A 72,089-nucleotide genomic window follows, 5' to 3' on the forward strand; every position below is an offset into this window, starting at 1 on the left:
ATCACCTTAGTGCTGATCACATTATTTTTCACACACTGGATTAAATTGAGGTTAGTTTATCTTAGATCACATACCCACTGGGAGTTCTTTTATTACCACCTGATGTTCTTATCCCAGTATGCTCCTATTAAATGTGTGTCCCCTTAGATTTAAATTGTTTGACTGAGCTGGTTGCTTATTTAACAGTGCTGGGCATTCATCCAAATTCTACAGATGCAACATGTTTAGCCCTATGCAGTGAAACTGTTTCATCAAGAGTAGATATTTTCATTCAGGCTGCAGAAGATATTTTGTGCTCTTCATCTCTATGTATTTGTTTAAAGGAAGGCTGGAGAGGAACATGCCATGAGTACATAAGATGAAACACTTTTTTCTTAAGAGAGGATAGTAGACATGCTGATTAGCTTTTTAACAGAGGTGACAGACACAAATAAAATAACAGCAGGACATAAGCAGGCATTTGATACTCAACAGAATACTTGATTAAATGGGATGGAATTCTGACTACTTCTTGAAAGAGTATCAGTTGTAGAACTGGAAGAAATAAGGATTTCAGTGCAGATATATCAAGACAAGACACCCCTCTTATTTTAACATCTCATTCACTTTAATAATTTGGTACATATCTTTCAACAATGCTCATGCAGCACATTTCGGAATAAAGAGTTCATGACACTTTCTTTAATTCAATGAATTTCGTCATGTTGGGTAAAGATTTAGAGAAAATGTTTATCTTTACTACTCATGCATTATTAGTCTGCATTTTCCAGTCTGATGAAAGCAGGTGATGCATTGATGGAAGTTAATAATATCAGTAATTAAAACATAAATAAGACAGGTGCTGGAGTGCACACACACACACACACACAAATAACAGCAATTATTTAAGCAATAACCAACAACGTCGTGTTGTATATTGAAGATTTACCCACGGTTGGTGTGGTTTAATCACGAGGGCGAAGCCAACTGTGGGTAAATCTTCATTATACAACGACCCCCCGTTAATATTCAAAAACGTGCATGCTGATTGATCAGCATACACGTTTTAAATCAGTTATAGTAATGGTAAAAAGGTCAGGTCGACTGGACTTTTTCCATTACTATAACTTTTTTTAAGCAACGGAGAACGCAAGATCTCTGTTGCTTCATACTGTCTCTCTATGTTAAACGAGTTGCTTTTTTTAAAGCTATCTCGCTATCTCAAACTCCTTTAACATAGCGAGACAGTTTGTAAAAAGCAATGGAGATCTTGCTTTCTCCGTTGCTTTTTTCCAAACTGTCTCGCTATGTTAAATGGGTTTAACATAGCGAGACAGCTTTAAAAAAAGCAACGGAGATTCTCCGTTGCTTTTTTTAAAGCTGTCTCGTTATGTTAAACCCATTTAACATAGCAAAACAGTTTGTAAAAAGCAACGGAGATCTTGCTTTCTCCATTGCTTTTTTCAAAACTGTCTCGCTATGTTAAATGGGTCAAGACAGCTTTAAAAAGGCAACAGAGATTCTCCGTTGTTTTTTTAAAGCTGTCTCGATGTTAAACCCATTTAACATAGTGAAACAGTTTGTAAAAAGCAATGGAGATCTTGCTTTATCCATTGCTTTTGCCCACAGCTCTGATGTACTGCGTAGGCATACACCTGCGCAGTACATCAGAACTGCCGCAGAATACCAGACAGCTGTGGAAGGGCAGCAAGGAGGCATTATACAATGTCATTATTTAAGAAAAGTCATTATTTTTTTTCTTAAATAATGTCATTGTATAATAGCAATAACCCACTTCTTGGTGTGGGTAATGCTGGATTTACCCATGGTTGGCTTTGTTTGGCCACTCGTGCTTCACCCTCATGACCAAACCACACCAACCGTGGGTAAATCCAGCATTACCCACACCGAGGCGTGGATTATTGCTATAATATAGCACAACCACGGAGTCAGTTATTGCTATTATACAATGACATTATTTAAGAAAAAATACTTACTTTTCTTAAATAATGTCTTTGTATAATGGTGCATTACTGTTCTTCCGCTGGTGGTGGTATATTGCTTCCTTTTGTTGATGTACTGCGCATGCGTATGGGATTTGCGTTCCCATGCGTACCCAGTACATCAATGCTTTGAAACAAAAGCAACGAAGAAAAGAAAGTCTCTGTTGCTCCGATTTTTTTATTTTTTTTTAATTTTTTTATTTAAAAAAGACACCTTATACCAACAGAAAAAAAAGTTTGGGCGGCCGTACCTTTTTCCGTTGGTATATTGGGGAATTTAGAATGGGCACACTGGCCAATCAGTGCGCACTTTTTAGAATATTAATGGGGGAGGTCATTGTATAATATGTTTTAGTCAATGGATGAATACAACCACGTGTTCAAGTCTCTAGACATTTAGCCCCAGACATGGTATGTTATCCATAAAGCAAAAAAAACAAAAAGACTACACTCTGTTAAGCATACAAAATATTCTTTTTTTTTTTTTACTGTGGACAGCTATAGTTAAAGCAATTGACTGCAAATACAGACTTTTTAATTAAAACACTCAACAATAATAACAAGCCATCTGTCATTGACCTACAGCTATTTAAAAAGACACGTGTAGGTAGATGAAAGGATTTCTGAAAAGAAATGTCTGCATTTCAAAACAGCAGATTTAAATATGTCTTTCATAGTAGAAATCTGAAAACAGAACAGTGGCTTAAAAATCTTGAAAGAATGCCTAGCAGAAAGCAATATGGAAAAGGTCCTATACTGCCAAATTTTAAATTAATTCCCAAGAACATTAGGAACACATTAAGATTACTCCTTTAAGAATGTGGAAACACTGTGAAGCATAAAATGTACTATTAGTGGAAGTCTTCTCAGTTTGACATTCAAGGAAGCTGATGCACATTTGTCTCAGCTCGCAGTGCTATTTAGTCTCTCAGCTGCCTGTCATTTTGCAGTATCTCTTGCCGAGGAAAACACCAGAAATACAACAAAGGACATGCTTCTCTTTCTGTATTAGAAAACAAACAGGTTGGCACTGTAGAACTATGGGGTCTTGGACCAGTAACAAACAACTTTTCTTTGCTATATTTTTACAGCTACTCACTGGAACTGACAAAACAGAATGGCAGGCAAAGCATGAATACGGATTCAGACAGAAAAATTACATGTTTTAAGCTTGAAAACCAACATTAGCACACTTGCCAGAGCAGATGTCAGACAAGTGAAAGCTGATGCCTGTGTGAGTGACAGGAAACAGACTGTTAGTGACATTGGCAGAGACAAGAGCATCTTTTAGTACCAGCCTATGGAAAACAGCAGGTCAGGAACTCTGAATCTCAAAAGGCAATCACTACGGCTTCAAAATGATTGCTGAATTTTGTATCAGTAGAAGGAATGATGTTTATATTAATGCAAGCAGAGTCGACTTAAGTGGGGCTTTTCCCTTTTGTCCATATACATTTTCAAAAATTCTAATCGAAGTCCAACTCAAAGCACCCGATGTTTAAACGTACATAAAGAAAATAAATTCATGCATCTTTGCATTTAACTTTTACACAAACCTTTGCATTTTAACATGTCACTCTGCATCTGAAATAAGAATTACACAAATGACAATTTGTGAAGCATCTAGGGAGAAATTAATCAAATATGCTGAGGAAAAAGGGCAGACAGAACAGGAAGGAAGAAGGAAGTTTCATACAAGCTGCACAAACTAGCAGGAGTCCTAAAAAAGGAGAAGCATCTGTATCAGTGTATCTGATTCTGGCATTATTACGCACAGTGGACTTACTCCATTCATCATCATCTTTTTTCGGCTGTTCCCATTAGAGGTCGCCACAGCGGATCATCTGTTTCCATTTCTTCCTGTCCTCTGCATCTTGATCTGTCACACCAACCACCTGCATGTCCTCTCTCACCACATCCATAAACCTTATCTTAGGCCTTCCTCTTTTCCTGTTACCTGGCAGCTTCATCCTTAGCACCTTTTTCCCAATATACTCTGCATCCCTCCTCAGCACATGTCCAAAGCAACGTAATCTTGCCTCTCTTTTGTCTCCAAACCTTCCAACCTGGGCTGACCCTCTAATATATTTATTCCTAATCCTGTCTGCCCTCATCACACCCAGTGCAAATCATAACATCTTCAACTCTGCCACATCCAGCTTAAACTCCTGCCTTTTTCTCAATGCCACTGTCTCCAACCCATGTAACATAGCTGGTCTCACTACCCTCTTGTAGACCTTCCCTTTCACTCTTTCTGGTACTCGTCTGTCACAAATCACTCCTGACACTCTTCTCCACCCAGTCCATCCTGCCTGTACTCTCTTCTTCACCTCTCTTCCACACTCACCGTTACTCTGAACTATTGATCCCAAGTATTTAAACTCATCCACCTTCGCCACCTCTACTCCTTGCATTCTCAACATTCCTCTATCCTCCCTCTCATTCACACACATATATTCTGTCTTAGTCCTGCTGACCTTCATTCCTCTTCTCTCTAGAGCATATCTCCATCTCTCCAGGGTCTCCTCCACCTGTTCCCTACTCTCACTACAGATCACAATGTCATCTACAAACATCATAGTCCACAGGGACTCCTGCCTGATCTTGTCAGTCAGCCTGTCCATCACCAGACTTACTCCATTATTAACTATTATTTCTTTAGCCGTGATTCTTGAAAAATGTTTTACATTCTGACATGTTGGGTTCTGTGGACCCTATGATAAAGGTTTTCTTGTACTTTTATATGGCATTTAAAACATAAGTAGAGCTGAACCCCATGTAGTTGTGTTCTAGTAGGTTTAGAATAAATGAAATTAACTTACTGATTTGCTGTATTTTGTGGTATTGCTGTTTTGTTTCTTATGTTTGTATAATGATTTATAATGTACATTACAACATGTACACTTAGAATAACCTTTCTGAGTGAATAGAAAACAGAAGCATTGTGGCAGGGTTGTTCTTGAATTCAGAAAATATACACAAAGGGTACATATGGTGTACACTTTATGGTAACCTTTATGAATCTGGCCTTGCATGTTCTGTGTCTTATAGTGCTGCAGTTGTAAAAATGGTGTCGCCTTGCATGTTCTGTGTCTTATAGTGTTGCAGTCGTGAAAATGGTGTCTTAGTTCAGCCTACCTTTGCATGTAATAAAAAACATGAACTTTTTATAGGTAACAAAACCGAGATGGACACTGAGAAGGAATTTTGTAGTTGTTTGGATTAAAAATTTTCTAATACATTTAGCCTGACACATTCTGTTATGTATATGCATTTATGCCTTTGTAGTAATGTAAACATGTACTGGTTTTACATGTGACAACTGGAACAACCACAATGCTTTCTCACTAAGAAAATCAAGGGTCAAAAATCATACAAACAATAGACGTCTCAAAGTTTTGTCCCTCTTCTTGGTATCATACAGGCTACTGAGAGACGACCTTGTGCTGACTGAAATGGAACGCTAAGTGATTATGAAAGTAAAATATTAATACTAGTGACTAAAAGCCATTGTGCATAGTAATAAAGACTTTCAATCATATTTAGTTTATAAAACAACACATGCAATGGATTTTGGGGCAAAATGAACTGAGTTTAATAAATAACTGGTATGATTTTTCTTAAGGTGTACAACAAGTTTTACAAGGTAAGACAGATGAAACTATAACTAAACGCCAATTAATTTTCAAAATATTGCAGTTTCCAATGTACTCAATTTATGTCAATTAGAAAACATTTGTGGTGTTCAGAAACATATAAATCATATTGCATTAAGTAAGGTAGCATGAAGAGCAGTGACATACAGGAAGGAGATAATTCCAAGACAGAAGTACAGCGGTCATGATATGGGAGAAATAGCTCTGTATGCAAGGTGTGCAAATGATTGTATAATGGTATACAAATGGGGGTCTACGTGCACATTAGTCTCATCACATACAGAAATTATGACATAAACCCTTTTGGAGTGATTCAGTGATATATTTAGCAGTGCTATGCATTATAACATTCATCAATTCTGAATGCCAGGAATCTTTGGTGGACAGAAGATAGACTATTGATGCAATGTTCATGATAGCAGCAGAAGTTATAGCTGAAGAGTGTCATGTGTCCATACTTTATTTTATTTTTATTTATTTGACATTTGTTTACCGGGAAAGTCTGACTGGACAAGAAGTCCATTTTCAGTGGAGGCCCAGGGAGAAAAGCTCCACATTACAAACAACAAAATAATAATAATAATAACAATAACAATAACAATAATTCATTAAGTCACTTAACATTTTGCAAAACAGTACATTAGTGCAACAGTAGTAACTACAACAATATTGTGACAGTGAACATGTATAGTAGCTATATACAGAAATTGAATAACACAAAAGAGTGAAAGAGAATGTAACAGAACATAGAAAGAAAGAAACATGAAAGAAAGTATAGACAAGGAAGAGTACGAGAAAGAAGAAGATGATGATGATGATAAGGAATAAAGTGAAGAGAGATGTTAGTGAAAATGAGAGTAAAAGGGAAAATAAGGTGAAACTAGACAGGAGCAGATGCTGGAGAGGTAAAGTTTAAGTAAATAGCAGACTGGATAAGGAGAGAATAAACAAAAGAGAGGATGACAAAAGGATGAAATCATCTGGGATTAACAAAATAGTAAAGCTATACGTTGAGTAAGTAGGCTTTAAGGTGTTATTTGAATTTAATGATGATAGAGGTGTTTATGATTTCCTGAGGTATATTGTTCCATATCTTAGCAATGTGATGAGTAGAGTAAGTCACCAAAAGTATTGTTTGGTTTAGTAACATTCAGTACAAATTTATTGGAGGATCTTGAGTTTTTATTACTGGTCTGTGGTTGTAGTAGTTTTTGGAGAGATGGACATTTGTTAGGTTGGTATAACATGGAATGAGCAGAAGATAGTTGGGCGAAGTTTAGGAGATTTTGCAGTTCAAGCCAATTCAATTGGTGAAGAGCAGTACAGTGATGAGATCTAAATGGAGAGGTAGCTGCAAATTTAGCAATTTTGTTATAGCAAGATTCAAACTTAGCCAAGTCTGTTTTGTTTAGGTTAGTAAAGATAGGTGAGGCATATAGAAGAGTAGAAAGTAAATGGGTTCTAGCTATAGACTGCCTGGTGGAGTCTGTGAGGTAAGGCTTAATTCTGTATAACGATCCTAGTTTGATATGTGTTTTTTTATTACTACTCCTAGGTGTTTAGCAAGTTGTAAGCCTGTCTCTATAGTTACACCAATCAGTTTTGTGTGAGGGACAGGGTTCTATAATGGTGTTATTTGAGGAGGAAATAATAAAGGAGGATCAATGCTGAAGGGATTTTCTGTTGGAAAAGATCATTAATTTATTTTTACTTGGATTAAGGATAAGTTGATGTTTGGAGATCCAGGTTTCTATAGAAGTAAAGGATTTCTGAGTTACGCGTTGGAGTAGTGAGAGAGAAGGAGCAGAGCAGAGTAGAGTCATCTGCATACTGAATAATGGTGGCAGTTTGGGTAGCTTTATGTAGATTGTTGGTGAAGATTGAGAAGAGGATAGGGCCTAGGATAGACCCTTGTGGGGCTCCAACTGAGACACACAGTAGACAGGAGAGATCAGAGTGCCATTTAACAGACTGATGATGTTCAGATAAGTAACTTTGGAACCATGTGAGTAAAGGTTGGCTAATATTTAGTAGGGAGAGTTCTTGAAGGAGCAGTTGATGGGACACTGTCGAAAGCTTTGGACATATCAAGAAAGATAGAAGCAACATGATTATTCTTCTTAAGTTGGTCGACCATGTGTGTGAAGCTTAATAGGGCAGTAGTGGTACTATGACCAGGGCAAAATCAATGTTGGGAACTAGAAAATAGATTGTTATTAAAAAGAGTTGGAGGTTTATGCATTTGTCCAGAATTTTAACCAGAGAAGGCAGAATAGCTATTGGTCTATAGTTGGAAAGGTCTTTAGATAAACCTCCTTTGTGAAGTGGGATAATATGGGATATTTTCCAGAGTTTGGGTAGATAATGTTCTGTAATGGAATGGTTGATGAAGACAGAGATGAGAAATGCAACGGCATCAGCAGCAAGTTTTAAAAATTCAGTGGGTAGATTATCAGCAGCAATGGTAGCGGGTTTAAGTTTAGAGAGCAATCTTTTAATGATATTGGTTTGGACAGGTTTAAAAGAGAAACAGTTAGTGGTTACAGTGAAGTGTGTTAGGTTAGGTGTGGGATTAATACTAGTATTGGTTAGTGAATGAACTGTAACAATGAAATGAGTGTTAAAGTATGTTGCAATAAGTACTGTGGAGTTAGAAATGTTGGGGTTAGGAGTGGAGGCAAATCCAGGCTGTAATAGCTGCTTTATGGTGGCCCATAATTTATTTGGATTGTTATGATGTTTTTGTAGTAGATTTGTGTAGTACTGATTTTGTCATGTTTAATACATTTTTTTGCTCTGTTTATTAGCAGTCTATAGTGGTGTAGTGTAGTTTGATTCTGATTGATTTGGTAGTGAGTCCAAGCTTTAACTCTGTCTTTGAACAGTTGGTTTTGTGTCATTTGTTAACTAGGGAACATATTTATATTTCACTCTTATGGTTCTGGGTGGGGCAAGGTTGTCAAGAATGCTTAAGAACATGCTGTTAAAGTATTCTACTGCACTGTCTAACTGTAGGAATTTTAGTGGAACCAGTTGCATTGTTTGAGTGTGGAAATGAATATGTGGGGCAAGAATTTTTTTTGTTACGAATTTGTTTATATATGGTATATTTTTTTGAGGGTGAACAGATCGTCTTAGTAAGTAAGTAGGTAGATGGTCACCGAGGGTGTCAGAGAGGCAACCGGATTGCTGGGATAGTGTTGGGTTATTTGTTAGAGTCCAATCAAGAATGGATTGTCTGTCAGTGGACTTGTCTACTCTGGTGTGGGTTTGAATTATTTGTGAGAGGCGATAAAGGTTGATGAAGTCTGAGGGATTATTGTTAGAACAGGTGAGCCAATTGTTGTTGAGATCACCCGGTATAATTGTTTCCTGATTAGAGCTAGATAAACTAAAAAGGAATTCTTCAATTGTGTGAGTGTTGCTACCTGGTGGGATGTAGATAGCAATAATGGTTATATTTTTGGAGGGTTAAGTTTAAGTTCGGTTGATAGTATCTCAGCGTTAGTGGTAGTTTGATTATTATTATCAAGTCATCCAAGCTTGAGAGTATTTTTATATATTATGGTAACATCTCCTCCTCTTTTATGTGTTCTATCTTGTTTAAGAATATTATAGCCAGGGGTAAGGATCTCTTTACCAAATATGTGAGGTTTTAACCCGGTTTCTGTCAGGACTACTATGTTGGGTGAATAGAGTGAGAGGGTGGAGTGGAATTTACTTAGTTTATTTAAAAGGCTCCTAATATTTATGTTTAATAGTAGAAGATCAGAAGATTTGTGTGGAGTTCTATTTGAGAACTGAGGGACTATGATGAAAGATTGGTGAGATAGTTGGTGGCTAACTGTAGGTTGTCTATGTTGATTGAAGTGTATTGGTCCAGGGTTGGGGTGAATGTCACCACATAGATTCAGATGAGAAAAACTGAAGAGAAATGAGAAAGATAGTTTGTGTGAAACTTTGAAATTTGTAAAGTAGGAAATCAGTGCGTGAAAGCTGCATGTACCTGTAGGTAAAATATATAGTGTTAGTATTATTAAATAGGGTTGGTGAAATGATGAAGTAAGTGCAAGTGTTGTGAAAAAGATGTAATGCTAAATAAGTGGGTGATGAAAACTTAGAAATGGTGTGATGATAGGAGGAAGTAAAATGAAGTAAACATGTCAGGAGAATAGAGATGGAGCACTGTATGTGTATCATAGTAGAATAGTGGATGTGAAAGGAGGGAGTGGTAATGTGATCCTAAGTGAGTGGATGTATAGAAGGGTTATGTGATTAGCTGACTAGGGTGTAATGTGATTGGATAGTTGTGTAGAGTGAATGGAGATTAGCTGTGTGTTAATGAGTGGGAGTGGTATGGATAGGATAAATCTAGTGGTAGTGGGGGGTGGGAAATGGGGGTAGGAAGAGGAGCAGAGTGAGCCCAGAGAGCAAATGGAGTGGGGCAAAACCAAAACGAAGCAGGAGGAATGCAAGAAAATCAATCAGTGAACACTGAAAGTGAGAGCAAAGGTAAAGATTGGCTATGAAAAGTTACCAAACAGCTAGCGTTTGTACAGCCCTATTGCAGAAAATTACTAAAACACCAAAAACTAAGAGTAGAATTGCAGGAAATACTAAAGAAAGCAGAGACAGAAGGAGGCATTCTTGTGATGTGGCAACACTAAATCATTCGGAGGTATTTAAAATAAATAGCAATTAGTTTGCTGTAATTTTGTTTTTTCATTTTGTTTTAAAAACACCAAAACTCAGAGGAAGTTAAAGTGATGACTACTGGAATTGTAGGCTGTGCTGTAAAATTTCCATATACTGTTGATTCTCTCCTGTGCTGGCTTATGGTGTTCTTCCCAATAAGTCCAGTAGTAGAATTTCTTTTGTTTTATTGATGGTAAAATAACAGGACCATACCTAAGGAATAAAAATGGTAGAATGAAAACATTAGAAAGGGTAGTCAAGTGAAGAAAGATGTGAGAGAAATATGGTAATTAAAATCAATACCTAGAGCAAAAACAACACAACACTGAGAAAAAAACATTTGTAACTCTCCTATCAAGGCAAATTTAACAGCACTCTAATAGTAATATTATGAATCCAAATAAACCTTACAGATATAACAAGACATGTAAACATGTATTCGGAATGACAGAGCAATAAATGCTATAACAACGGCTAGAATATTAGCCAGATATCTTGTAGTATATTAGCCAAAAATAACATATAGTACACATACTACATCAGTTAGCTATTCACATAATAATCAGTCTTACATCACTTTAAGATAAAATATGTATAAAGTAGAGACATTCATACAGAAGCTATAGCATACAAATTAAACTGTGGTGACTGCATTCATTAGGGAAACATCACATATTACCCAAACATTAACAGTAATTTAAAAAAAAATGGCAGTTAAAACTGAAACAGTACTCAATATTGCATACGGAAAGCAATCACTATACCATTAATACAGTCCTTTCCAAGTGAACCAAAAACCTTGTCCCAGCAAACATACACACTAAATAAAGCAGCTGTAAATAAGCAATTACAAATAGTTTCAGATAAGACGCAAGTCTGCTTCAAAAGACTGACTAGTCCCACAAATAAATATGTTTAACCAGCCAAACAAGCTCATACTGTGGCAGCAATACAATACAATTTTAAAGCAAATATAGGAGACATACAGTAAAAATGCATATTTACCATTGGGTGTTACAGCAACATAGTATGGACTAGTAGCTAGACATAACCATGCATCACCAGAAGTTGCAAAGGGGAAGAGCAGATTGGAGTAGTAGGTGAAAAAAGATAGTGCCACACACCAACCAGAGAAATTTGAATGGCACTAAGGATGATGGGACGTTACTATGGAGACAGATGAGCGTAGGTCATGTGCAAGCAGACAGTTTGAAAAAGAAAGGGAAGACCCAAAATGAAGCAGAGGGAACACAAACAAAATCAATCAGTGAACACTGAAAGTGAGAACAAAGGTATGTATTGGCTATGAAACGTTACCAGACAGCTAGCGTTTGTACAGCCCTATTTTTAGAAAATGACTAAACGCCAAAAACTAACAGTAGAATTGCAGAAAATAATAAAGAACAGAGAGAGAGAGAGAGAGAGAAGGAGGCGTTCTGGTGATGTAGTAACACTAAATCAGTCAGAGGTATTTAAAATAAATAGTAGACAATTATGGCTGCATGCCATCAGTTTCTGCAGAGCAGATGGGTCTGCCAGTGGCTAGCATACCATAGATTTCATGAGCAGGACTTTGTTGACAGCTACAGTGTGAATAGGGACACCTTAGCAGACATGTGCCACCCACACATGGAATCAAGGAGAAGCTTGGACTGCTCATCCTTGTGTACACAAAGGTTTGTGCACCATTAGTCATCCTTGCTATTTTCACTGCTCTCCAGAGGGAAAGGCTAGGAATTTCATTGATATGAATTTCATGGCTCCTACACTAGTTTCTTGATGTGGTGCTGCAACATAAGGAAGATCATATATGCTTATCAAAGACAGCACAGGAGAGAATCAACAGTATATGGAAATTTTACAGCACAGCTCATTTCAGTAAGCTCTTGGGAGTCATAGTTTACACACACACATCACTATTAAGGCTCTACCTGCTCCAAACAACGTCTAGTAATCAAGTGTAAGGGTTTTCACTCCATTAACTGTCAGATGGTATGCAATGCATAGGGTGTAATATACAGTATGGCCGTGCCTTGCCCAGGCAGTTTCCATGATTTCCACATCTAGCACATGTGTAACCTCCACCAATTGTCAAGAGATGACTTTCCATAGGGTCTTCTAGTTGATTGTTGCACACATTGGTGGTTATACAGCCCAGTATATATGGTTCCCATTCAAGCAGTTAGCAGGCCACATATAATAGTGTCCACTGTTGTGTGTTACAAATAATGCTGTATATGCCTTGGAACTGTGAATGATGACCTTGTCTGAAGCCATTCTAGACCATGGCTGAGATTTCTTATAACACCATGCATTTGCAGACAAGGGATATTGTTGAACATGTAATGGACTCCTGAAGGGATAGTCCTACTGCTTGGATACTTCTGGTGGTTCAATGCAATATGTACAGGAAATCCACAGCCTAATATTCATGCTTTGAGCCATGATACGTACTATGTCAGCATACACACAGATACAACATGGGAAGATTACAATACTGTCTGAGAAATCCTCTTGCAGTGATTGAAAAGGAGTGAGGGTCTGAATCATTGGAGGAATATACTGGGCTGCAGCAGCTTCCAATGCAAGGCAAAGGTGAGTGTGGTACATTGTAGCACTGGCAAAGATGCAATATCTGGTCCAGAACTATGGGCCATAATACAGAAATAGCAGAATAAATCTGATCCAAGCAATATTTTACCCAAGCTATGCAATAGAGTGCACTAACTGGTCACACTATGCATATTGCCTTCAACACAGGTTAGAAGGTAAGCAAGGCACAATAAACATCATTTGCACAGGTGGATGAAGCACAGTGCAAGTGATGATTATTGTCATTAGCAAAGGTGGGTGAAGACAGTGAAAGATCTCATCATATGGGACATAGGCAGTGTCTGTGATAACCTCTCATGTTGGTGACAGGGTGGGGAAAAAGAAATCATATCCTCCAGTGGCAGGGTAGAGATGTCATGACTGCTGTCTATGTGTACTGCTTTGACCTGACATTTTGAAACTTGTAGAGTTCCATAATAGGGATAGCATAACACTTTGAAAGCATGACAGAAACACCATTTTGGTATTCCATATTGTTAGCTAATAGATTTATGGCATTGACAACCTAGCTAAAGCCATGGATAGATATGGAATTCAGTTGGCTAACTGAGAAGAGTGACAATGGTAGTGGGTGGGCTGGTGAAACATCTAGGGGCTGGAACCTGAGGATTATCATAAGCCACAACCAACAACCATGGATAGACATGGAATTCTGCTAGCCAGCTGAGGATAGTGACAATGTAGAAATGCACATCTGGGATTGTGTGGGCTGGTGAGGCATCCAAAGGGTGCAATCCGGGGATCATCAGCCACAACCATGGTAATGAGCATACCCAGGTGTGTAGGAAGCAACTTTCAGAGGTGACAGTGATGTAGTTTCTTGAATCGTGTGCACCATATGTGTGTGACTACCTTCTACTTATGGACCCTCTCATGGCCATGGCCAGACTGGCCTCCAGAGACAGAACACAGGGCAGTTATCATCTGACTCATGGACACACCCATGGATGTTGTGTGGCATACCAAGGATCTGGGCAGCACTGTCTGCTCCCTGTCCCTGTATTTAATGTCACTGTCTAGGCACTGTAGGTTGCCCTGCAAGTCATTCAGGTACTGTATGTCATCATCCCACCAACCACATATTTATTCAAAAACTCTACCATGGTGTGTGTAGCAGCTGCCTCTGTTTGGATTACAAACATGCACATCTACTTATTGATGCCAAGTGTTGCTTCTGGCTGTGGAAAACCTGGAGTTATGGTGGTAACATCCACCAACATGTCTCTCCCCTATGCTATGTGCATGTACATCAGTGCAGCTGATAGATGCCATATAACTTGGGGACCTCTATCTGGCCAGGTAAGGTTCAGAGAAACAGGATGTCCAGCAGTAAACACTGGTGAGGATGTAAGTCTGGCCTACCTCTCTTGCATCATATGTGGGGGATGTGTGTGAGCCCTCCAATTATATAATTGTTGACAGTGCCACTGTGTTATCTGACTGTGCCATATTCATGTTGCCATGACTGGGAGCCACAGTTGACCTTTTGACATCAGACAAGTGCTGTCTTCTCATGCTTAAACCTACAAAAGTGGAACCTATGAATGTATAACAATAACACACCTCTAGAAGCTACAAAACATATGTTTCAGTTTCCCAAAATGTGACACATATGCTGGCACATAATGCAATATGTGAATCTCTAATGGGTACATATATATTCTGAGGTGCAGGGCATTGTACATATAGCCAGACATACCTAGAGTAGAGATTAGCAGAGATGTTTTGCTGAATATGTCCCCTTCATATGCAATCACTGAGTGCAGTGGAAATGTAACATGCTAATACTAACCTGGTGTATCCCTTACAGACATTCAGGCAATTGTCCTCAGTTCAGGTGCAAAATCTAAGCCACCAACAAGTATAAAGGTCCAATCCCCCTCTTTCTTCAGGGATACTAGGAACTGTATGGGTGGTGTATCTCCTGCACTGGACATATCCCTACTTCCCTAGAAATGCCCTCAGCTTGGATTTTGGCATGTGACAGTATATCAGTTATCTTTTTCTATACCTGTACATTCATTTATGGCTGTCTCCATCATTGCTGTCCTGCACCACTCCCTGCCACACCTGACCCAAGAATGCTTTGGATGTTTTACCTTATTCCAGGTTATGCATGCCATATGGGTTTGGGACTGTAGTAACACCTCAGTCTCTTGGGGGTTAACTTTTTCAGCTGTTGCATCTCTTATGCATGCATGTCAAGATGCATATAACAGTGGGATACATGTGTTAAGCAGAGTGTGTGTGTGTGTGTGTGTGTGTGTGTGTGTGTGTGTGTGTGTGTGTGTGTGTGTGTGTGTGTGTGTGTGTGTGTGTGTGTGTGTGTGTGTGCGTGTGAGTGTGTATGTGTGTGTGTATGACTGTACTTAGTGATCATTTGTATGTGCAATACCCTCATGCAACAAATTAGGTGCCAATGTACTATCCACTCTCATGCTGTGACATTCTCCTCTATCTTATATCAACAGCAGTGACAGACCTATGGTCCCATTTCTGCACATACTTTTCAACTTTTTTGCTCAATAATTCTGGAGAAAGCCAAAAATAATGGAGGAACAAAGGCAGAAAACAGGGACATTTTTTTTTTAAATAGTACTGTAATTCACTTAAAAATAAAATGGAACAACAGGTGTTGCATCAGCTTGCATTTTTGTTTTGAAAAATTAGAAATATGAAACTTTAATGCCTGGCATTATTGACTGACTGTGATCTTCAGTGATTTATCAGAAATTTGAAAATGTTATTATACTCATTAACAAAATATGAGGCAAAATCAGGAATGTTCTTCAATACTGGGGACAGCTGAATTCTGTATCACTGTGTTGGCAATATGTATTACTATGTGCATCATATACCTCCCTCACCTTCTAAATGTACAGTCTTGACTTTGCCTATCCACAAGAATCACTGTGTCCTATGTAATGTGTTCTGCACTCTCTGTGTGTACGACATAGTGTGCCCTCTCATAGTTGAATGTGTATCTATCATGTCCTTGTGTTGTTTACCCTGGCACAGATCACCTCCACAGCTGGCATGTAACTGTCACGTCCTTGTATTATTTTCCATACAACAGGTCCCCTTCATAGCTGGGCATACAACTGCCATGTTCCCACCACAGTTGGAAATGTAACTCTCATGACTATGTGCCATGCATACTTCTACAGGTCCCCCTACAGCTGTATATGTAGTTTTCATGTCTGTCTACTGTGTTCTTTGACAAAGGACCCCCGAGGCTGGACATGTAACAGTCATGCTCTTGTGCCGTGTTTCCTGCCATAGATTATCACCCTGCAGCTGGACATGTAACTGCCAATCTCTTGTGGGGTATGTACAGGAGGGTCTATATTAATTCATCAAAAGACATGTTCCGTGAATACATCTTCATCGATCACCAGCCTCCGAAATTCATTTTAGCGAACTGCAAAATTTTTCCCACAGTTCAGAAATTCTTTCCCACCAACCGCCTGGAACACACAATCCACTAAATTAAATCTGCCCAAGTGGGGGCTTTGCCCCCAACACCATCCAGCATGGGGGACTGTACCCCCCCCACATCCTTCTTACTATATATATATCAACTCTGAGATCACACTACAGTGGGGAAAAGGGCAAAGTTGAGGTGATGGCCAAGTGTTTCCGAAGCGTGGGAAAAATTCCACTGTTTGCTGAAGTGAATTTTGGTGGCTGGTAATCGATGAAGATGTATTCGCTGAATACATCATCTGATAAATTAATATAGACCTGCACAGTTTTCCTGTTTCCCTCTTTCTAGCATCTATCATGGGTGCTCAGTTCAGTGCAGTGCAGTGCAGTGCCATGCAGAGGCACATTACCAAGTACATGGTTTTCCTTTTGTATGTCCATATCAAAGAGCAGTGTCTTCTTAAGTGAAATACTGATACCTGACTTGCTTATCATAATGCAATCATCTACAATATGCCACGATTTATATCATGCAGAAATGGGCCTTGTAGTGAGGCAGTTATACTAATAAAGGAATTTAGTTCAACTATGCAGTAGCCTGTTTGCCCCTGCCTGACCTGGGGCTAATGAGACATGTACACATCATATTCATGCATGGAACCTGTTAAACTTGTAGTGCTGTGACTCAGAAGTAGGGATATTTTGCTAGAGCACCAATGCTGTTTATAATGTACATCATTTACCCTCTAACAACATGTGGCTTCACACATGAAACTATCACTTTGCTCCTTGAGTGGATATGTAAAGTGGTCATTGCCTCTTCAGGCACTGACTTCAACAAAGATCACAATTTTCCTATTTTTTCACCACAGGGACTTTGAGAAGAAAATACTAGGCCATTATGATGGTGCTTTATATAAGTGGCTGTTTGGCACCAGCCTGTCATTGAAGTAACTGATCTCACTGGCTTCACCAATTCTGTTAAGCAGTGCAGCCGTAGGTATAGCAACTGGTGAAGATGCCATCTAGACCTGCTTCACTAGTTGGAGACAGAGGTTAAGAAGAGTGTACCAACTATATATTGTTAAGTACTGTATATTAGTAATATTTTCTTACCATTCTGTGTTCTCTCTCTGCTTTTCTTCTTCAGGCTCAGTATTATTCTTCCTATTTTCTTTTAGTGTAAGAAAGGAGTATGAAAACAACAGGAAGGCCTACTTAAGATGGATGGCTTGCTCTTCCTGAACTGACTGCAGATACCATGTTCATTTCTGCAGTGCACAATTTCTCTTCTATTTACCCCATATAATTAACCTCATGTGTTGTAGGTTTTCTCTTTCTAATTTTTCTCTTCCATCTGGAGGTCCATCTGTGGCACAGGAGCAGTAGCAGGCACCTGAGTCTGTGTCAGCTGATGCATTTAGTGCTGGTTCACCAGAAGTTGCCAGGTCTGTCCATCAAATGGGGAACAGAAGTCACCTTGTTGAAGGAGGCCTAGAGACCTTGTTTGCTGCCTTTGTGAACACCTTTCAAGAGGTGGTGGAGACTCTTCATCTTACAATGATTCGGAAAGCCAGCACTGGGTGCATAGCCCAGTAACATCTGAGGTTCACCAGCTGTTTGGGACCTACCTAGATACAATGGGGCAACTCCTACCATGGCTAGTAGAGTCTTGTGGCTGTGTGGCCCTGAACATTGGCCCTCTGGGGGTAGCCTTTACCTGTGCTGTTAGCCACAGAGTAGACTGATGGGTGGGGTGTCCTATCTGATCTGGCCTGCCCCTGTAGCATCCCCTATTCAGGTGTTTCTCTCACTTATCTGTCATTTTCCATACCTTGTTAGTAGACCAACCTTCCTCATTATCATTTGCTCACCCTATGTATGTCTGTCCTTCCACTGTTGCCCCCACTTCATTTGTCCATGTCCTATTCTGTGCATGTCTGCATATCACATTTGTTTGTCTGCCACTGTAATTTTGCTTAATCTTTCCATGCTTCCTCATCTTGGCTTAAACACCCATCTCATATTGCATACAGCATGCACATACAGTAGACTAACATATGCTGAGGCACTTAAAAGCAATCTTCCTAAGCAATAAATATCACCTAGACTGCTCATTGTGAAAGCCATGCCTCAGCAAGACCAAAGGCACTCAGAAAAACACCACCTGACACCACACATACTGTCACTCTAAGTGGAGCCTCAAACAATAAGCCCCTAAGGCAAGCAAACTTACTTCTCAGGACTACTGTCCTAGGGGACTCCATTTTAAGATATAGTGATGCCCCTGTAACTAGCCTGAATGAGGAGAAGAGAACTGTTAGTTGCTTGTTTGGATCCGGGATCTGCCAAATCATGCATGCACTCATGTCATTATACCACAGGGACCAGTATGATTCCATCACAGTCCATATAGGTACAAATGACCTGAGATGTACCTCCCCAGACTATATGAAGAGAGACATTATGGAACTTTCAGACAACGTGTCTCAGGCTGGTAACAGTCTAGCACTGAGCAGCATAATACCATCAATGAGGATGATGATGCCACAATATGAGCATAAAAATGATTGATTTCAACAACTGGCTGTCTTTCTTTTGCCATTCTAAGGGGATACAATATTTATCAGCTTGGGAGAACATGGTTAACAGACCAGGTTGCTTTGCCAAGGATTGTCTACACCTTTCCCCCTCTAGGCTTTTGAATATTGGCTAAAACTTTATCCAACCCCATAATGCCTTTTATAGGCAATGCCAAATTGACAAACCTACAGACATAGAAAAATCAACTCAAATGAACCTCAAGAAGTTACGGCTCAATGCCAGGAGCATAACTAAAGCACTTCTCTCCCACCAAGCTCTCCTCAAACTCCAGAATATAGACATCTGTGCAGATACCAAGAGATGGTTTAAAGTGGCAGCTGGTACCCCAGCAGTGCAAGGTTTCAGTACCTTCCTCACTTCTAGACCAGTGGCTGCATAGACAAGGGCTAAAGGTGGAGGTGTTTCAATATATATGTCAGTAACAAGAATACCTCTAATGTGGTCATACAGGATGATATGCTGGAGTTCCTCCACCTGGAAATCACCATAGACAAAATCCTGTACCATATGCTAGTCAGCTATAGGTCATCCTCCATGTCTGAAGAAACTCAAACTGCATACTTGGACCTACTGGAGACACTTACAATCCAACCTAACACCTGACGCATAGGAGAGTTTAATTACCCCTCTACAGAGTGCGAATCCTACAATACCTCAAATGTACAGATGCAGCGATTCCTGGACTTTGTAAATACAAACACCCTAGACCAAATAGTGAATATGCCCAGTAAAGGCTCCAACATACTGGACCTCTGCTCACAAAGGTGAGAGAATGCTCCTCCCACCCCAATGTCTCATCCTCCCTAGCAAAGTCTGACCATAAAGCTGTTTCCTTTGAAATTAGAATCAACTCCGTAATCCCATTAATACCAGTAATAGGAACTATTCCAAGGCAGAGTATTGCAAAAGTCAGGAAGGGTTATAACCATAAAGATAAAAACTTTCTCATCAAACTAAACTAATTAGGCAACTAAGAGGTCTAATTCTGTCAAGCAAATCCAACTTTGAGGTTAAGATAGCCTCTTAGATGAAAGATAACTATAAGGTCTTCTTCGGATATGTCAGAAATCTCTAGGGCAGCACACAGAAATGTGCTGAACTAATGGTTAATGATGACACATTCACTGGGCTTAGTGATATAGCGAACCTGTTAGTAGACAAATTCAGTTCCAAGTTTACCCCCACCTCACCCCAATACCCTCAAACATAACCCCTCAACTATAACTATGGAGCATATACTGACTGTGATCACTAAAGCCAAGAACATGGCCTCAATGGGCCCCAATAACATTGCAGGATGCATCCTGAACAATCAATGATATGACTTATCAGGATCCCTGGAGTCATTATTTAACTATAGTCTTAAAAAAGGCCTTGTGCCACGTGAATGAAGGACTGTGATGCACATCCCCAATCATAAGGGAGGACCTTCAACAGAACCTGGAAATTACAGACCCATTAGTCTGACTAGTCTTATCTGCAAAGACATGGAAAGAATTATTATGGAAATTATCAACAAGGACACTGGTCTCCAGACACTGGATCCATCACAGTTTGACTTTGTCAAAGGAAGGTCATGCTTAATGATTATAGTGGGTTCCTTTGAAAAGGTTACTAAGGCAATGGATGAGTGGAAAACCATGCATACTGCCTACCTAAATCTAGCTAAAGAATTTTATGCAATATCCCACTCAGGCATTGTCAGAAAACTTACAAAACTAGGTATAAACCCCTGTATAACACTCTGGATAGCTTGTTGACTCACTGATAGGACCTAGGAGGTTAGATTTGGTGAGGCCACCTCCACAAAGAGGCTGGCCACCAGTGGAGTCTCCTAGGCCTCACTGTTAGGCCCACTCCTCTTTAACATCAACAAAGTCAAAGGCCTCTGTCTAATCAAGTTCACAGATGATTACAAATTGGCAGCAGTCATTGAATCCCCTTCAAGATGAAAATACCGTTCAGGAAGGTCTAACAGAAACAGAAACAAACACTTGGTGCCAAAGCCATTGCTTAAAACTCTATACTAAGGAATGAATTATAGTACCCTTTGGAAACTCATTTATTCCAAGTAGCTACATCATCAGTAAAACACCCCTAAAAGATGATTCATTAATCAGGGATCTGGGAACTCATGTAGACAGTAACCTAGCCTTTGACCAACATGTGTCAGTGGTAGTAAGAAAATCCTTCTATGTTGCTTAACTTCTAAGCAAGGGCATGGCATCAATGTTCAGAGAGGTCATTGTACCACTGTTCTTGGTCCTCATCAGACTCATTATGATGGGTCACTATGACAGGCCAGCAATCAAGGAGACTTAGTTCTCACCACTGACTCCGGTGAAGGACAGTCACTAAAAGCAAAGATGGATTCACACAGTATATTCAGATGCAGCTCCCTGCACAATGCACAATTTCCCATAAGAACACACAGGGAGCATGTCCAGGCCCAGGGCTGGACTATCCTATCTCCAGACTCACACAAAACTCCACACTGACCACCTTGGAGCTGTGTGTTCCTGTTCCCAGTAGCTGACATACACATTTTGTTATCCGAGTTTCACACACACATACACACCTAGTAAAAGGCTGGCTCAGATTTACTAGCTGTGCCCTTTTCTGTCCAGACTCTGAGGTAATCATTATGCCACCAGTCAGCTACCCTAATGCTCTTACAAAGGGTACCCAATTATACTGTGTAAAATTAATACTAATACAAATGGTAGAGTACGACCAAAGCCGGAAGGCTTTTAGGAGTGGCCACAGTGTCACTAAAACAAGCATAAGTACTCTTGAGATGTTAAAAGTATTCCCTAAAGGACCAGCCATAAAGAAAGGTATTAAAATATTTAAATGATAAATAATAAAATAGAAAACAGGAGAATACTGAATACAATAAAGAACAGAGTTTCATCCACAGAGATATAAAAAAAATAATACAGCTGGATAGTTTCTCACAGATGCAGAAAACAGCACTAAACTATTCTCGCTAAATGTCCCTGACTTACTGAAGAATTACTGTTCCCTGACTACTTACTAAAGCAAGGCAAGCTGGTGTGTGTTGAGTGTCTTTCCACTACAACAGCCAGATGATGTCTCTCTTTGTCTCTGTGGATGTGTGAGATATATATCCTGTCAGATATCTTTCCTGTCAAGTTCCAAAGTGCTGCCATGAGAGTTCCAAAGAAACCAGATGCTGGTTAAAGGATGACATCACCTCTGGTCACCTGACTCTGGTACAACACAGTCACAAAGCTTTGCTAAGATCTGAGGCAGCATCTGAAAGTTATAACAGAATTTCAAACATTTCAACCCCTCCAGGGTTCTCTGAGAAACATACACATTTGAGCAGTTACAACAATACAACCTAATATGCATGCATGCATTCTTTCTGTCCAGCAGGACCTACTGTTGATGCATTTTTTAATACAAGTAACTTTACAAATATATTTTTTACTCAAACATCTGTACAAATCAGTGTGATAGTCAAATAACAAAATTATTTATAAAACTTCAGCTAGCTATGCTGGCATATGTACACATGTACTGCCCTACTCTCCCGGCAGCTCCAGCTAGCGATGCTGGCATATGTACACATGTACTGCCCTACTCTCCTGGCACAGATGGCACTACCTCATAACATCACACCCATCATAGACTATAAGGCTCCCTATGGTATGTAACAGACCAGGCACATGCAGTAAATGGAATGTCAAAAAGGTTCTTTACAAAATAAATACAGGCAGTAAACATGATGTCCTATGCTGATCAGCTCAAAGCCCTGTTTCTTTACCCCATATTATACAGACTTCTAAGAGATGATCATTGATTGGCATAAAAGACATCCCTGGAACCTGTTTTGTTAAACTTTTTGCTCATCCACAAAACAAACTGCATTATAACTACTAGATTAAAAGACCTAAATTTTGCCTGTGATATAAATAGGACATGCTGGAGGGAGAGATTTTTCTCAGAGAATTCCCATTCTCTCGAACAGGCTCTCCATCCATTTGTTACAGAGTTCCTTTCGATCCTTATCAAACACAACTTGGGCATGAATGGGTAATTGGAAATTCACCCCTGGTCTAGCACCTATGTCTCTGATGTTCAGAGCCAGTCAGTAAATTGCCCCTGATATAAATAAAATGTGTGAGTCACATTTGGGTTGCATAGCTGAACTTATAAGGGCCTTAGTGGCCATTAGCCTAGTATATACTCTCATCATTACCTTCCCACCTACCCTCCCTCTTTATATATGTGGAAACGGTGTTTGTCTCATAAAAATGTCCTTCTTCCACCCTACCTAACATTTCTTATGGTTACCATTTTCTGTAGCTCTCTCCTTGCTATTCCCCATTTTTTATATTTTCTATTTCCCCCTTTTATTTCCATTTATATGATACAATGTTCTAGTACTTTGCTGTGCTGACCATCTTTCGCCTGTGCACAGTGCCTAAATTTCAGCTTCATTTCATGCATGGGCATACATATCCTTGTGAGTGCTTCCTTACTTCTCTTATCATGTACATCATGTGAAGTATCTTAGTTTGATCCCTTCCCTATAGCAGCTTAGTGTGACTGTAGTCATTTAATATGCAGCCCTAAGGGTGCTATGATGGTCCTCATACATGACTAAACAGTTATGGGCTGTATCACACTATGGAATCTGTAATATTTAATAATGTATTACATAGTAGCGAATGTTTCTGAATATCCCCCAATTGTTTACCTAACAACAGACTTATTAGTGAATATGTGATACAGCTATTTATAATAACATTAAGAGAAAAAAGGTGCAACATTTAAGTATTTATCAATAGTGCAACTAAATGAGCTAATGACAATATACAGCAATAGCTGCATTATAAAGGGTCTAATTAATGAGTTGCTGTTGAAATGAATGAACGGATTGAAATTTTAATACAGTAAACGGCACAAGCAAAACAAAGAAATTTTCAGAGCTTAATGAAAAAATGTTTACAGAAGTGTTGGAAATGTTTTGTAGCTCTGTAGGTGTATATGTGCAAGCATTAAAGTGACTGGATACCACTTAAAGTAACAAGAACTGATACTAGTTTCAAAGCCATTAGAGACAATAGCAGTGCATGTGTGTGTGTGGTTTTACAAGTACACACAAACATCTGTGTCTGTGTGCTCTGGTGCAGAGTGATAAATATTTTGAAATGGATGCGTGCACAAATGTCTAAATACAGGATTTGGTATGCCAGTGTTCCCTTTAGAATAAAGTGACCAAATACATTTAAACTGTACTATAAAACAACAAAAGAAACCATGAACAGGACTTCAAAAAGTGGACCTTAGTCAATGGTAAAATAAATAAATCCACACAAATAATATTTAAGTGCTTTTGTTCTCTTCACTATGAGGAACTTCTTAACAATGTTGTTGTTGTGTCTTTCGGCTTTTGCCGGTTAGGGGTCGCCACAGCGGAACTCCGGTCCGCTAATGATTGGCAGTATTTAAAGGTATTTAAAAGAACTACATCATGATGTCATTGTATCAAACAAAAATAAAACACTTAAGTATGTTAAATCTTAACTTAGTTTAAAGATTTGTACAAATCATTAATATGAATAATATGAAAAATAAATAATAATAAAATGACCAAATAAACACACAGTTTTAAAATGAATGACTAAAAGGGACATACTAATCTCTTCTATATTGCTAGCAAGGACTATACAAAATATATTGATGAGGTGGAACTGCAGCATTTAGCAGATGAGATCCCAGATACCACCTGTACCAGTGTTCCAAAATGTAATAGAAAACAGAACTCAGGAGGACTGTTTAGAAGTTTGGTAATGCCAACCAAACCATTTGGAAGCTTAATAACTAAACTGTTGAGATCTTATAGAAACATTTGAACCCAAATTCTGTGACAGTTGTAGAGCCTTTTAAATTTCACAAACTAAATTTAGTAAGACCAGCTAATACACTGACATGCTTTAAAGGTGGAGGTATCTTGATTTACATCAAAACTAAATATAGCTCAAGGCTGGTCAAACAGGACAAGGCACTTGAGCTTCTTCATGTTCAAATCATCATAGGCAAAATCCAATACCACTTCTTTGCAGGCTACAAGTCCCTCTAGATGACCCAGGAAACCCATATCATGTATTTAAACTTGTTGGAAACACTCAAAGAAAAAAAACTGGTAATCCAAAGAAATGCTGGCTCCAATTACCAAAAAACACGAAACAGTCACATAGAGCTCCAATAAAGGCTTTCTCTCCTTAGCAATTAACTGCACAATGGCATTGGCAAAAAAAAAACAAATTCACATAAGGTAAAAATTGAAGTTTTATTCCTCCAGCAAATAGACACCAGAATAAGGCAAACAAAACGTGCGAATAGTTCTGATATTAAACCAACAGATTAAGTGCTTTCATCTTCTTACAGAAGACTTCATCAGAATAACAGAACCCTTCTCTACACCCTTCTCTACACCCATTTCCCATTGGATAAAACATCAATTAGATAATTAGTTATGCAAATATGCCCAATAGAAAAAATTTAAAAACAACTATATTATTAATAGTATTGTATTTATTTGAACAGTATCACTCACTGCATAAAATCTAATTTTATTTTTGTTTGTATATTAATTATGAATATATATATAAAATTTCTTTCTTTCAGAACTACTTATAAGAATAGAACAAAGGAAGGAAACATCCGTTATCAAATATACAACATATATAAAAACATAAATACTTAAAAACTGATTTTTGCAATAGGCATAGTAATGAATGTGTACAAATAATTAATATTAATTTTTTGTTGTCTTTCAATAAATTTGGGAATCATCTCAAGGAGTCCCTTCCACACAATAAAAATATTGTCCAAAAAGTGAAAGTACCTAGAAATATAGTCTTTATACATGGAATCAAATACATAATGGGTTTCCCAATATAACATAATATTTGCAAATATGGGGGCACAGAATGAACCCACGGCAACCCCATCAAGTTGGTGGTACAACTCCCCCCTGGAAAAATCAAAAAATTATTTTTGAGCACCAGCTCCATATTTTCAAGTACTTACCTGAAATCAGCTGCAGATAGAAATCCAAACACTATTAACATGTATTTGAACCATTCTAGGCCTTTTTGGTGTGGAATAATGGAAAATAAATCTTTGACATCCACTGTCACAAAAATGAATTCAGTTTTAAACTCTAAACGTCCTATCTTATATAAAAAAAATTCCACGAATCTGTGAGAATGTGTGGGTATTTGGGTTGGTACTATTTTAATTTTGTATCCACAAATATGGCCAGGGGCTGTGTTTTTGAACCCTCTGAAGTGACAGTAGGTCTAAGGGGTGGGTTTCTGACATCCTTATGGACCTTAGGGATCCCAAACATACTAAGTATGAAGGGTTTTGTGACCTTTAAAAAATGATGTAATTGTTCGTTAATAAGACCTTGGCTTAAATTATTATCCAAAATCCAATCAAACTATATTCAACTAATTTCTAGACACCACAGCATACCTATTGTCAGTGTTTAGGATCTCTGAAATTTTAGTAGTATAGTCCATATTATCCATCAACACCACCCCACCCCCTTGACAGGTTTCATCATTCTCAAATTAACTGTATTAGTCAATTCTGTCAACACCCTTCTTTCATCTTTGCTTACGTTGTTTCTAAACTATCTTTGTTTGTTGAACTCTTTTCTAAGCTCATAAATAACAAGTGTTTTGAAATTGAATAATTCTTGGTTAAGAGGGAGATTAAAGGTACTCCCTTCTAACCAGCATATTAGTAAACTGATGTACTGGATGGATGTTTCCTTGTTTGTTCTATCCTTATGAGTAGTTCTAGGGCTTGAATAAGAACTTTTATATGTATTTATATTTTGATAATATACTGGACGATATTTTTATTGTGTGGAAGGGACCCCTTGAGATGATTCCCAAATGTATTGAATTTTTTGAATTCCACCACAGATTTTTTCATTTTTACCCATGAAATAGGATTGAATAAAAGTAATTACTTGGACGTTTGCATAGAAAAAGACTTGGACAACAACAGATTTACATGAAAGATTTATAGGAAAAGGTGTTTTTCCAACTCTTACCTGCACTACCAAAGTAGTCATCCCTATTTTCAGAAATGTAATATAGTCAAGGGACAGATGGTAAGAGTTGCAAGGATGACATCTAAAAAGGAAGATTTTGTACAAGAGTTAGATTATGTTCAGTCCCTTTTTTTTAGAAAGAGGGTACCCGGATGAATTGATTAGCTCTATTAAAGAACAAGTTTTATAAGGATGAGGAAACTTGTATATACCCTTACTCTATGGGGAACCTATAACAAAAGAACAGGGTTTGGTTTCAGGGACATTACCTGTTACACCTTATTTAGTACTGACCTTTGACCAAGACACATAGTGGATAAAGAAAACCATAAATAGAGTATGGGGTATGTTTCAAAGAATGCCCAGTAGGTTAGATGTATTTAACAGGCAATTGAGGTACAGCTACAAGAGAAATTATAGTCTTAAAGGAAATATTGGAAAAGAAGAAGAGCAGTACTACCAATGGGACAATAGCTAAAACGGGGACACATAAGTGTGGAAGGTGTTCCCAATGTACCTTTATGGCCAACTGTAAGAGTTTAGAAATACCTAGTATACTTTTTAGCCTTAAGACTTAGATGTATAACAGCTGCTATTCAAAAGGTGTGGTGTATCTCGCTCAGACCTCTCAACCAATCGGGGACAAATTTCAACAGAATCAGGGACAAGTGAAGAAAAAATCAGGGACAATCAGGGACACTTAAAATATTAGTGCTATTAACTTGAAACGTTGACAGAATCAGAGCATATGAATTAATACACATTTTCTGAAGTAAAAGAAGTCTATAACTCTTAATTATTGTCATTATTCATTAAGTGTAATTCACCACCTTTCCTCCAAAAGTCACTAGTTTTAGGAAGGATTAAGAGGGACAGAGTTAACATCTGAGTCAAAATCAGGGACGTCCCTGAAAATCAGGGGCAGTTAAGAGGTATGATCTCGCTTACTGTAAATATTGCTGGGCATATTACGTTGGTAAAACTTTACGTACTTTGAGACAACGTGTGTATGAACATAATTATGACATCAATACAAAAAGAGAAACTAATGACCTGTACAGGCATGTTATGGTGTGTACACAGGCAGATTTTAAGTTTTGGGTCCTGGAAAAGGTGGTTCCTAGTGATAGAGGTGGGGATTGGGAGAATATGTTAGAATATATAGAAAATATATGGCAGTTACAACTGGATGCCTGCACCCCACCTGGTATGAATGACCATATTTCACTTCTTCCTGTCTTAAAAATGAAGGCTTCTATGCCTAGAAGGGACAAAAACTAATGATTAATAAAACAATTATTAATTATTTGTACACATTCATTACTATGCCTATTGCAAAATCATGTTAAGTTTTTATGGCTGTTTCCTATATGTTGTAACGGATGTTTCCTTGTTTGTTCTATCCTTATGAGTAGTTCTAGGGCTTGAATAAGAACTTTTATATGTATTCATATTTGGATAATATACTGAAAATGAAAGTATTAAAATTGATTTATGCAGTGAGTACTGTTCAAATAATTACAATACTATTAATAATATAGTTGTGCTTTTAAATTTTAGCCTATTTTCATTATTTGCATAACTAGCAGGAAAATGATTGTCTGTGGGACCTGGGTATTCAAGCTCCTATGCAGAGGAGGAAAAATATCCACAAATAAAATACCCTAGGGAAGCCAAGAATAAATGGATGACTAGGTAGGCTGCCTTAATAAAGGTATGGTGGGATGTCGGTGAAAAAGCTGGGCTACAGGTAAAGCCTTGAGAAAGGCTGTGCATACCTGAGTGCTTGTGGTTGAAGGCTGAGTAAAGCCTTTAGAAAGGCTTTGTATACAGGTCGTAGTTCCGGCTGGTCAGGTCGCCTGGTGAGAGGAACCGCTAGTGTGGCAGCTAGAAATCAAAGATGAAACACACAGAAAAAACAGGCAAAACAAAGTAAATGTGGCTCAGCTAAGGAGCTCTGTTCACCATGGTGGCAAAAAATCAACGTAGTCGAAGTTCAGATTCTAGAAGGTTGTACTTTATTGAAGTAAAAAGTACCAAAAGTACAATCACCATCGAAGCCACCACGGCGGGCAGAGCTCCTTAGCCGAGCCACATTTACGTTGTCTTGCCTGTTTTTTCTGTGTGTTTCATCTTTGATTTCTAGCTGCCACACTAGTGGTTCTTCTCACCAGGCGACCTGACCAGCCAGAACTACGACCTGTATACGGAGCCTTTCTAAAAGCTTTACTCAGCCTCCAACCACAAGCACTCGGGTATGCTCAGCCTTTCTCAAGGCTTTACCGGTAGCCCAGCTTCTTCATCTACATTCCACCGTACCTTTATTAAGGCAGCCTACCTGGTCATCCATTTATTCTTGGCTTCTAGGGTATTTTATTATTTGCATAACTAATTATCTAATTGATGTTTTATCCAATGGGAAATGGAGTAATGCACTATAAAAATGGGTGTAGAGAAGGGTTATGTAATTCTGATGAAGTCTTCTATACGAAGATGAAAGCGCTTAATCTGTTGGTTTAATATCAGAACTGTTCGTACATTTTATTTGTTTGCCTTATTCTGGTGTCTACTTGCTGGAGGAATTAAACTTCAATTTTTACCATATGTGCATTTGTTTTTTTTTTTCCAATACCATCGTGCAGTTATTTGCTGAGGAGGTACAGCCTTTATGGGAGCTGTGTATGACTGCTTTGTGTTTATTGGAAACACTTACCATACAACTCAATACCATATTCATGGGGGACTTTAATTACCCCACTATTAACTGGGAATCCTATAGAGCACCAAATGTACAGGCAGAGAGATTCATGGATTTTGTAAACACAAACTGCCTGGACCAGTTTGTCAATACACCAACAAGGGGTGCAGCATAATGATCTGGTCCTCACTAATATAGGAGAGTGCTGCATACCACCTAGTGTGATTGTCTTCACTAGTAAGGTCAGACCCAAAATGGGCTCCTTTGAAGTAAAAATAAAATCTAGACCCCAGCTAACCCTGGAATATAATTTACTCTAACGCTAACTTCCTGCTATTAAGTGATAACCTGGCAAAATTTCAAGCATCCATAAACCCTGAGAACATTGCTATCTATGCAGAACTGTTCACAGAAACCCTGTACAAGTATGTTAATAGCTGCATAGAGGCAGCTGTACCCACCAGGAAGAAGTGCAGAACTAACTCAAAAAGCAAGCCATCCTGCTGGAATCCCAAAATAAGTAGGCTGTATGACAGAAGGAAGAAAAGCATGGCCAAAATTAGGAGGTGTAGCACCCTGCAAGATAAAAGCACTCTCATCAAACTAAACAAACAACTCAGAGGACAAATAAAGTCTACCAAAGCCAAATTTGAGGTAAATTTGGCCTTCCAGGCCAAGGACAACCACAGGACATTCATTAGCTACGTCTGTAACCTCAAAGGCAATACACAGAGCTCATTGCAAATGGAGCCACCTATACTGAGCCAGAAGATATAACAAAACTACTGGCTGACAAATTCATCTCCAACATTACCCGTCTCTCCCTCAACCTTCCCTCAGGAAATACCATCAAATGTAACTCCCCCTGCTATCAATAGGGAACAGGTCCTTAATGCTCTCTTTAAGGCCAAGAACACTGCATCAGTGGACCCAGACAATATCTCAGGATGCCTTCTAAATAGCACAAAACATGACCTATCAGGCTTTTTGTAATTGCTATTTAAACGTAGCCTCCAAACAGCCTTCATACCTCATGAATGGAGAACAGCAATGATCATCCCTCTGCACAAAGGTGGGCCATCTACAGACTCTGGAAACCACAGATCCAGAAGTCTCACTAGTCTCATATGCAAATTAATGGAAAGAATTACCATGGAAATGATCAATAATGATATAGTAAACTTCGGTTTCATTAAGGTCAAGTCATACCTACTCAACCTAGTGGACTTCTTTGAGAAGGTCACCAAAGCAATATATGAAGGCAAAATGGTTCACACTGCCTACCTTGACCTGTCCAAGGCATTTGGCAATACCCAGCTTGGACATTGTTGACAAACTCAAGAGGTTAGGTATTAACCTTTATGTCACCCACTGGATAGCCAACTGGCTCACAGACAGGACTCAGGAAGTTATAAGTCCACTTCTACAAAGAGGACAGTGACAAGTGGAGTCCCTCAGGGATTGGTCCTGAGACTCTCTGAAGTCAAGACCAATGTCACTGGCCTCTGGCTGACTAAATTTGCAGATGATTGCAAACTAGGAGCTGTCATTGACTATCACACTGACAGAAATGTTCTCCAGGAAGGGCTGACACAGACAAACAACTGGTATCAGTGGACTAAAACTAAATGCCACAAAATGTATAATAGTATCATTCAGGAGGTCATCCACCCCTGATAACTATCATAATTGCAACACACCCCTTAGAGTTGACCCAGTAGTAGGGACTTAAGGTCACACATAGACAATAATCTAGCCTTTGACCATCACGTGTCTACAGTAGTGAGGAACTCATTCTATGCTGAGCAACTTATAAACAAAGGTGTGGCATTTAGGTCTAAGGGAGTCATTCTTCCGGTTTACCTTTAGAAAAGCGATTCACACTTGGGCAAATAGCTATTGTTCGAAAGGCTGTTTGCAAAGTTTGCAAATACCAAACTAAAAAAGGTTTGAATGCACAATGAGCGAATGCACAGTGACATTCGTTCATTGCACATTCGACATTGTGGGGCGGATTGCAATATATTGGGGTTCAGAAAATGGTCCCTTTCCCCACTGTAGTGCGATCTCGGAGTTAGAATATTTAAGTAAGGGGGTGTGGGGGGCACAGCCCCCCACATGGAGGGTGCTGGTGGGCTTGCCCCCCTGTTTTACACTTTTTTTTTTACGTTCGACATTAATGTCCGAAAAACAGTGAAAATGCTTTTCGATTTTCTGTTTTTCGAACATTAAGGACTATCGCTTTTTTCACTTTCGTGGTTACGAGTCGCTCATATGAGCATTCGTACCACTGTGAATCACCTTTCTAAAGGTAAACCCATTGTTCCACTGTATTTGGCATTCATCAGACCTGTTATTGAGTACAATGACCCCTTTGGTATGTACCTAACAAGGCAAATCCAACAATTGGAATGTTCATAGAGGTTCCTCACTAAAAGAATACATGGTGTCAATAACATGTCCTATGCAGACTGCCTCAAGGCCCTGCCCTTGTATTCCATCTCCCACAGGCTGTTGAGGGGAGATCTATGCACTCCACTCTGATGGACCTCCTGCATATCTGCAAAACAAACAGCACCAGAATTACCCATTCTAAAGATTTAAACCTTGCCTGTGATACAAAGAGGACCTGCTGGAGAGACAGGTATGTATCCCAGAGACCACCTCGTCTATGGTACAGGCTCCCCATCCATGTAAAGCAGAGTTTTTCCCTAAACCAATTAAATGGTAACTTGTATAATTGGATGGGGAACAGGAAATTCATCCCTGGTTTGACACCTATGTCTAATGGACACAGGCAGCCTGTAAATTATTCATCTCCCAGGCCCCTGCTTATAAATGTTTCATCTCCCAAGCCCCTGCTTACACTTATCAAGGGTACCAGAACTTGTCAGAGATTTGGGATGCATGGCTAGGCTTAAAAAGGCCCTTGTGGCAGTTAGCCTTGTAAACACATATGAACCTATGAGAGATAAGAGTATTTCAGGGTATCCAGTATAGCTGCATAAATTGAAAATTACAAGCTTGGTAAAGGCTTTAAAGAAAAACTAAGACACAGGCATGTATGTAGCATGTATAAAGTCAGACAAATGAAGCTGCTTTCTACAGGTGGTTTAATATTTGTGGATACACTGAGTACAAAAGTATAAATGAAACATCTATAATCAACTATAGACAATTCAGAGCTACTGAAAAATGTGGCTTAGTGCAGTGTCAATAGACTATCACGTCTTTAAAGAAACATATATGTTTTAAATCCAGCAGTTTCTCATACAAAGCTATTGCATGATGGCTTACAGAGACACACACACACAGGAATGTAAGCATGAATTATGGGACAATGATGTTTTCTTGTCTTTAATCCCAAAATAAGTAAGTTGAGGATTCTATCCCCTATACTATGTTCTTGGATTTGTGTTCTAAAATTATCACTGTAGTGATGTATATATGGGGTGCTCTCCTCCTGAGGTTCCCTCCTTTGGTCAGGATATTAAAGTCCCATCTGCTTGATTTGGAGGTAACTCAGGTAGATGAAAAAGATTTCAAGACACTTACGAAAAAGACGTTTTTATGAAGATCAGTCAACACACACAATAATAAGAATAATCTCATCAGCATTGATAAAATAATGTTTATGCTGCATAAAAAAAAAACTTGTTCTCCAGAAAACATTTCCAGACTTCTTTTATTTATTTATTTGACATTTGCTGACCGGCTTTGTCTGTCCGAGCTTGCACCCTTTTTCAGCAGAGGCCTGGGAAGAAAAGCTCCAAAGTTAAAGGACAACAATGGAATTCTATTATTAAATGCTCATCTTCTCTGTCCTTTCTCCCACTAATTATTGTCCCTGCTATGAATAAACAACAATACAGTATTGGCAGGTGTGTATATCCAAGAAGACTGAATGCTGTAATTAAATCAAAAGGTGCTTCAAAAAAGTATTAGCTTAAGGGTGTGCACACTTCTACAACCAGCTTATTGTACTTTTTTTATTTTTTATATTTTTCCCTCTAACAGATTTGTTTTTCAATTGAATTGTACAGGTTATAGGTCACATTAAAGGTGGGAAAAGTTTTGAAATGATTTTATTGCGGTCTAATTTTTTTATATCACAAAAACCTGACATTTTACCAGGGGTATGTACACTTTTTATATTCACTGTGTGTGTGTGTGTGTGTGTGTGTGTGTGTGTGTGTGTGTGTGTGTGTGTGTGTGTGTGTGTGTATATATATATATATATATATATATATATATATATATATATATATATATATAAATCCAAATGCACCAAAACTGAGGCCAAGTAGGAGTGTGCTGCAAAAGAAATAAAAAAAAAAAAATATATATATATATATATATATATATATATATATATATATACACACACACACACATGCACACACACCCCCACCCCCACACACACACATATATTTTATATATATATATATATATATATATATATATATATATATATATATATATATATGGGTACGTGTCACTTCACCTAAAACACATTTCACCTAAACTCATTTCACTGAGACCAAATCACCTAAAGTTCATTTCACCTAAAACTCATTTCAATGACAAGTAGTACTCTAATGTAATTGAAAAGTATATGTCTTTTTCCCCACTGTAATGCGATCCTGGTGTTAGAATATATATTAAGGGGGGTGGGAGGTGCAGTCCCCCCACATTGGGGTGTGTGGAGGGCATAGCCCCCCACCTAGTTGTCTTTTACCAGATAATGTAAAACAAAACCAGACAACATGAAACCAAAATAAATGGGGGCTACGCCCCCACCCCCCATATATATATATATATATATATATATATATATATATATATATATATATATATATATATATATATATATATACACACACACACACATACTAACTCCAGGATCACACTACAGTGAGGAAAAGGACATATACCTTTGACTTGCCTTATTGTGCTACATGTCAGTGAAATGAGTTTTAGGTGAAATGAGCTTTAGGTGATTTGGTATCAGTGAAATGAGTTTTAGGTGAAGTGACATTAATCCATATATAGATATATAGGTATAAAAAAAACAAAATTATATATATATATATACACACACACACACACACACACATATATATATATCACACATATACATATATATATATACACACACACACACACACACACACACACACACACACACACACACACACACACACTTCAAACACACACACATACATATATTTTTTCAAATTTTAAGAAAAATGTTACCAATGTTCTTCCAGTTCACAATTCTTCATTAAAGCTACTTTTTTTATTTTCACTACCTTCACTTGCTGGCAGCTTACAATGGGACACTTTTATGAACAAATCCCTTATCCTTTCCCTTCTTATAAAAAACATAGAACTACTCCTGGATGACCATAAGAACCAAAGAACCAAAAAACCAAACTGGAAGATGCAGAAGAACAAAAGGAAATCCACACAATGTTAGCGTAATAAATACTGTTAATCCACGCTTTCGTAACCAAACTTCTTCAGAATAAAATATACATTCTCAACATCACAATTAAAAACAGTTTTGAAATACCTCTGCACCAATAAACACATCTTTCCACTTAAACAATTATACAATTAATCAATAAAATTTCAAAGCTCAGGAAGTTATTTCCTTATATAAACGCTACAGTCTTTCAAAAAACATTTAATGTTAACAGCATAATTTATACCAGGTTTTTTATCTGAATTTAATCTGATATGCCATAAAGCCTCCTTTTGTTCAAGATTTGTTTTGAACTTTCCACCCCTGAAATCATGACTTCCTTGCTCCAGCACAGAAATCAAACATTTTTTGTACATAGGACAGATGATAATATGCTTATAAAAAGCATGTCTTTTCTTGTTTTCTAATATTGTAATATTGTTCTCTTATTCTGGTGCATAGGGCTCTTGAAGTCATACCAATGTAGAATGCACAACAATATGCACACATACCAATGTATACAACGTCTTTGCTCTTACAGTTAAAATGCCCTGGAACTGTCAAAGTATAAGGCAAATGTTCTAAATTAACTAAAGGACCTTCAGAAATGTATCTACATGCGTTACAGTTTCCACACTTATACATGCCCTATCTTTTCTGTGTGATGTTAGAGCAATATGCAGAATTGTTTCTCTCTCTTTCTAAAATATTTTTAAGTTGTTTTGATTTTTGTATACAAACCTTGGTTAGGTCCCCACTATATATTGTAAGTCTTTGTTTCCCTCTAGAATTTTCCAGTTGTCAGAAATATTATTTCTGAAATACCACTGTCTACTGTTATGTCCAAGCAAAAGAAATTACCAACATTAGATGTGTTTGTATCATGGTTCTGTTTTGTATTGATGTTGGAAAACTCATGCTCAAGGATGGCTGGAAAGAGACTGTCCCTATTCTGTGCAACATATTCATCCCGCTCTTTCAACAGGGTCTTACTATACCCTCTTTCAACAAACAAGGTAGTAATAAATTCTATTTGCTTCAGAAAGTCACCCATTTCACTTGTCATTCGAATAGCTCTTATGAGCTGTCCTTTGGGAATGTTATTCTTCATATAACGAGGATGCACGCTGGTATAATGCAAGTAATTGTTAGTGAAAGTTTCTTTCCTAAAAATCCTACTAACTTGTGAAGCTTAACATCCCATTCCAGAATCACATCCAAAAAACAGACTTTTAGTTCCATATCTCCCAGGACATATTTTAAGTATCCTGATCTGGAATTAAGGGTGTCAACAAAACTTTGTACTTCTTGTACATCCCCAACCATGACAAAAAAATCAAGTCATCAATAAACCTCTTAAAAAATATCTTCTGGTATTCCATGACTAGTGGTTCCAACACAGTACAGTCCCAATGACCCATCACAATGTTCACAAAAGATGGTGCTGCATGGGACCCCATAGCTACCCCCCCGAATTTGTTTGTATATTTTTTTGTTAAATACAAAAAAATTGTTATTTAATAAAACATCTATTAATTTGCAATAACAATTGCTTTCAGAATTACTGAATGTGGAAAATTTATTTAAATATTCTCTGACTTCTTCCACTCCCTCTAGATAGGGAAGAGGGAGACAACATCAAGACTAAACATCACTTGCGTGGTAGGATCAAAAGCTGAAACTAAAGTATGTTCCCTGATACTGTTTAAAAAGTCCCATGAGTCTTTCAAGTATGAATTCATTTGTTGAATAATGGGATTTAACTTAGAATCCACCAATAAGGAAATACCCTCTGTAATATAATTTGGGGCAGATACAATGGGTCTAAATGGAGGGCAAGGGTTACTTTTATGTGTTTTAGGAATTCCAAAGAAGGAACCTAGTTTTGGATTGTCTATATGACAAAAATCATAAAGGTCCTTCTCTATATTACTGTTCATTAAACTCTCAGACAAAAAAGAGTAAACCCTCCTGTAACTCTTAGCTACCTCCACCATGTCTGCTGATCTGTATTCTAAACTGTTACCTACCATTTTCTCTATACAGATAACATATTTCTCTTGGTTCATTAAGACTAAGATCCCTCCCCCTTGTCACTCTTCATTACTCTTATGTTACCATTCTCCTGTATTTCTTTCAGGGCTTCCTTTTCTTCCTTAGATAAGTTGTGATACATTTTTCTCTTCTTTACCCCCTCCCCATAACATTCCTTATTTCACTTTCACAGGCTGATTCAAAAACTTTAATAGTGTGCAGCAAATTAGGAGTGTAGCATGAAGGCTTTACATACTTAGTGCTGTTATTAACAATGTCTTTAAATACATATTTCAAGTTTAAAGACCTTGTGTACTTTTCAAGGCTTAACACAGTTTGCCATGTTTGCCCTCCTTGAGGGTACAAAGTTTAAGCCCAAATTCAAAACTTCAAAACTTTTAAATGATTTAAATTTAAAACAAAAGTAGACAAATTTATAACATTGAACAAAAAGGCAGAAGAATGTTCCATTTAAGCCTGCTCAGCAAACTCACAACAATAACTAAGAGATGAGCGATGCACCACACCATAAAACGTATCTCAACGATTTATTCAGAGCTGTATCTCAACAAGACAAAAAACAACAAACAACGGATTAGCGCTTTCAGCTATCAAAGCCTTCTTCAGATCCACATTCAAAAGCCATATCTCAATCTAATATAAAGCATATAGCAGCCAATGACAAAAAACATGTAAACAAGCTGCTTTGCTCTAACCAATACAAGTGCTTATACAAGCACTTCATCATCCAATGTGTTTCATTATTCTAATTAGCTTTGACTAGCAAGTTAAGATGGAAAATGTAAATTAGACTTTGCTTTCTCAAACATCATTGGTCTCAGCTAGCAAATGAAAGCAGAAATGTAAATCAGACTTTACTTGCTTAAAAATCATTGGTTTGCTTTAAACATTAGACAAAACCTAGCTTTAACTAGCAAGTTAGGATGGAAAATGTAAATTAAACTTCACTTTCTCAAACATCATTGGTCTGGGCTAGCAAATGAAAGCAGAAATGTAAATCAGACTTTGCTTGCTTAGAAATCATTGGTTTGTGTTAGACATTAGACAAAACATAGGGAACTTATATCAAAAAAGTATTCCCTATCGCTTTAATAAGAATAAAAACCAAATTATTCCAAGTTCACTCATCAAAAAGCACAATTCTATAAAGACATTTAACAAAACATATCTTACTAAAATATACATAATTAAAACATTTTAGCATTTAAAAATATGTATGCAAAGTCCTTAATAACAAAGTACTAATAAAATATAAAATATAATATATCTATAAATTATGTAATATATACTACCTACATAAAAATTATTAAACAACAGAAGCAGAAAAAATACACATTAATAGTATAAGCAAACACTATCGTTGAAGGTGTCATAAACAACAAACCCTAGGAGCTATAAAAAGTCTGAACAGCACCATAAAAAGATATGATAACCATCTTGAATTTCTACTATAAACAACAGTGACTAGAAATAAAAATAAAAATATAAATATATAAAAATATAATACAAATCAGTAGGACAATTAATAAGGCAATATGGGTCATAATCAGAACCTTCAAACAGATGATAGTACACAATATATAAAAATCATATGATTGATAGTTGTTAACAAGTCAACCATATGAAAATTATTTATTTATTAAGCTAGGCTGTATATTGAATAATTTTTCTATTCTTCAAAAAGAAAATCATATCTTTTTATGGTGCTGTTCAGACTTTTTATAGCTCCTAGGGTTCATTGTTTATGTCATCTTCAACGATAGTGTTTGCTTATACTATTAATGTATATTTTTTCTGCTTCTGTTGTTTAATAATTTTATGTAGGTAGTATATATTACATAATTTATAGATATATTATATTTTATATTTTATTAGTACTTTGTTATTAAGGACTTTGCATACATATTTTTAAATGCTAAAATGTTTTAATTATTTATATTTTAGTAAGATATGTTTTGTTAAATGTCTTTATAGAATTGTGCATTTTGATGAGTGAACTTGGAATAATTTGGTTTTTATTCTTATGAAAGTGATAGGGAATACTTTTTTGATATAAGTTCCCTATGTTTTGTCTAATGTCTAACGCAAAACAATGATTTCTAAGCAAGCAAAGTCTGATTTACATTTCTGCTTTCATTTGCTAGCCCAGACCAATGATGTTTGAGAAAGTGAAATTTCATTTACATTTTCCATCCTAACTTGCTAGTTAAAGCTAGGTTTTGTCTAATGTTTAAAGCAAACCAATGATTTTTAAGCAAGTAAAGTCTGATTTACATTTCTGCTTTCATTTGCTAGCTGAGACCAATGATGTTTGAGAAAGCGAAGACTAATTTACATTTTCCATCTTAACTTGCTAGTCAAAGCTAATTAGAATAACGAAAAACATTGGATGATGAAGTGCTTGTATAAGCACTTGTATTGGTTAGAGCAAAGCAGCTTGTTTACATGTTTTTTGTCATTGGCTGCTATATGCTTTATATTAGATTGAGATGTGGCTTTTGAATGTGGATCTGAAGAAGGCTTTGATAGCTGAAAGCGCTAATCCGTTGTTTGTTGTTTTTTGTCTTGTTGAGATACAGCTCCGAATAAATCGTTGAGATACGTTTTATGGTGTGGTGCATCACTCATTTCTTAGTTGTTATTAAATTCATAACATTGTTTAGAGGTACAGAATACCTATTTAATTGTCTGTTGAGGAATTTGACACTGTTTGTTCTCTTCTCCTTAAAGTGCGCATTCTCTGGCTTCTGCCCTCCTTCTCCTCGGCTAAAAAAGTCTTAGTTCTAGCCCCACCTTCATTTTCATCATTGGTTGTTAACAAACAGTCCTTTGCCAACAGTAGAAGTTCCTGCTTCCGCAACATCCATTACAGAGCCACTAGTTCCTTCCCTATTTAAACCTCTAACTTCAGAAATTGCTTGAAAGTTCGTAGTTCTGGGGGCGTGGACTTCATTGGTGTGTTTTTTAAAGGGGAAACGTTTGGTCTGATTATTTTATACTTTGAATTTGTCCTTGTTAGTTTGTCTGTTAAACACACAAAAATCAACATATGCTGTGTCATTTTCATACACAGCACCATCTCACTTGAGCTTGTGGTTTTTAAGACTGATTATACCCTCTTCATGTTTCTGTAATTCAGAGAAGAGTTTATGGTACTCTACCCCGTTCCCCAATCTTGCTGTGATAGTCCTTAAGCAAGATTTCATATATTTTACAGATCTCTTCCCTTAGCCCAGTCATGATTTTACAGTTATTGCCTATAAGCAAGTTCAAGAACTTAACACCAGCATTGTTAAAGAAGTATTTTAGTGCAACAAAAAAATCATCAGAGCTGTCAACTCCGTTTGGGCATTTAAAGAATCTCAGCCCCTTAGGGACCATACCCAGCTCTATGCAGGGTAAAAAATATTTATTTTCCAAGTCTAGACTTTTGTATTTCTTTAATAATCTGCCCAAATTGTTGCACATGTCTCTGTAAGTGCTCAGGTCTATACTGTTAATAGGTTTTTTAGAAGATGAAAAAGGATCCAGTTTAGTATTTAATACTGAAGCTATGTCAGCATAAGTCTTAATTTTAGAAACAGCTTCAAAGCTTTTACCTTTTTCAGCAGAATGTTTGTTAAAATTTACAACCGTCTCAACCTCATCATCTGAGCTGGACCAGACCCAAATGGTATTCACCTTCTCCGGAATTAACAGTTGCAAAGTCTGCTGAATATCTTTCATGGTACAGGTTATAGATCACATTAAATGTGAGAAAAGTTTTGAAATGATTTATTGTGGTCTCATTTTTTCATATCACAAAAACCTGACATTTTAACAGGGGTGTGTACACTTTTTATATCCAGTGTGTGTGTGTGTGTGTGTGTGTGTGTGTGTATATACACCCACACACACACACACACACACACACACACACACACACACACACACACATATATATAAATATATATAGGTATACAATTATATATATATATATATATATATATATATATATATATATATATATATACAACAAGTTGGGAGCTAGGTCCGACTCTAAAGCGGTTACAAGTGGCGTTCCCCAGGACTCAGTCCTAGAACCCCTCCTGTTCAGCATATACTGGAAGACTATGGCTGACCAAGTTCGCAGATGACTGCAAACTAGGGGCTATAATTGACTCTCCAGCTGACACAGTCATCCTCCAAAAGAGTCTCACTGTGAAGGATACCTGGTGTCAAAATCATGGCCTCATGCTAAATGCCAAAAAGTGCATAGTCATCCCATTTGGAAAAAACAAAGTACCCACAAGCTACCACATAGGTTGTAGTCCCCTAAATATGGAAGATGTAATAAGGGATCTGGGGACCCAAGTAGATAGTAATCTCACCTTTGATAATCACATTGCCAAAGTGGTTAGAAAATCCTTCTACATGGCCCACCTAATCACAAAAGGGTTCGTATCCAGATCAAAAGAGGTCATTGTGCCCCTCTACTCATCACTCATCATAGAGTACAACACCCCATTTGGGATGTACCTTACAAGACACCTGCAACAGCTGGAAAGCCCACAGAAGTACCTCACCAAGAGGATCACTGGCCTCAAACAGATGCCCTATGCAGCTCAACTGAAGAAACTCCAGTTGTACTCAGTTGCATACCGCCTACTCAGAGGTGATCTCTGCCTGACATACAAGGCCATGTCCAACCCAGAATTGATGGACATGCTCCACCTAAAGAAAACCTTATCCCCTCGAGCCACAAGCTCTAGGAATCTAAACCTCACCACAACAATAAATAGGACATGCTGGAGGGATAGATTCCTGTCCCAGAGACTTCCCATGCTTTGGAACAAGATCCCAATTTACATTAGGCAGAGCTCCCTGCTAACACTCTTTAAAAGAAAGCTTGATGAATGGATGGGAAACAGAAAGTTTACCTTGGGGATCACTTCAGTGGCTCTGCTGGACAGAGTCACAGGGAACTAATCTAAGGGGGCAGCGAAAGCCAACACATTCTGGCTAGGCTTATAAATGCCTTCGGCAGATAGCCTAGTACCAACCTATGAACCTATATATATATATATATATATATATATATATATATATAGATTAGATAGATACACACACACACACACACACACACACACACACACACACACACACACACACACACACACACACACACACACACACACACACACACATATTTTTTTTCAGATTTTAGCAGAGATGTTACCAATGTTCTTCCAGTTCACAATTCTTCATTAAAGCTACTTTTTTAATTTCACTCCCTTATGAAGTACTGGTCCCTTCACTTGCTTCACTTACAATGGGACAGTTTCATGAACAAATCCCTTATCCTTTCCCTTCTTATCTTCATTGTCATTCTATTTTAATACCTTTCTGCCAGAAGACAGGGACAAAGGTAGAAGTTAAAATTTAAAAAACAAAAATAAAAGGACAGGGCAAACTCCACTGGAACAGATACGGCAACAAATTGAACTCCAACAGCTCACAATAAGGCACGGCTGTAGACCCGAAATGTACCAAGCAGAAAAACGAGTTTATTAACGCCAACAAATAACTCACACGTTTTCATCAAATTTTGACTTCATCAGACAACCACATGATGGTTACACAAGTTTAAATAACCTCAACTCCCCTCCCTTAATGGATTAATTGGTAAATCAAATATTAAAGACACAAATCACACTGAGTTGAAAACTAAAACATTTTGCAACCACATTAAATACAATAAAAGCAATATTTAAAAAACTGCATTTCTAAAACTGCATTTCTAAAACTGATCTTATGAATCTTATAAAATAGATCAACCATAAATGTTACTTTGCTAAAGCATAAACATTCTATACTAGAAAAACTAAATATCAATTTTTTTCTGACTTTAACTTCAAATATGGGACAATCGATATTTTATCATTGAGTCCAGGGAATCTGTTGGATTCCAGAAGTATTTGCCAGTGTGTTTCCCTATGGGATAGCAATACCTCCCATGGTCCACCCCTGGCGTCCTGGACAACAGAATCCAACACAAAAAAGGTAAAACTTCCATCTGAACACGTATTGAGATGTTTAAACAGTGCATTGTTATTGTCACATTTTTGTATGTCATAAAGATGTTCATACACTCTTCTACGGAGTTGTCTTTTAGTTTTTCCAACATAAAATGACTGGCATGATTGGCACACTGCCAAATAGACAACTCCGCAGGAATGACAATTATAAAATGCATTAGCTCTGATCTTCCTATTCCTACTTTCCAGGTAGATGGATTCCTGATTTGACATGTATTTGCACTGTGAACACCTTCCGCATTTGAATGTCCCCCTACGGGGGCATTCAAACTGTCGCTGCCTGCTCCCCTTTTCTAAAATTCTTTTCAAATTAAAACCTCTTCTGTAAACAGTTTTTAAAGTTGTGTTTTTAAATCCATCAAGATCAGTTATATCCTGAAAGGATTGAAATTCCCTGGTAATAATCTGACTAATCTGTCCCACATTGGAACTATATTCTGTAATATACAGTACCTGATGAACATCACTTTCCACACAATCCTTAGCCTGCTCGTCATTTAAACACTTCTGTCCCAATATTGGTTTGAACCTAGTATTTCTCCCTTTAATAACTTCATCCTTAACTGAATTTATTAGGGCTATCGGATACCCCCTCTCCCTAAACATACTGGTCAACTTGTCACACTCAATATTAAACAAATAATCCTGGGATGCCATACGAGATGCCCTAACGAACTGACCCTTCACGATGCCCCTTTTTTGAAATCCTGGATGTGAACTGGAAAAATGCAAAAAGCTGTTCGAATATGTGGGCTTCCTGTATACTGTTGAGTTAAACCCTAATTCATCTTTCCTAAGGGTGACATCCAAGTAATGTACTGATTCGACTGATATCTCGTGAGTAAATTTTAAAAAGTTTGTAGTACCCCCTATGTATGCAATAAATTCCTGTATCGTCTCCATTGGACCAATCCAAAATATGCAAATGTCGTCCAGGAACCTGGAATAATGATTCCAGTATTTTTCATAACAACTGTTATGGATGAATTTCTTTTCCCAGACGGCCATGATAATATCAGCATATGTTGGCGCACAATTTGCACCCATGGACACCCCTGCAATTTGTTTAAAGTATTCGCCCCCATAATAGATGTAATTATTTCGCAACACCAGCTCCAACAACCCCATAATCATGGTAATGTCGTTGTGTGTGATCCCCCCACACTCCCATAAAGCTTCTTCTATCCATTCCAATCCAACATCAGTAGGTATTACTGAGAACAAATCAACCACATCAATGGTGAGAAAAGTTAGATTGGACTTGTAGAGGTCAGTGGTCACTCTCCTCAAAAATTCCCAAGAGTCTTTGATAAGATGCGACTCTTTCCCCCAAACCTGCTTAAGTTTCCAATCTAAAAACTTTGCAAAGGAGTGTGTCTTAGAGCCTTGCGCAGCCACTATTGGACGTAATGGCGGATCGTGCATACCCTTATGGATTTTGGGCACGCCGAAAATGGTAGGCACTTTGGGGTACTGGTTTTCAAGGTAGGAAAAGGTGTCAAATTCGATGACCTCCTGATCCAACATATCCTTGATAGTTAAGTCAATCTTTTTATATGCCAAGTGTATCTCTTCAATAGATGTAATGGTATACTTATTGGTATCATATAGTATTTCCCCCATTTTACTGTCATATAAAAGCTGGCTCATAATCACAATACCCCCACCCTTATCCGGTTGCATCACTCTGATGGAATGGTTGTACGCCAATTCGTACAGTGCTGTATTCTCTTCTTCAGTCAAATTATATTTAAGAGACTCCTGGGTTAGCTGTTTGCGTATTTCCCTCTCAATTCTATTTTCTAAATTGCTTAATTGGGGATGCAAGGGTGGATTAAACATACTAGACCTCTTAAGAAGCATACTGGGAGCAACAGGACCATGACCAAACATATGCTGGAAATTAAGTTTACGAATAAACATTTTGAGGTCCAAAATACTGTTAACTAACTGGGAACCTTTAGATGGAACAAATTTGAAACCTTTGGTAAATAGGTCAAAATGAGCTTCAGTCACAGGTACATCACTATAGTTGTATATATGGAAACCATTCCTACTGTGTAATTGGTATACACCTATACTTTTAACTGTAATGCCCTTCCCTGTCAGCAAACCTGATACCTGTTCTTCCCCCTCCCCTGCACACGATTGTCCCAACCCTGGGCAAATATCGGGTAAACTGGGAGGGTTTGTCCCCCCTGTTGGTTCCGAATACGTTCGGATCTCCTGGGTAAAAAATTGTCATCCAATTGCTCTGTTGCATCCATAGGGGCCTGTTCCTCCCTCTCCTCTGTGGTGGATGCCAGCACCTCATGATTGGAAACCAGTCTCTGTTGATTATCGGGGACCTGGTAAAATTTACCTCTAATCTGTGGCGGATGGGGATACTATCGCCCCTCCTTATATTCCCTAAGATCTCTTCTTAACTTATTGAATTTCCTGTTAATAATAATGTCACACTGTTTATCCACATTCTTACGTATATCATAATATTTAACTTTGTGTGTTTCAACAGTAAACAACAAGTCAGATATAATATAAGAAAAATAGCTAAAGACTCAAAGGACAATCATAAGGCCTTCTTTAGCTATGTTAGAAACCTGGGAGGAAACTCCCAGATATGCTCAGAACTAGTTCAAAATGATGTGAAGATTACTGATCCTACAGACATTGCCAACATACTGGCTGACAGGTTCAGTGCAAACTCCCCTCCCCCAAAGGAGAGATGTCTATAGCAAGCGATTGCAGACCCCCAAACATCTCCAACGCCCAAGTGAGAACTGCTCACTACAAAGCAAAAAACACAGCATCCATGGGACCTGATGGTGTCCCCGGCTGTGTGCTCCACGAACACAACGAGGAATTAAATCCACAGCTAGGACAGCTGTTTAATCATAGTCTTACCTCTGGATACACTCCAGGAGTGGCGACTGCAACTGTGGTCCCACTTCACAAAGGCGGTGCCTCCACCGACCCTGGAAATTACCAGCCCATTAGCTTGACAAGCCTTATCTGCAAAGCCATGGAGAGGATCATAATGGACCTCATAAATAAAGACATAGGGAATTTGCAGACTTTGGATCCATCCCAGTTTGGCTTTGTCAAAGGCAGATCATGCCTTCTAAACTTGGTTGACTTTTTTGAAACAGTCACCAAAGCCATTGATGAGGGAAAGGCAGTCCATACAGCCTACCTCAATCTGGCGAAGGCCTTTGATACAATACCCCACTCGGGTATCATTGAAAAACTCATCAGCTTAAATGTTAACCCATACATCACAAGATGGGTTGCAAACTGGCTGACTGACAGAACCCACAGGGTCAGAGTTGCTGGTGCCATGTCAGACTCAAAGCCTGTCACAAGTGGTGTACCACAGGGCTCAGTCCTGGGCCCACTCTTGTTTGGCATCTACTTTTCCAGTACAAGCAAACACAGGAGGGTTATGGCTGACAAAGTTTGCAGATGACTGCAAACTGGGCCATAGTAGAAAACACATCTGACACAGATATCCTTCAGAAGGGTCTCACAGAAACGGATAACTGGTGCCAGAGCCATGGCCTAAAGTTAAATGCCAAAAAATGCATAGTCATACCCTTCGGGAAAACAAGGTTACCCCTAGCTACCAAATAGGTGGCAATCCACTGAGCACAGAAGTAGTTATCAGGGACCTGGGGACCCAGGTTGATAGTAGTCTGTCATTTGACACCCATGTAGCTAAAGTAGTTAGGAAGACCTTCTACATTGCCCACCTTATCATGAAGGGATTCTCATCTAGATCAAGGGAGGTCATAGTCTCCCTATACTCATCACTCATCAGACCAATGATTGAGTACAATGCCCCATTCGGAATGTATCTGACCCGACACTTGCAGCAGCTGGAGAGGCCACAAAAGTTCCTCACCAAAAGGATAAAGGGTCTCAAACATCTGTCCTATGCTGCCCGACTGAAAGAACTCCAGCTCTATTCAGTCGCTACGCTTGCTCAGAGGTGACCTTTGCCTAACATACAAGGCCATGTCAAACCCAGATTTGATGAATATGCTTCACCTCAAAAATCTAGATCTGTCAGAGCCACAAGGGCGGAGACTTAAACCTCGACACGGCTATTAATAGGATGTGCTGGAGGATAGATTCATCACCCAAAGACTCCTATGCTGTGGAATAAAATCCCGGTATATGTGAGGCAGAGCACCTCGCTGGCCTTGTTCAAGAGAAATCTTGACCAATGGATGGGAGATCGCAGATATACCCCAGGGATTACCTCAGTGTCACTGCTCGACAGAGGCACAGCAAAATAATGGGTATAGTTCCCCATACTAAAGGGGTGGCGTAAGCCACAAAACTATGGGCTAGGCTTGTAAATGCCCTCGGGCAGATAGCCTAGTATGAACCTATGAACCTATGAACCTATATCATTGTTACATTTGAAAATTTGCTCTGACAGTCCTTGAATGTCTTTGTCGTTTTTCTTTATAATAGCCCTCATAATGTCCAGTCCACATCTGTCGAATGCCTGAATCAGTACCACATGAAACTCACTTCCACCTATGACATTATTAGGGTATTTATGTACCCTCAGTCCTTTTGGTACAATGCCCTTGTCAATACACTCATGTAAATATGAATTGTCCAAAACCAAGCTTTTGTACCTGTATAGCGTCTCCTCTAGAAAGTGCAGGTTCTCTTCGTATGTATACTTTTCACTGTAAGTGGTCGGTTGATAATCCGGTATAGAGAAGGATGGTTTAGCATTAACCCAATCTGTAAAAGTCGCATTAATGGGATGAGTCTCGTAAACTGGCGCTGGTTGATGACACGGAATGACCGGCTCCATGCTCCCTTCCCTCAAAACAGCTGGTGTTAGAAAAAATGTACTTTCCGTATTACCAAGCGCTTCCCTCGGTCTTCCCTGGCCCAAACCATTGCGATCCACATCCTCGGGGGAATCCACTGATGCTACGCCTGGCCGTTTACCAATAGCGTTAAGCACTTCGCTTTGGTTTTTAATAACAGTTTGAAGCCCCAAACCAATGGGGGTAAGTAGTTGAATAAGCTGGGAAAGCTGGCCCGTAAGCTGGGATAGTTCACCGGCTACCTGTGCACCGCCAATGCCATTGCCGTCAACACTGGGACTGCCCGGACCCAGATCCATGTTACAGAAAATCCAAACGTAAACCCAAAATGAAAACCAAAAAACAAAAATAAAAGGACAGGGCAAACTCCACTGGAACAGATACGGCAACAAATTGAACTCCAACAGCTCACAATAAGGCACGGCTGTAGACCCGAAATGTACCAAGCAGAAAAACGAGTTTATTAACGCCAACAAATAACTCACACGTTTTCATCAAATTTTGACTTCATCAGACAACCACATGATGGTTACACAAGTTTAAATAACCTCAACTCCCCTCCCTTAATGGATTAATTGGTAAATCAAATATTAAAGACACAAATTACACTGAGTTGAAAACTAAAACATTTTGCAACCACATTAAATACAATAAAAGCAATATTTAAAAAACTGCATTTCTAAAACTGCATTTCTAAAACTGATCTTATGAATCTTATAAAATAGATCAACCATAAATGTTACTTTGCTAAAGCATAAACATTCTATACTAGAAAAACTAAATATCAATTTTTTTCTGACTTTAACTTTAAATATGGGACAATCGATATTTTATCATTGAGTCCAGGGAATCTGTTGGATTCCAGAAGTATTTGTCAGTGTGTTTCCCTATGGGATAGCAATACCTCCCATGGTCCACCCCTGGCGTCCTGGACAACAGAATCCAACACAAAAAAGGTAAAACTTCCATCTGAACACGTATTGAGATGTTTAAACAGTGCATTGTTATTGTCACATTTTTGTATGTCATAAAGATGTTCATACACTCTTCTACGGAGTTGTCTTTTAGTTTTTCCAACATAAAATGACTGGCATGATTGGCACACTGCCAAATAGACAACTCCGCAGGAATGACAGTTATAAAATGCATTAGCTCTGATCTTCCTATTCCTACTTTCCAGGTAGATGGATTCCTGATTTGACATGTATTTGCACTGTGAACACCTTCCGCATTTGAATGTCTCTCACGGGCATTCAAACTGTCGCTGCCTGCCCCTTTTCTAAAATCCTTTTCAAATTAAAACCTCTTCTGTAAACAGTTTTTAAAGTTGTGTTTTTAAATCCATCAAGATCAGTTATATCCTGAAAGGATTGAAATTCCCTGGTAATAATCTGACTAATCTGTCCCACATTGGAACTATATTCTGTAATATACAGTACCTGATGAACATCACTTTCCACACAATCCTTAGCCTGCTCGTCATTTAAACACTTCTGTCCCAATATTGGTTTGAACCTAGTATTTCTCCCTTTTTTCAGATTTTAGCAGAGATGTTACCAATGTTCTTCCAGTTCACAATTCTTCATTAAAGCTACTTTTTTTAATTTCACTCCCTTATGAAGTACTGGTCCCTTCACTTGCTTCACTTACAATGGGACAGTTTCATGAACAAATCCCTTATCCTTTCCCTTCTTATCTTCATTGTCATTCTATTTTAATACCTTTCTGCCAGAAGACAGGGACAAAGGTAGAAGTTAAAATTTACTCAGCTGAACTCTTCTGTCAAGAAATCAGCCTTTTCACTAGCTGGAATACACTCACATATAACTCTTCACCGGATATTATCCAGTGCTCAAAAGGACTTCTCACTGTTACTGATTTTCTCTGATTCAGTAACCTCCCTTCTATCCTACTTCCCACCTCCCTACCCACAGTTGACCCCTTCACCTTATAGCTCCAATCCTTCTACATCAAATTAATTACTCCCAAAGAAATCAAAAAACTGCTAGAAAATATTTCAAACGATGGCTCCCCCAAGGTCAGATAATCTGGCTCCCTGGTTTTTATTCCACTGCAGAGAATTGCTAATTTATAACCACTAATTACTAATGACTCCTTTATTTCACATTTATGGCTTATGCCTCATAACTAACTTTATACCTAATATATACATATGAGCACTAGTCATCCTCTCCACAAACAATCAAACCATACTAAAATGTCTCACTACTACCCAGTCTCAGTTCTACCAACATTAGAAAAAATTCTGGACAAAATAATTTACAACCACTTGTTAACCTACCTACAGCAGTATCATTCCTCTAACAAAAGTATCCTGGGTTTTGGTCAGATAGGAGTACTGGAATGCTTTATGTACCTTCTGTGATGAAATCCTGCTAAACATGGAAAAAAAGTCAATCTTACAGGAGCTCTCTTCATTGATAATAGGGGACTGGAAGAAGAAACTTTGATGTCAGGTAAAGCTTGTGAGGGCTTACTGAAAATGTATTCAATTATACGTGTGAAAGTATTTCACAGAAGAAATAGCCATTTTGTGCTAACTTCTTAACCTCATGGTGGAATACTGCAATAAAAGAATAGTTTAGTCCTTTCAAGTAATACTATAGTCTTTATTTATTTATTTCCATTTGATACCTGGATCAGTAAGCTGGTTCAAAGACCCTCTTCAATTACATCTGAGTCAATACTTGGCACACTTATCGACATTTTATATAAATCTCGTTAGTTGAGATATAGGGACATGTAACCAATATAACATGTTCATAAAAGCTGTTATTCCAGGAATATGTTCATACTGTATAAATAATGCCTATAAATTTAGAACAAAAAATTAAGTTGCTAAAACAAAGGAAGCACTGGAACAGACACTTCCCTAGTGTAAACACTTTCATTTCACAAACAAAACTTGTTTAAATTGTGTGTTTCTTTACATTAAAGTGATTGCTCTATTTCACCAACTGAATTATTTTTGTTTTATTTATTTATTTTTTTCGGGATTATGTAAGTTTGAGCCATTCTTTTGTTTGTTTTTCCTTAATGCTTACAAATGTATTAGGAGAGAGAAAATTCCATCTTGTATGGTAGTTAGATATACAAGTAATAATTTTATCTAGTGGTTGCATACAAAAGTATGTATTAAATTAGCTAAGTTGTTGCAGAGGTCACCAACAGGAAAGCAAAATCATTATGGGATATAATTGAGATTATTTATATAAGTGACAATGATATCCTATTAAGATGGTGCCATCTAACCTAAAGGAAATAGATACACCCCGGGATTCATGAACCTTGCGCCAGGCACCAGCATAGCGTCGGCGTTATAATGCCAAATATGGCTGCTCAGCGATTCAGGTATGAATGAATTCCACGTGCACTACCGGCGTGCGCCGGACCGTCCCTTGGCGTAGGTATGCAAAACACACTGTGTGCGGTATTGCACCATGCAAATGAGGGCAAATAGCGACCCACGAAGTGGCGCAGGCGTAGCGTAAGGGCACGGCAATGTAAACCAAAAAGCGGTTTACATTTACCCAAACATACCGGAGGAGTAACGGAAGGCTGTCAAAGTCAGGTATCATATAGGTGCAATATGCCAATGTGGAAAGGCACCGAGAATGTCCAAAGAAAATATGCACAAAATGTAAAATGACATAAATGGCACGTATGTAGAAAGAACAGCAGACCCCCGGGATATGTGCACAGAAGTTGTAAAGCAATGAAATAATATGACAATGTCCTAAAAGAGCAGTAGAACACAAATCAGCTGCACAGCCACCACACACCATAGTATGTATGTAAAGCTGCAACCCCAGCGCAATGGTTGTCAAGGAGTGGTGGCGGTGTCCGCGCCGTAACCAGGTATTAGTAGTCAATTCCATGCAAAACAGTCAGATAATAGTGAATCGCAAAAGCGGCGGCGTAAGGATGGAGCAAGCGGGCGGTACTACACCGAGGAGTGGCCTACGAGATACATGTCAACCACAGAGGGTGTGCCACTGTAGGAGGAAGGATATTGGAGGACAGCAAATCTGGGCTGTGCAATGCACATCACAGCATCAGGACTGGCGTGTTAGGAAATAGATGCGCTGAGAGTACAGAATGCGCGTACAAATGTATGTGCACGAGGATGACTACGTTCACTAAACCAGTCATGTGACGGCCTCACCGGCAACAACCAGGGATATAGGAAGGTAATGCGGAGAATACGAGGAAATGCGGAAGCAGTGTAAATGGATCCGTAACGAGCAATTAACACCAATCAATGCAGGAAGGGCAAGCGGCAGCTGATAACTCTGCACGCAGACTCCTGCAGAACGGGAAAGGGAGGCATATGAGTGCAAAGATAGTAGGGGATGTAGTAGAAATGCAAAGAGCAAAGAGCAAAGAACCGAAATAGCACAGCCAAGTACAGAGGTAGCATAACTGCGGCTGCAGATAAAATGCATCATATGCCATGTGCCTGCAGGATGCAGTAATGTAAGATGCCAGGCGAAGGCAATGCAGGCAACTGTAATGTAACACTACAGGCAGTACCGTTGCAGCTGCAAGCGTAAAACCACGGAAATAATCCGTGGATACGGCCACAGACACACCCAATGACATCACCGGGTATACAGCACAACAGTATTAAATGTGAATGCACACAACACACAGCGCGATTTCCCAAACACCGCACCGTAGGGTGTAAACAGACGGGGAACTTTTAATATGTATATGCTGGGTGCCGCCACGGCCGTGATGCATAGGTATGTGGCAGAGACAGAAGGAGTTGCGGAGGGTGGTGCCGACAACGACCGTAGGCCTCACAGGAGAAGGAGAGTGTTCAGACCAAGGGTGACCTACCAGGGGCTGCGAGACCTGGAGATAGTAGAGCGCTACAGGGTGGACAGGGACACATTACAGCAAATAGTGGAGCTGTGCGGCCGCCTGAGAACAAGAGACAACAGAGGGGAGCCCATCCCAGTGGACACAAAGGTATGTGTGAGCTTGTGAATACTGGCTACGGGTACCTTTCAAAGGCCAACCGGGGACATAATGGGCATCTCACAGGCATCAGCATCCAGGGTACTACACCAGTTCCTGGATGCCATGTTACCACATGCCCATGAGCACATAAATTACCCCACATCTCAGGAGGAGTTGGCTAGCAATATCGCCGCTTCCACCGTGTGGCACAATACCGGAGGTCCTGGGTGCGATAGACTGTCGCACATAGAAATTAAGTCACCACCCGGGAGCAGGGTAGACGCTACATAAACCACAAGGGATACCCCTCCATCAATTGCCAGGTCATGTGCAATGCGCAGGGCATTATTATGGATGTGTGTGCTGGCAGCCCTGGAAGCTACCATGACTCCCATATCTGGCATGCTTCCCAGCTGAATCAGGTATTCGCCAGGAGGACATCACACAAGGTCACCTTGTGGGGATGCTGGCTACGCACTGGAGCCGTGGTTGATGACACCCATCAGGAATGCACACACACACATGCAAGAACGCCATAATGAGGCACACGCACAAACTAGAATAATCATAGAGCGTGTGTTGGGATGTTGAAATCACGGTTCGGTGCTTAGATACATCCGGTGGAGCCTTGCAGTACTCTCCAGGCACAAGTGCCCACATATTCATAGTATGTTGTATGCTACACAATATGATTCTGCGGAAACAGCTGCTGCAGGGACATAATGGCGGAGGGCCACCAAGCCCGCCACAACTGCCAGGGCAAGCACAGGCACAGGGCGTTCAGCGCCATGGACACACTGAGCCAGCCCCAGTAGGTAGACAGAGGCGCACCCAATATGCCTACGCCCTGGCAAAGAGGGAACGCATAGCACATACGTTGACAGTGTAGGCCCCATGGACTGACACCTCCTGACCTGCACACACAGTAAAATGGACGCCACACAAACGTGTCCGCCCGTAATGTGTACCGTATGTGCGGACGTATGTGTGACTCCAACAAAGGCACCGCCAAACACCGCACACCCAATAGCCAGCAGAGCATGGAACGCCAACACCTCAACGCGACGCCGGTTCTACAGCACACGGCGTGGCCGTATGCGGCCACTATCGCCAAGTCGACCACATATGTACTCATGTGCATACACAGATACGAAATACACATCAGTACACATGTAGAAATATATGCATACACAGATATAAAGTACAACAGGGTAATATGGAACCCAGGGATGCAAGTTCACAGATAAGTAAGGCAGAAATCACCACATAGTAAACATAGTGACCGACAACCCGATCATCCTGGAGGGTGGGCAGGGCAGGTAACGCCAGCCATGGAAATGTTAACCTGCATCAATACATATCCGTGTGTCGGGATGGTCACCAGTCCACGGTACAGTAACGGGATATGTGTAGGGTTACCACCTGTCCCACATTGTGAGGGACAGTCCCCTTCGGCAGTTGTGTCCTGCAAAACATTGACAAAATGGCAAATGTCGTGAGATTGTAGGACAAAACTATTTCCCATAATTTCTATATTAGTCGCATAAAACAAGTGATTTTGTAGAAGAAACATCTAAATATGATAATAAACAGAATAAGCAACTGTAATGCTACAGGTTTGTATCCTGTCAAAAAAGTGAATTGCTGTCCTTTGTACTGGCCGTGGGTATGTGTTTGCATGCAAAATCTGACGTTTCCACAGACAATGTCCCACTTTGTGTATTTGAAAAGGTGGCAACCCTAGATATGTGCGTGTCATATCCATAGGATATGAGTGCGGAGATACGCCGCCACCGGCGTCAACGAGGTATTGTGTTCAACCGTCGGTGCGAAAGCGGAAAGCATACCAGTGAAGTGTACGACATTATGAGGAACGTACCTCATTTGGGGTGTAAAACAGTTCATGTTCCTCGCAGTTCCTCCAAGTTCCACATTGAAAATGTCTGTCAAACATCCATTGTTAGGAATGTATATAAATGACATCCTGGTAAATAGAATGTACTCATAGTAAGTCAGTAAAGGTTCTTCACTGTAAGTAAATCAGCATATTACAATCAACCTATGACCTACTTAGCCGAAGTTGTTACTATGCCATTACTATGTGTTCCACATTATGCCCATGTGTTTCACATTACTACTGTGTGTGTTCCTCACTATGGAAATAGAAGGTTGACAGCCATGGCGGCAATATGTGTGTGTGTGAGGTGAGGTTGTCGTGTGTTCCGCTGTGTGTGTGTAATGTGTGTGCCACTGTAAACTGTGTATGTAGATGACATGTCACAGGCGGAGTGTAATAACAGGCGTAGGCATACAGTACAGGAACCATAGGCGTATGTACAGCAGTACCCACAAAGTAGTACTGACATCTCCTCAGTGGCTATGCACGTGGCGACGAAATGATGCAGCGGAAATGTCCCAAAGTGTACCACAGGGCCATAGCCAACAGGAGATGCAAAGGACGATGTACAAACCATGACCGTGGGTATGGCGGCCATAAGGTAGACTCCACACGGTCCGCTGCCAACGCTACACAGCATCAGGCATGTAATGCGGTGAAAATACGAATGTGCTATCCGGCACCGATCGTGAACACCTACGGTCCGTAAATACCGCGGTGTGTAAGCAAGCGGCACACGAATAGGAGGCTACCGGTAGCATACAGGCCCCCCCAAGTATAGGACCACATTCACCGTAACTATCAGCGACAAAATGCCAATGGATAGTAGGCACGGACGAACATCCGCAGATATATAACCGATGTGAAGGAGGAATACGTGCAGGAAGCACATGCAGGCGATACCGACAGCAGACGACATCAACCAAACAAACATTCCCGGAACAACAGACAGGTAACCCGCAGCTCCCCAAGCAGGGATGGAGCACACACACAAGCATACCTGGTATGTATAAATGCAAGACTCACACCCCGTACCAGTCACCCACATCCGCAGATATACCCCATTGCACATATCAAAGGGATAACAGCTAAAACCGTAGCAAACACATACAGGCAGTGAATGACAGCGGCATACCCACAACAAGCTCCTGGGAAACACTAGCAGCGGCTGATGCATCCCTGCATCCGCTATGTACAGGAAAATAACAGCTATGTAACACATCTGAATGCACAACGCCATCGACAGATGCCGCCAGGACACGGGGACCCACATGTCGAACACAATACCATACTCAACACACACAATCCACGGCTAACACCACAGCGAAATGTGCCCGACACCACACATAGCGGATGCAGTCACACAAACATGATACAATACATACCATCCTCACGAAGGTATTGCAAATAACCAACGGCCACACGAGGAAAGAACCATGGGCTAGTGCCGACACTTAACGAACGAAAGGAAGGGGGATCACCGCCGATATGCGCATAAGTACACACCGAGGAACAGCTATTGGCCTGATTAACACACATGCCTCAGGTGACGGCGAATATAAGGAAGACTCCCTGGATATTCAAACCGTATGTTCATACCGAACTAACACGAATAGAGAAGGAGAAACAAGGGAATAGAGACGAACCCAGAACAAAAGGCTGGAAAGGTATGTCGAACCCACGACATGTACTGGTGTGTAACGCACGATACGTATGAATCTGTACAGTATGTGAGCGGTGTGTGTAGGTAAAGATACCTGTCCATCAGGCAGAGAGGCGAAGGTTGGATATGTAATGCTAAAACGCGCAGCATACCAACGACTGTGGACAACATGTGCACAGCAGTGGGACAACATGTACACACCGGGATAACCCCAGGTTGACTTGCCACCTTTTCAAATGGCCAAAGTGGGAAATCTTGGGACACACATCAGATGTTACAGGTGGACACATACCCATGGTCAGTACAAAGGTTAGAACTCTACTGTTTTGCATAAAGAAAACTGTAGTCTTGTAGCAGTTAAGTTGCTTATTGTGTGTCTTGTAACATTTAGGAATGTACAAACATAAATAAGTATGTGATGCAACTCTTACATAAGAATGGCATATAGTGATGTCCTACAATCTCAGGACAATTGCCATTTGTAATATATTTTGTCAGGACACAACTGCCCAAGGAGGGACTGTCCCTTGCAAAGTGGCACAGGTGGTAACCGTACCCCAGGTCTGCCATAGGGGTTGCAAACACAGAACAATGCCACCACCCACGCTGATGCTGGCAGTGGATATCCAACAATGAAGTGCCACAGCAGGGGATAGGACATGTATGTATAGTGTCACAGCACACATGTGCATGGGCATATACCATCGATGTCATACGGAATGTGCGCATGACGTGCATGTATCCCACGCAGTAGGGGCGACTATGTCAATTATGTGTAATGCAAAGCTGGCATGATGGATATGTTCACAAATCATAGGCAGTATCACAGGCATAGCATGCATGATGGAGCGATGGCCTAATGTTATGTACATACACAAGATATGTATGGCCTGCACATATGGGACAATGTAGTAGCAGAATAGGTACCCGAAATGGAGGGGACAGCAAGTGACCATGTCCAAATGTTACATAGCAGGTGCAATGTGTGCCACAATGATGTCCAGCAGAGCCGTGTGTAAACACATGTGCAATGTACACAGTACTGACCCCCCCCATGGCAGTGTCCACTGAACGGCAGAACTGGATGTCAACTGACATGTCTATACAGTACGTCCGCCGTGGTGGTACCATGGGTCTGTGTCACCCTACCAGCAAGGAAGCTATCACATGACTAGTGACACAGTGTGCCCCTGTGGGATGTGCACAGGACCTATGTCCCACAGCATGGTGTGTGTCCAGTCTGTGGATGTCACACAGATGCCCGGGCTGAGCAATGTGGCATGTGTGCACACATGCATGACCGCTCCTCCCACCCTGGCCACTGCAAACGCCATGTAGGAGTACTACATGCATCAGTACTGCGGAGAACATGGCCCATGGCAGAGTAGATTACACCCCTGTGTTAGTGGCATGCAGGTGAGCACAGATGTGTTACATGACTGTCATTTGCATATGTAAACTGTCTGAGCTGGGTAGAGAGCACAGCATGACTATACTGAGACATGTAACGTTGTATCCATTGTGTAAGGTACACCACACGTGTTATTGTAACACGGCCTGCGTGTACATGTGTGTATGGCACTGGTACAAGGGCACCCAAGGTATCAGCCAGACAAACGGTCCAGAAATGCGTGGTCCTGCACATGTGTACCCACGCCATGGTGTAATATGGCAACCACAGCACCATGTGGGCCATGTGTGTGTACATCAACCATGTACAACGTGATATGCCTGTATAGGGACAGTATCCATGTGATACACACCGCATGACTGTCAGTATGCAAAGGTGATGTGTATGCACTATGTGTGATGTAACTGATGCAATGATATCTACATGATACATCTGCCACACTGACACCTGTATGGGTGTCAGCAACATGAGTAGGATGAGCTAGAATGCTGCCAGGTATGTAGAAGTGGTATATGTAGGCATGTACAGTACTGTGTGACAGCAGGTAGTGTATGTATGCAAATACTCAGCATGAGGGGCCACATGTCTGAGGACCGTGCAATGTCACACGTCCCTGACTTGTTGTAGTTAGCATGATATGCCTGCACCACTGTGTGAACTGTACAGAAGGCACATGGCGTAACATCCCGATACACAGGGTACGATGTGATGCTGGATGTGTACACTGGCAATAGCATAAAGTGGAATGGTGCTGAAGGGCAAAGAGCGGATCATGTCTGATGTGATACCCTCTGTACCACCCCACCCACCCATGCAATAATATGACAGGTGGCCAGCATGGGATGTGGTGTGCTGTGGTGCACAGAAGCCTAACAAGGGTGCCAGGAAAGGCATGCAGGTAGTCAATGAGTGTGTGAAGCATGTATGTCAAGATGTGGCCCAGTGCCATACTGAATGGCCCAGTCATGGGTGTAGAGATGCAGCCCCATACGTGCAATGCAGTACCATCCATGTGTAGTGTGATAGATGTGGTAGTGTGGTGGTCAGGGTGCACAACGTGCATGAATGGGCTAGCAGTCACTGGCGTGTGCTGCTGCAGGGACATGTAACAGCCTGGTTGGCGGGATACAACGACTACGGCGGTTCGAGCTGACATTGCGACTGTGTTCCCAGACATAACATGTGCATGCCAGTACTATGTATGTGTCCACAGGGTTAATACAATGTCCAGCCAAGGATTGGAACCCTGTAGTGAGTGAGAGTGTGTATTGTTGGTAGGTACCCCATTGGCAGGCACGATGACAGCAACATCTGTGTCGTCAATGCCTGCATGACCGTGGTATGCTGCATTGAATGTGGATGTAGTCAAACAGCAGAGACATACCACCACACTGCGTGAGGGCCCACACTGCAATGTCTGGCAGTCATGTGTGGGTAGCTAGCTGTGGAGTATGTCATGCACCATCAGGACACACCATGACTGTCAAGTGACACACAAGACACAGGTGAACATAACTACAGTGCAACAGCCTGCACATGTGCCCATACAGCACGTGTGCATGGAACAGGAATACCACTGTGGCGTCTGTGAAAAGGCCAGTACCACCATGTCTCAGTGTGGAATAGCATGGTCCCTACCAGTGTGTAAATGTAGCAGAAGTGCACTGTGATCAGTGTTGGCATAGGCACGTAGACTGTCCATCGTACGGGGTGCCATGCCATGAACTACCACTGTCAGTGGATGTCAGTAATACCGGCTGTAGTGTGTATGTACCATGCATGCTGCTATGGTTGTGTGTTTAGGGTGTGGCTAGCAGGGATGGTAAGCATGGATGTTTAGCAAACAGAGGGGGTAGGTGTGTAGGCCTAGCACACAGACACATGGAGGTTTGGTGCATGCTGAGGGTAGTGTAGGTATGGTATGTGTCATGTAATGTGTCACCCAGCTATGCGTACTGCATGGACAAGCATGTGTGGGTACATGGGAGTCCATACTAGGGAAGGGCGTGTTGCTGGCAATACATAGCAGTAGCAACTGTCCTAGGTGCAATGTACAGTATGCCAACCTGACCGGCATGTAACCTGTGGTGTACTGTCGCTGTCGCGTGTCACAATGTGCGTAGCGGCCACGAACATGGGTAACTGAACATGGACTACCTATGATGCAATGTGTCATGGGAATATACAGTATGTGTGTAACTCACGGTGTGGTGTGGGAACCACCCACCCGTGTGTGTTGCAGTCCAGGTATGTGCCTGGGAGGTATGATCTGTGTACAATGTGGAATGGCAGGTGTGCCATGTAGGGCATGGAGGCAGGTCCCAGGCACTGCAGATAAATGACATGTGTGCTGTACTGTGTGTGCAGTGCTAGTGTACAGCACAGTGGAGGGTGTAAGCATTGTCACACATCACTGCATGCTGTGCCTACCTGTGACAGCCCTGCTGGAGACAGACATGTGACACCACTGCACAGGCAGCATAGCATGTGAAGATGTACATGTGGGCTGCACACCTTAGGCAGATGTCCACACGTCATGTGTGCCACGGTAGTGTGTTTGAACACGACTATCACACTGGACAAACAGCACATGCCTGCATAACAACAGTATGACCATAGTCAACAGTCCCAGTGACAGAGTAGGCCAATGTAGACTATCCCTGCATGCAGATCAGTGGCTACTGGACACCTGGCTAGACACACACCTGGAGGTTAATTCACCATTGAGCCATCACATGTCCAAGTCCATGTGGGCCGTACAATGTCATCACAGGGTGGTCACAATAGCAGGTCGCAAGGCAGACACGGTGTACCAGGTGATGTGTCATGTGTGCATATGTCAACTAGCACAGCCGATCACATGTCTGCAACATACTGGTGCACGATGTATACTGTTACATGATGAATGGAACTGCACTGTCACCCACTACAGGGCCATCTGACACAGGTGTGTTGTGACTGGTGTAACCCATGTTTGCACAGGATACACACTGCTGTTGTAGGCAGCCATGCTGGTGGCCACCACTGATATATGCAGTGGTCATACAGACATACCGTACACAGTGTTCATGCAGGAATGTCCATTGTTGTGGACGATGCGCTGCCATGTGAATGTAGGTGTTTGTTGTGAATGTCACACATCCAGAAGACACCATCTGGTGCAGTCATGGTTGTCAACACCGGTACACACAGCCACAGCAGTCAGAACCCAGTCCTGACAATGTGTCTCAGTCACACTCGTACTGTGTGACATATGTGCACATGGCGGAACACCTCCCACTGTCATCTAAGCTGGCTACATGATGGCTGGAATGTATTGCCAGGTACAATGCTGGTAGCCGAATGAAGTACCTGGAATCAGACACAGTACGCTATGTCAGCCATGTAAACCATGCACAACAATGACCGCCCAACAGACACAAACAATGCATTGACACATGGAACATGTGCACATGACAACCCCCAATGAGGTATGTTGCACATATTGATGTACAATTGTCATCTATGGCCATAGCATGGATGCAGACACACATACTCCACAGGCAGTACCATGTGATGTAGGTAGGGGGGCATTGCTCGTGTACATGTCACAGTAGATGTCCACACACATGTCCTGCATAGCTCTCATGTAGGGGTAGCTGTGGTATGTGACAACTGGACATGCCCATACAAATTACCATGTCCCACAGGAGATGTGTTAGGTGTGTTACACATGTGGCATGCTGACAACAAGCTGCGATGTGTATGGCTGCCGGTGTACCTGTGTGACATTGTCTGTGATGGGTGCAAAGGCACATAGTATCGTATTGCATGCACACAAGCCCCACATAGGTGCATAGCCTGAACATACAGTACAAGGAGTGTGTGGGATGATAGCAACCCACAGGTGGAGATGGGTACGGACGGCAGCCCACAACCACATGTGTGTGTACGGTGTTCACGTCCACGACACATGAGCATCTGAGAGGCTAGCGTCACAGCTGTACAGGGTCGCATGCATATATGTTCAGCAACATCCCTGTATGTCCCACCACTGGCCCGTGGACCAATGGACACCAACCAAATGTGCAGATATGAGATGTGCACAGCACATCACAGATGCCTACCGTAGAACAGGCCTACCATGTACACATGTGCACAGTAGGTCTGCGCCACCTGCAGTCAAACACGTCAGGTGCCAAACCACACCAATAGTCCAGGCAATGACACAGATGGACGTGCATGCCTGTGTGTATGTATGTCTGTGAATGCCTCCGGCATAGCAATATAGCTGTGTCACCGTTGTGAACAACAGTATGAATGGGTTGTATGTGTGAGGGGTGCATCATATGTGTATGGTCAGATCGACGATACCATCAGTGGGCCTGCTATGTGAACATCCCTGTCCCCATACATGGATACCTCTGCTGAGCCCAACACCACATTCACAGAGGGAGGGATGGCGGTGTGTAGTGCAGCAGCAGACATGTGGGTGGCAGCGGGCACTGGATGTACACATATGTGTTACCCACATCAGTTCAGGCAGCCATCCATGTGCATGGGATAGTGGTGTGTGTCCACATACAGCACTGTGTCGATCAATATCCCAGCACATAGCACCTGCCAGGGCTACAGTGTATGCATGGATATGTGATACCTGCATGCAACAGACACACCCTCAACAAGCAGTGTACAGCATACCTCGCTCGAGGACAGTGCCCACACCATGGTGATAAACATGTTGAATGTCCATATTCACACAGCTATGACATATGCAATGGACAGCCACCCTACCAATACCATCAACCCCCAGGTGGATCACACCCAGTGCCATGTATGTGGCATACCCTGCCATATCATGCAGAGCTGACCAGCAAGGCTGCATGAGCTATCACAGTCCCACATGGTGCAATGGACAAAGGCCACCCTCACTATCAACCATACACACCAGTAATGTGGCGATGCACCCTGTCATGTTACAGGTGCTGTGTGATGCTCTGCACAATGTGTGTTTGTACATGCTATGCATGGCCTTTCCTGCTAATGTGTCAGGTTACACATTGCTCCATGTCTATCACATATGCAACACAGGTGAGCTGTGGCAAGTTGTCCAGCACCCGTACAGTGCTGTGTGGAAGTACATGGCACAACACATGCATGTGCAGGTGTCCATGTGTATGTGTACAGTGCCGCTGCTGACGTTCACAATGGACACAGACGTGATGTGTACTGACATATACACAGCGTCCAGGTGAACAGTACCACAGACGTCACATGGGGACCTATGCCAACTGATATGGACATAGGTGCAGCCAGGTACACATGTCCATGGCAGGCTAACATCTACATGGTGTGTGTACAGTGTGATGGGGTGGCACACAGATATGATGTGACACCCAGTGCTCAATGGTGTGAAGCCAGAACATCGGCTGTGTCACTGCCACGATGCCCTTCACAGATCACTGTGCAGATGTCGTACATGTCATAGCAATGTATTTCCAACAGTATGCCAGCACAGCAGTGTGAATGTGACCTGCCACCATCATCATGTCTTCCAGATAATGCCACGTTCCGTCTTCCACCATTCAGCCGACAGGAGGAGGAGGTGATAATTCCATACCTCCATGGCAACCACGCCGCCCTATTTAGCCATGTGCCACAGCAGGCACAGGAATGGCAGGAGATGTGGGAGGAGATGTGCAGGAGGGTGAACAGCGTGGCGAACAACCGCGAGCTATCAACAAATCCGCAGGCACTGCACAGACCTGATCCGGCATGCAAGACAGCGTGCCGCTGCAATCGCTAGGCAACAACGTGGGACAGGTGGTGGGCCACCAACCCAGCCCCCACTCACAGCCACGGAGGAGCTCCTGGCCAGTCTGGGGACACCCACGGAAGAACACCCAGAAACACTTGCGTCCATTGTGGAGGTGGGTGTCTCCCGAGATATGAGCCTGGAGCCGCATGGTAAGTCAGTGTTGCATGTTTGTATGATAGGCAATGGGTGTGGGTGTCATAGTACAACACATGATATAGCAATACATGCCAGGTATATGGCCACACAAGATGCAAACCATAGTATGCTATGATGTGTTAGCAGACATGTGCATAGCACATGCTACCACACATGCATGATGTGAGATGCACAGTGCTGACTGTGGAGATAGTAATGGCTAATGTGTATACCTTTGTGCAATGCCTTTACAGGTACGTCTGGCGTGTCGCAAGGACAAGGGTCTGTTGCAGGTAAGTCTGTTGCTAGTCAAAGGCATGTTCTGCTGTATTGATATTCCCCATGTGTCTAGGCATGACATGCTCACCTGTGTGTGCCCCAGTCACGGTATACAGCTCGCACCACCCGACACACACAGCACCCATGTACAGTAGATACACCCATTAGCGTAGAGTGCTATGACACCACACAACCTATTGGTGTGTTACGTGCAGTCAGCTATGCATACAATGGTGTAGGTGTTACACAATGGCTGCATGTGTAGTATGCATTGGTATGCCAGTGCAGTATGCACACAGTACCACATAGTGAGCTGTGATCTGGCCAGAGCACAGGTGTTACCAATGTGACCCATGCCCCTGCATCAGGTGCACACGTTGTGACATGGCACATGCCATGTCCCATGCATGTGGATGTCTGGCTGCAGCATTGTCACACCATGACATGACCTATGCACAACATAGCAGACATCCACACTGTCAGCATATCCGTACAGAATGTGACACCTCACACTAGTATGGTTGTATGTCACATGGGCCACCACAGGGCCGTGTGCACGATGTCTACCACACACAATAGTCAATGACTCAGACAGACAAGGCCATGGTTGATACCTACAGGCATGTTGCCACACAGCACATCCACAGTGGGTACTCACCGTTGCAACCTCTACACACATAGTGGGTTCATCACTGTAGTGGACCCCCTGGACATCCAATGTAGTACACCAGTGACATGGAACGCCTCTCCACAGCTACTACAGATGCCTCCAATGTCCACCATATACGTGCTGCTGAGCATCTGAACTGACTTACAGACATGGCAATGTAATGCATCCAGGTCACGCATCGCACAGACACATAGCTGTGTCCTGCTACTGTGCAGTGGCACAGAGCCCGCACTTCACACTGTACAGCTATGCACACAGCTCACAGCAAACGTACCTGCACAGACATCACTGTTACCCATACATTGTATCTGTAGACTGTACACATAACAGTGCACCGTGACAGCCATTGTGATGTGGTGCATGCGGTGGGTCACCATCGTCACATGTCCACAAGATACCGCACATGTTCGCGGTGTACATTACATACTGTCGGCAGCCATGTGTACTCTCAACTTCCCGCGGCCACGGTGTATCACGCTGATGCATGCAAACTACCATGAATGTGTGTACTGCATGCCTACTAAATGACACCTGCCTGTTGTACTGTCCCCACCAGGGCAGTGTACATACTGACACTATGAATGTCTGGTCTGCATTCACTGGTCTGTGTTGTGTGAATGCTGCATGCCACCTGCAGTATCACATGCATGTTGTCTGTGTGTGTGTGTGTGTGTGTGTGTGTGTGTGTGTGTGTGTGTGTGTGGGTGTGTGAGTGTGTGTGTGTCTGTATTATAACCGATGGTATGTCTTTGTATTGACAGGTGCTGTCGGGAGTTCCCCTCCTGTGGTCAATCTGATGCTAGTGTCCCCACAGATACTAGTGGTGATGACCATGTGCATGAGGCACAGGCAGGGTCGTCACAGGCAGACACTGTGCCAGTGGAGAACATCACACATCGTCCCTTTCATCCCGCTACGGTTCAGATGCCGACACATACCCCAACACTGTTGACCATAGATGACGGTCAGTCCGCCTGTTGTCCCCGAGCAGGAATGTGTGGTGGCTGCAGAAGGTGTGGGTACACGATGTTGCCAGTGTAAGGACTGGTGCAGTGCCACGCAGGCATGTGGCAGGTGCTGCTCGTGGGGGAGCACCGCTAGACATACACCTGCCGCACAGGGTGCAGCAGCTGGTATAACCAGACGCATGTTCCAGACTGTAATGGCGGCGCAGGCACGCGCGTAATGTCAGAACCAGGAAGGGCAGAGGCTGCAGAGGTCCGCAACTGCACTTGAATGACAACATCCAGGCATTGGCAATGCACAACAGCATCTTGCCGATGTTCTGGATAGGAGATTGGGTGACATGGCTGGTATCCTCGACCCGCAGGCATGGCCATCCTTGAGCGTCGCAGTCCATGCAGGAACACCAGTTAGGGGTGAGGCATAGGGCACGCGGGCGCAGCCAGCAACACCACCTGCTGCAGGTCAGCGTGTGCGTGCCACCTCCATGCCCACCCAGACAGTGCTGGTAGCAGCAGCAGTGCAGCTGCTACTACACCATCCACACCAGGACAGAGCAGGCCCATGGACGCGGCCCTGGATGGCCCGCCGTGGGCACGCTTCCAGCGGACATGTGACATCGAGAGTGGACAGTCCGTACCTACACCCGGTCGCGCCTGCGCGACCCCAGGCAGGCGCTGGTCATGTCGCCGCCCGGCAGACACAGTGAGTCGTAACACCTGCACTGTACAGTCAGGGCTGCCAAGCATACCCATGTAGGCATCACAGATGACTGAACTGTATACACAGACACCCACACACAAAAGACACAACTGTAGGGCTACACCACACCCACAAGCAATCTACAAAGTCATGCCCACTCAATGCACTGGCTCCTTACACACACATGATGTCATCCATTGGTACAGCCCATGCCTGTGGCATATCACCCTGTGCATATGATGAAGTCTCTACCAAGATAACTGTGAGCTACACCATCACTGCACAGTTAAGCTAACATATTCTGATGCACAGGGTGGACATGATAGTGAGAGGTGTATGTGATACCTGTGTCCGCATACTACGTGATGTGTATGTTGTGGTGTGTGTGTATGGCTGGTGACAGGTATGTATGTGATGTGGGTTGTGCACGGACATCATGCAGCAGACATACCATGCAGGACAGGTGCAGCATTCATTGATATGTGTACACAGTATGTGTGGTGGTTACATGTGTAGCACCATGTCGGTGCAGTTAACCTGTATGATACTGATGGTGTACTTGCACGTGCCTACTGGGAGCACTGTAATTAGTTCCCCACGTGTAGTCGTGGGGTACCCACAGGCATGTCTGGCAACATCAGCATAGCACAGTTACCCGCATCCGGCATGGACCCCTACATAGGTACATAGGCGCACATGAACGTAACAGGATATGTGCCCTACGACATGTGTGGACCTAGCATGACTGTGTGTGGCGCCTAACACCCCTCAGGATGGGGATGCCATATCCATCAGTCCCCAGTCCCTGGTCTAGCAGTGACACACAGAGGTTGGCTGGCGCAGAACTATCATCACACATCCACATGTCATTAGCAGTCCTGGACAAAGGCAGTCAGGGCCTTTCCTTCACATGGCCTGGCACTCCTCCCCGTGTTGTAGGCGGTGTCTGGCCGTTAACCGTGTTCCCCAGCACGCCCCACTCATCTTTGTGTTGAGGTGTCTGACAGTCGCTTCTGTGCCCGTGTTTGCATGGGCCTGGAGGTGGAATGTGCCCATGTCACCCAGGTCAGACATGGCCGTGTATGTCAGGCACAGATCACCACGGAGCAGCTGTGCTGTGAAGATCCACAGCCGGTGTCCCCTTGGCCGTGCAGCTTGTGACACGTCCTAGCACCGCTATCCCCGCCTTGTGGAACGTTTATGTCCTTCCGAGTGCTGCAGGCATCAGGTTAGCTACGGGCCACATGTGCCATTGTATGCAGTCATTGCTCTGGTGTGTGATGTGTACGGGGGTACAATGAACACCCCTGATGTGATTGACATTCCATCCAGACCAGAAGGCCACAATGGAATGGCATCACACCCACATTGCCATTGAGTGTGTTGACAGAGGTAGCCAACAGGTGTGGTAGCCATTACCCTGAACATCGCCCACCATCTTTAATGGCGCACCACCCACATGTGACATTGGGACTTACATGTCCTTCACACTGGGTACGGCTGCACCTTCTCTGGCATTTAGTAGCAGGCCATGGCTCTGGCACCAGTCATCCTTGTCTATGGCTTCCTAGGTGGATGTCCGTAACTTGGGGTGTTGGGTATGTTGGTCGCGTAGTCATCTGCATACCTTGTCTGCTACAATCCCCTATGATTGCATGCACATTGAAGGTCGGATGCCATATGGCAGGGGGCACAGGAGTGAGCCCTGTGGGCCTCCACTGGGTCCAGATATGAGTGTGACAAGGCACCTTGAGCACCAACCCTGTGTGGTGTGACCCTCCAACCTGTCTGAGAAGCATCGGGTGACATATGTCCCCACATGTATGCTGGCGAGCCTTTCTATGGGTCCCATGTGTAGTGTGCTCTGAACGCTCCCACCAGGTCATGGTACTGTGTGCAAACCCACGCATCCCCATCACTGGCCTTCGTGCCCACTCCAGCCTGGACGAGCAGGTTCGAGGCAGGATCTGCCCTTGACTATGTAGTTGTGGGTATGTTCCGCATTGGCTGTACACCGGTATCTGTAACCATGGCCACCTTTTTCGCCTGTATGGACCTCCACACAGCTTTGCAGACAACACTTGTCAAGCCGATAGGGTGTGGCTGTTGACGGTCCATAGGAGCACTACCCTGGCATAGTGGGACCACAGATGCCATATGGCATCCATTGGGGACATAAGCCCATAGTAAGGCTAACATGACACAGTGGCGCATGTGTGGGCCGAGGGCCTCAATGAGGATGGATAGCACACAGCCAGGGACACCATCGGGTGCCCATTGCTGATGTGTCAACCGCCATAGAGATATGGGATCACTCCAGGCCATATGACATGTTTGGAGGATACACTCTGGTGGGATGGATATGTTCCCTGTTGGGGGGATGTATGCATGAACATGTCCTGTGGTTTGCAGACAATGTCTGTGGGTGCAGGACTGTTGTACCATTCTGGACCATTTCCAGGCAAGTCTGTGTGCCCCAACCATGTCCTTACCACAGTTAGGGAAGGTCCTGTGGTTGTCCCCATGTGCCCTCTACAGTACCACTCCCACAAGCCGGACCTGGATGATGGTATGTGGGGTCGTATGGTAACCGGTATGAATGGGTGATGGTTTGCCTGGTACCTGTCATTGCTCTGCCATGTAGTAGCTCCAACTGTTGATGTGCAGGTAGCCAGTGGCTGCACTCCACCACACCATGTGCCGACGTGTGGTGGACAAGGGCGTGATGTCATCATGTTTGCCTGTTGCAGACATGCATGTGGGTGGTCGGGAAGGCATTCGTTAGGCGCTTGCAGGTCTGGCCTCTGTTCAACACTGGCATGGAGGACTTGTAGGGCACCACACCGGTCGTGATGATGTGTGTGGTTTTATGTGGAGAGGTCATCACTGAGGTCCCCCATGCTGGTGTGTGTTGGATGGTTACAGTGAGTGGATGACCAGTGGATCCACTATATGGTCTTGCATCACCATTGGGGCTGTACATCCTGTGTGGGGCATATCCTCACCATGTGTGATGGGCAAGAACTGCTGTGACATCCCCTCTAGTATGTGTGTGGTGCATGGCTGTTTAACAGTGGCCAGGTGAACACCTGGGACTGCTGGCACTGTGTTGTGCCATGGTGTAATGTTCCAGGGCTGGTGTATGGGTGGTCTGCGTCACCCCAATACGGTGCATGTTGGCTAGAGAGCATGCCCACCTCACCAGTGTCTCACAGACATCTGGTGAAGGTATCCTGTGTTTGGGAGAAGGTTGTCTGTAGCATGCAAACAAACTGTAGGCCAGTCCTACACTATGGTTAATTGCACTCAGATATTCTTTGCAGCAACGCCACGCCTGTGGTACGGTCGAGTTGCTGTTGTGTGGCCGGACACACAGGACGGTCCGTGATTCGACTACCCATGCCGCCGCGACCATATGTATGCATGTCTGATCTGTGCCGACTGGTGCGTCTGAGCATGCCCAGTAGGCAGCTGCTGTGTAGATAGACACACAGCACAGCACATCGCGCCTGGCCATGGCCTACCGGTGCATGCCTGTATCCCCTACGAACGCTTTCACGCCTGTGGCATGGCCAGGTTCCTCGTTGTGTGGCTGACACACACGACGGTCCACATTCCGCCACCCATGCTGTCGCGAATACGTGTATGCATGTCTGCTCCTGTGCCGAAGTCTTAAGTGTCTGAGCATGCCCAGTATGCAGTGATGTACTGACTGCAGTAGTGCTACTTGTTATTCCCCGACTGCAGCACTAACGCAATAGTGTACGGGCTTACCTGGGATGGTAACAGACTGGCGTGATCTGCGCACTCTGTCCGAACTCCCGATCGGGCGATTGCTCTCTTGCAGTACCATAATACCACTCACGTAGGGTATTCCTGACAGCCGCTCGCTCAGTAAACCTGCAGCTGCTTCTGTAAATGCCTTCCATACTGGTAGTGTGTTCATGCAGATAGGCTTTAGGTCTGCCGTCCCCGTCCCTTCCGTGGTGTGTGTGTGTGTGTGTGTGTGTGTGTGTGTGTGTGTGTGTGTGTCTCTGTGTGTGTGTGTTTCTGTAGCTGCCTCATGCGACTGATTATTACGATTTTTTGACGCCCGCAACATTATGCCTTGGCTATTGCCAACTATTGTCTTGGCGGGTGACGCTGCCAGCAGCCTACAAGTATAAAGTTCCGTGACAGCTTCTGTTTAGTGCAAACTCGTGAAGGCTCTGGTAAATGCTTCAAGGTACAGTAGTGTGTTGATGTAGATAGAGGTCTCGTCCCCGTCCCTTCCGCGGGGTGTGTGTGTCTCTGTGTGTGTGTTTCAGCCGCCTCTGCGACTGGATTATGATTTTGATGCTCCGCGAACATATGCCTTGGCTGGCTGCCAACTCATTGTCTTAAGCGGTGACCGCCAGCACCTACAAGTGGCAGCGCGGTGACAGCCGCCTCTGTTTAGTAAATCCTCCGTAGTAGCGCTCTGTAAATGCTTGGCATACAGTAGTGTGTTGATGTAGATAGCTCGTAGGTTCGTCCCCTCGGCCCTTCCGTGTGTGTGTAAGGTGTCTTGTGTGTGTGTTTCCCAGCTGCCTCTGCGACTGATTATGGATTTTGATGCTCCGCAACACATGCCTTGGCTACGCCAACTATTGTTGGCGGGTGACGCCAGCAGCCTGGCAAGTATGCCTGTGACAGCTTCTGTTTAGTGTAAACTCGGTAGTGCCGTTCTTGTAAATGCTTCATACAGTAGTGTGTTGATGTAGATAGTCGAGGTCTGGCCCCAATCGTCCCTTCCGTGTGTGTGTGTGTCTCTGTGTGTGTGTTTCCAGCCGCCTCTCGCGACTGGATTATGATTTGACGCCCGCCAACACACATGCCTTGGCTATTGCCAACTATTGTCTCCTTGCGGTGACGCCAGCAGCCTGCAAGTATAGCGGTGACAGCTTCACGTTTAGTAAACTCGCCGTACGCATTCTGTAAATGTTTCATACAGTAGTGTGTTGATGTAGATAGTCGCAGGTTCGTTCCTCCGCCCCTTCCTCGCGGTGTGTGTGTGTCTCTGTGTGTGTGTTTCCCAGCCGCCTCTGCGACTGATTATGATTTTTAGACGCCTCCGCACACATGCCCACCTTGCTGGCTGCCAACTATTGTCTTATGGTGACGCCAGCAGCCTACAAGTATGCTCCGTAGACAGCCTGTTTAGTAAACTCGTGCTGTTCTACGGTAAAGCCTGCTTCATACAGTAGTGTGTTGATGTAGATAGTCGTGAGGTTCGCCCAATCGCCCCTTCCGTGGTGTGTGTGTGTGTCTCTCGTGTGTGTGTACTTCCAGCTGCCTCTCTGCGACCGTGATTATGATTTTGACGCCGCAAAGA

The sequence above is a fragment of the Protopterus annectens genome, chromosome 5.part0, assembly GCF_019279795.1.
Source record: "Protopterus annectens isolate FY-2018-M chromosome 5.part0, PAN1.0, whole genome shotgun sequence".
Lineage (NCBI taxonomy): Eukaryota > Metazoa > Chordata > Ceratodontiformes > Protopteridae > Protopterus > Protopterus annectens.